Consider the following 72089-nt stretch of genomic DNA (forward strand, 5'->3'; position numbering starts at 1 on the left):
AACATCCTTATTCCAACTAAAACTAGATTTATTTCGTGGCTTGTGACTACAATGCTGCATTTAGGAATAGAAAGACATGTTACTGTTACTAATGCACAAAAAAATTTATATACTACCTTCACTATCAGTTTATTTATTGCTGAAAAAGATAACATTTTATTAAGTTATCATGACACTTTATACTGGGAGTCAGCTTTCAGGAACTTTTATTTTCTCTCTGCGAGAAAATGTAATTAGCCACAACTGGATCGTTTGCCAGGGGCAGCCACTTGTGAACGAACTTTATACTTGGAAAATACCATTATTTGTTTGCTGTGTTATGCGTCTTTGTTTGGTGCTGAAGCGCGCTGAAAGTGCCATTACTGCGTAAATTCGTTCCATTCTTTCCCGGTATGTAGTCTGGAATAAAGTTTTCTAAGTTAATAAATGTTTCACATTGGATTCATTCTGTATGGGCGTGTATACAGAAGTTCGAGTTCTGTGCTTACCTTTGTTGGAAAGATAATGAGTGCGAACTAACACTTTGTCAAATTGTTCAAATGGCTCTGAGCACTATGGGACTTAATATCTCAGGTCATCAGTCCCCTAGAACTTAGGACTACTTAAACCTAACTAACCTATGGACTTCACACACATCCATGCCCGAGGCAGGATTCGAACCTGCGACCGCAGCGGTCGCGCGGTTCCAGACTGAAGTGCCTAGAACCGAATACTTTGTCACCAATCTCATAATTTTTTTGGTTTACTTACCTGCCTCTGTTGTTTCTTTCGAAGCTCTGCAGCTCGTTTGATGTTGTGAAGCGCAGTATCTATTATTTCGTGGTGACGAAGTCTGCGCTTCTTCGGAAAATCAATTATCTCACTGATTTTATACGATGGTTCTTTGTTTTTCAGAATTACTGTCGGTGGAAACATTGTTGATTCATTTGGGAATGCATTTATTACCTCTTGAAATTGTGGAATGTATTTGTCCCAGGTGGTATGCTTCCTGTGTCAGTAGATTCTACATACACTCCAGGAAATGGAAAAAAGAACACATTGACACCGCTGTGTCAGACCCACCATACTTGCTCCGGACACTGCGAGAGGGCTGTACAACCAATGATCACACGCACGGCACAGCGGACACACCAGGAACCGCGGTGTTGGCCGTCGAATGGCGCTAGCTGCGCAGGATTTGTGCACCGCCGCCGTCAGTGTCAGCCAGTTTGCCGTGGCATACGGAGCTCCATCGCAGTCTTTAACACTGGTAGCATGCCGCGACAGCGTGGACGTGAACCGTATGTGCAGTTGACGGACTTGGAGCGAGGGCGTATAGTGGGCATGCGGGAGGCCGGGTGGACGTACCGCCGAATTGCTCAACACGTGGGGCGTGAGGTCTCCACAGTACATCGATGTTGTCGCCAGTGGTCGGCGGAAGGTGCACGTGCCCGTCGACCTGGGACCGGACCGCAGCGACGCACGGATGCACGCCAAGACCGTAGGATCCTACGCAGTGCCGTAGGGGACCGCACCGCCACTTCCCAGCAAATTAGGGACACTGTTGCTCCTGGGGTATTGGCGAGGACCATTCGCAACCGTCTCCATGAAGCTGGGCTACGGTCCCGCACACCGTTAGGCCGTCTTCCGCTCACGCCCCAACATCGTGCAGCCCACCTCCAGTGGTGTCGCGACAGGCGTGAATGGAGGGACGAATGGAGACGTGTCGTCTTCAGCGATGAGAGTCGCTTCTGCCTTGGTGCCAATGATGGTCGTATGCGTGTTTGGCGCCGTGCAGGTGAGCGCCACAATCAGGACTGCATACGACCGAGGCACACAGGGCCAACACCCGGCATCATGGTGTGGGGAGCGATCTCCTACACTGGCCGTACACCACTGGTGATCGTCGAGGGGACACTGAATAGTGCACGGTACATCCAAACCGTCATCGAACCCATCGTTCTACCATTCCTAGACCGGCAAGGGAACTTGCTGTTCCAACAGGACAATGCACGTCCGCATGTATCCCGTGCCACCCAACGTGCTCTAGAAGGTGTAAGTCAACTACCCTGGCCAGCAAGATCTCCGGATCTGTCCCCCATTGAGCATGTTTGGGACTGGATGAAGCGTCGTCTCACGCGGTCTGCACGTCCAGCACGAACGCTGGTCCAACTGAGGCGCCAGGTGGAAATGGCATGGCAAGCCGTTCCACAGGACTACATCCAGCATCTCTACGATCGTCTCCATGGGAGAATAGCAGCCTGCATTGCTGCGAAAGGTGGATATACACTGTACTAGTGTCGACATTGTGCATGCTCTGTTGCCTGTGTCTATGTGCCTGTGGTTCTGTCAGTGTGATCATGTGATGTATCTGACCCCAGGAATGTGTCAATAAAGTTTCCCCTTCCTGGGACAATGAATTCACGGTGTTCTTATTTCAATTTCCAGGAGTGTAGTTTCCCTATTTTCATTCTTCTTTCGGAGGGATTGAATGAAGTGTGGTATATATTGGTGATATGTTTTTACTTTGTAACATTCGTGTCCATGTTTCTAATCTGAATTGTGGTCCATTATCTGAAATGACTCTTTGTGCATAGCCTACTGCTAATAAAAATTCTTTTGCGAATGCTTTTGCTGCTGTTTTGGCAGAGGCTTTACGTAGTGGAGAAAATGTAACAAATTTTGATGTTAATTCTACGGCTACAGAATATAACTGAACCCTTTGTTTGTCAGGGCATTTGATCAAAAAGATCCACTGTTGCCATATGTCTTAGCCTAGCAGGTATTATGGGGTACAGTGGTGGAATAGGAGATACTGTCGAGGATTTCGCTTTTTGGCATATCTTACAGGACGCTATAACCATGCGAATGCGTTTGTCCATTTTGTTAAAGTGACAATTTTGTCTGAGAATCAGAAAACATTTCTTGGCTCCGTAGTGTGCATAACTTAATTGGGTATACCACATCAATTTATTTATTAGTTCTTCAAGAATGTACAGCATCCAGTTGTTGCTGTTTGGGTACGGGCGGCAAAATAGGATATTGTTATGAATGGTGTAGTTGTTCCCAATTTTTGTGTTGCCATTGTCCTGCCAAAGCGTTATGATTTCGTTCAGAGTTTCATCTTTCTACCGCAGTCTCTCTTTTTCCTGTAGTGATGACGAAATAAAATTTTCGAAGACGACTTGTGTATATGCATTAAACTGTGGTTTGTTTGGCAGAAAGTATTTTCTTCCTCCTGTCGTTTACTGTTTAGCGATCTCGACAGTGCTTCGGCAACAATGTTCTGTGTGCCGGGAATGTGGATTATTGGAAAGCCGAATTCCTGTAAATACAGTTTGCAACGGCTCAATCTATTATGGGTGAATTTGTTTGAAAGTAAAAATTGTATCGCTCTATGGTCAGTATAGACTGTTGTACGCCTTCAGTACAGATAATGGCGGAACCTTTTGAATACCCAAACTACACATAGTGTCTCTAATTCCGTTACGGAATAATTACGTTCGCCTGTTGAAAGTATTCTACTAGCAAACGCAATGTGTTTGATGACTATTTTACCATCTTTATTTCCTGGTAAATGTGGACTCCTAATGCGGTTGTTGAGATGTCAGTTGAAATGAAAAGTTTTTTGGTGGGTCTGGATGTGAAAGTAAAGGTGCGTTTAGTAGTGCGTTTTCCAAATTTTCAAATTCATATTCAACTTGTTCATTCCAGGACCAAATTGTATTTTTGCTTGTTAATTGGTATAACAATGGAGTGTCTAGAGCTTTGTAATGTATGAACTTACTAAAATAATTAGTTAGGCCTAGAAAGCTCCGAAGTTTCTTTTTGTTTGTTGGGACAGTGATGCCATGTAACGCTTGCAATTTATTGGAAACTGTTGCAATGCCTTCTTCTGAAATTATGTGCCCCAGGAATTTTATTGCGGCTTTTCCAAACTCTGATTTACTGAGGTTTACTGTTACACCTTCTTGCTGGAAAATTCTCAGCAACTGTTCAAGAGCATAGTTATGCTGTTCCCAGTTAGCTTCTGCAACGAGAATATCATCTACGTATGCTGTGATTTTGTTTTTGAGTTCTTGAGGGAGTATTGTGTTGATGCCTTTTATAAATGCGGCTGAAGAAATCGTTAATCCAAACGGAAGTTTACGGAACATTCCCCAAAGCAATGTACAGTTTGGGTGTAGCTGGATTTGCCAAAGTCCGGATTTTAAGTCTAGTGTCATGTAAATGCAAGTGCCATGGAATTTCTGTTATAACTCCTCAAGTGTCTGTGGGCGGTCGGTTTCTGTAAATATTATGTTGTTCACTTGACGTGAATCAAGAACTAAACGAAGTGACCTTTCCTTCTTTTTTAAAATATGCAAAGTATTTATATACTGGCTGGCTGCTGGTTCAATTATTCCTTGTATAAGCATTGCTTGTAATTCCTTCTTTATGTCATCTGTAAATACCGGGTGATCAAAAAGTCAGTATAAATTTGAAAACTTAATAAACCACGGAATAATGTAGATAGAGAGGTAAAAATTGACACACATGCTTGGAATGACATGGGATTTTATTAGAACAAAAAAAACTAAGTTCACAAAATGTCCGACAGATGGCGCTGTACAGCAAAACGTCAGTGACTGCGCATGACAATCGTGTTTAAAAGGAGCTGTAACGAGATAGAAAATCAGATGCGCCAGCAGTCGCAGCATATTGACGTTACCTGAAAAGGCGCTTTTAGTGAAGCTTTATTATCAGAATGGGGAATGTGCTAGTCCAGCGCTACGATCCTATCACCATAGTAAAGGGATCCGAACGGGTAAAGGTCCGTTGACAAATGCAGCTGTGGCGAGAATGATTTCGAAGTTCGAAGCCGCGGGTTGTTTACACAATAGACTCCGTAGTGGCCGACCGAGCACAAGGCGTAATGCTGCTGAGACAGTTCAGGAAGAAATGGAGACTGCAGCGGATTCGTCTATGCACAGGGAAGTCAGCGCTCGTGTAGTCGCACGTCGCACCGGCATTCCATACAGTACTGTTTGGTTGGCACTGAGACACCCTCCGATGCTATCCGTACAAAATCCATCGACATCATGAACTGTTACCTGGGGATTTAGTGAAGCGGAGGGCATTTGGGGTTTGGGCGTTTCAAAAGATGGCGGAAGATGACGATTGGTTGAGTAACGTGTTATGGACCGACGAAGCTCATTTCACGCTCCGAGGGTCTGTCAACGGCTACAACTGCAGAATTTGGGCTACCGAAAATCCTTGTACTGTCGGGAAAACTCCACTGCACGACGATCAAGTCACGGTATGGGTTGGATTTACCACATCTACCGTTATCGGGCCTTTTTTCTTCGAGGAAATGCGTGATTCCTGTTTTGTAACTGCTACCGTGATGGGTGAGAGGTACGCCGATATGTTACAGAATCGCATCATCCCCAGTCTGGTTGATAAACACCTGCTGGAACGTACGATGTTTATGCAGGATGGCGCTCCACCCCATATTGCTAGACGCGTGAACTATCTGTTGCGCGCGTCGTTTGGTGATGATAGTGTGCTTAGCCGTCACTTTCGTATTGTTTGGCCTCCCAGGTCCCCAGACCTCAGTCCGTGCGATTATTGGCTTTGGGGTTACCTGAAGTCGCAAGTGTATCGTGATCGACTGACATCTCTAGGGATGCTGAAAGACAACACCCTACGCCAACGCCTCACTATAACTCCGGACATCCTTTACAGTGCTGTTCACAACATTATTCCTCGACTACAGCTATTGTTGATGAATGATGGTGGACATATTGAGCATTTCCTGTAAAGAACATCATCTTTGCTTTGTCTTATTTTGTTATGCTAACTGTTGCTATTCTGATCAGATGAAGCGTCATCTGTCTGACATTTTTTGAACTTTTGTATTTTTTTGGTTCTAATAAAACCCCATGTCATTCGAAGCATGTGTGTCAATTTGTACCTCTCTATCTACATTATTGTGTGATTCATTCAGTTTTCAAATTTATACTGACTTTTTGATCACCCGGTATGTGTGTAATGGGATAATGTTTTGCTTTAAATGTTTCATGTGGTTTTACCTGGAATTCATACATGAATCCTGTCATAGTTCCTGGATTGTTATTGAAGACTGTTTTATGCTGCGCAAGAATATTCTCTAATTCTGTACCCTCTGTTTTTGTATTCGCCATACTTTCCCCTACTTTGCGTGCAGTTGTTTCCATTACATTATATTCATGGTCCTCTGGGATATCGCCCTTATTTACATCTGTGTATAATGTTAAATTACAATCATTGTCGGAAGAATCTGAAATAATTCCAGTCCTATTAATGCTTTGTTCTTCCGTTGATAATGTATTTTGGAATAACAGTACAATTTCTTCATCTCCATTATGTAGTGTTAGATACGACACTTTAAAGTCGACATTTGCGTCGTACTGCACGAGGAAATTTACCCCTAATATGACGTCTGTTGTCAATAGTGGAACTATCCAACAATTAATGTGAAATGTTCTAACCGCAAGAATATATGATAACTGTGTCTGTCTCTTTACTTCTATTCCTTTCCCTGGAAACGCATCTTTGACCTTGGTTTTAATTAATGGGAATACGGGATAGTTATTCTTCATATTGCATCCGTTACATGTTTCTTCATTAATTGCTGACATTGGTGATCCTGAATCAATTATTGCTGGGATAACGTGTGATTGTATTCTTCTGTGGACTATAGGGTGGCATATGGTTTTCGTACTACTGACTTCTCATGTAGTAATGTATCACGTACATCATCGAATGTAGTGGCATTTTCAGTTATGATACATTCTATTTCCTTATTAACTGCGTCGTTGTTCAGAAACGCGTCAGGGGCTGTTTCTAGTCATATGTGTTCTGGTGTGTCATTTCCTTTCGAGGAATGTTGCGAGTTTTCTATTATCCGTACAGTTCTAACACTTTGATTGTTGGCGTTTTGTGACAGATAAAATCTAGTATCATGTTCGTTCATATAATATTTATTCTGTTGTTCATTGTTGTGATACTGATTAAAATTACAGTTGCGGAATATGCGTTGTGATCCCTGTTCGTTTCTGCTACGCCTGTCATTGTAACTGCTGTAATATGGCGTGTGACGCGCATTATTCTGGAATTGTGGTTTTTGGATCTATTGGTTTTTTTTCTGTGGCGCCCTAGAATGAGTCACGGCTGGCGTTTTTGTTGAAGGCTGAGTCATGTGAAAATTAGACCTATTTGGAAGGTTGTGCTGTATCTCTGCCGTGCTACGAGGCTGGCTTTATTGCTGCTGTGTATTGAAACTCGCATTGTTGCTACACTGCGTTTCATTATAGCCCTGTGTGTAATCTGAAACAAAATTTTCCCCTTCACTACGGAAGCGTTTCTTACGATTGTTATTCGCAAATCGTAACTGTTTAAAATTATCTTTGTTTGGCTAATTTGCGTTTTGTCTTGAAAACTTTTTATTGACAAATGCATAATCAGACTGGTGTTCTTCTAGTAGCTGCGATAGTTCCCTAAATGCCGAAATGTTGTCTTTTTGTTGGCCTGTTAGTAATTAAACCTTCAGTGATCTTGGAAGTTTTGAAATGCACAATTGTATTAGTGCGGATTGACTGTATGGTTCATTTAAATACTGGTTTTGCTCTACCATGTATCGAAAGAATTGTCTTACGGTGTGAACGTTGGAATTCTCAAAGTTTGACAGACTAATTAACTGATCTTTAATACTGATTTGGGTAGTGTCTGACCAATATGCTGACAAAAATGCTTCTTGAAATGCTTCTAGTGAATAACATTGCCTTGCAATTGGTCTCATCCTCCAAGCCGGGAACCTTCAGGGAAACTACTAATGAATTCCAATTTGTGCTGTACTGGCCATGACGTTGGGAATCCAGCATTAAATTGTTGTATCCAGTCTAAGTGATGTATCTGTGTTCTGCCATTATTGAACGTTTTGAATTTCCTTACTGATAGCAAATGTTCGTGGTCGAAACCATCGTTTCTGTATGTGTAACTGTTATCACAATGGTGTGAGCATGTGTTTGTGTGTCTCTGTTCGGGATGAAGATCCCTTACTCCCTGTAGTTTACCTTCCTTGTATGGGTTATGCACCTGTGACATATCATGATGATGTGCGTTTTGTTGGTATGTATTGTTTGGAACCGTTTCATGTGTTTCAGCTATTACTTGCTGTAATGAATCAGTTTTTTGGTGTAACAAGTTGTTAAGTGATTCTAAATCGGAAATTGTCTGTTGCACATTCTGACTTTGCATACTCTGACTTTCAGAAATGTGTTGAAGAGGGACTGGTGTCGTATCATTTTGTGTAGTGTCATCTGATTTGGTTTCGTTGTTAGTGTCTAACATATCCATTCTCGTAGTGAGCTCATCGATTTTCTCTGTGATTTCTTTTTGTAACTTACAATTTCTTTTATGCACTTTCTTTAAGTCTGCCTTAAAAGTTTCTGGATGTTGTACAATTTCTATCTGCTCTGTTCTGTCAGTAAATGTTTGAATGCCATTTGAAAGTTTGTCTTTGACATTCTGTATTTCATTGTCTATGTTTGTTTTCGCCTCTTTTGTGTTCGTTTGTATCTCTGTGAGAGTTTCTTGTGTTTGAATAGTGCTCTCTTTAACAGTTTCAATTTCTTCTGAAATTGATGCAATGTTATTATCTACATACGTTTTTCCTTGGGCAAAGAGTTTTCTTTTGTCTTCCTGTCCTTGTTTAGTGATTGTGTGTAATAATTTTTTCTTTTCTTTGTCTTGTGATCGCACCAATTTGCGGTGACGTATCAAGCAATTTCCTATGTGATTAATAAAACGTTCGTCAATCTGAGCGCTCTGATTGGCAAAGTTTTCTACCATTGCCTCACGTAGACTAAGTGTGAGTTCATCCTGTTTTTTTTTTTTTTTTTTTTATAGTTCCTCAAACTTGTCATGTAATTCTTCTTTTTCAACGAATGATTTAATTTCTGCTTTAATTTCGTTTATTGTGTCTTTTGATTCTTGTGACTGCTTGTCTAGTTTTTGTGACTGTATGTCCATTTCTAGTTTGAGCTGTAGCAAAATTGATATCTCTGGATCCGTTTTGTATTGATCTGTGTTTGTTTCTACGTTGGCTGTCGAAAGTTGCGGATCTGTGTTCATTTGAACATTTTCAGATGAATGTAACTTTGTATTTGTTGCTGAGATACCGTCTGTTGCTACATTGGTATCCGATTCATTCATCACGTCTTCCGTGAATTCCGAAAATTTCGTCATAGTAACTATCGTGTCTGTTACGCGGATTCAGTAGCTGTGTACCATCTGTTGTATTTGTACATGTTGCGTCGTGCAATGTTGTCACACTGTTTGACTGCATTGTGGCGTCTTCATTATCGTGACTGTCATGTCTGCTACGCGCATTCTGTAGCTGTGTACTTTCTGTTGTATTTGAAAATATATCGTTTTGCATTGTTGTCCGATTGTCTGCATAGCTAAATTCATATGTTCGTCACTGGACTGCAAATTATTTACACTCCCGGATATCTGATTCTCTGACATTTCACTACTGGGGTCATTACGTGTAGGATTATTAACTACTGCTGAAAAAAATTTTTGGTCTGTGCTTTCTACGCTCCTATTGCGCAGGGTACGAGTAATGGTTCGGCGCTGCATGGTCGGTAATTAACACTGTGCACCACAATAAATCACTTTACAAAGCGGAGTCAACAAAAAGGCAAACAGAATTACCGATTCACTGTAAATAAATGTTTACACATCAGTGAATGCGTTGCGCCACTTAATATTAGCTTAACAAGAAAATATTTCAGTGTTAGTATTTCCACACTTTCATAATAGATTCTCTTAGTATTCGTACCGTTCGGACATCGCTAAGTGGAGCCTTCCCGTCGAATAAGTGAAAGAAATAATTTAACTTACTTTCTGTCTAATGAAAAAAAGAAAGAGAATTGAACATTTTGTACATTGCAGCTTTCCTGTTTGGACTTGCCTTTGATAACGTGTCTGATCTGATAGTCTTTAGCGTACACAGTTTTGTACGCCTTGTGCCTTTATTGGTAACAATATTAATGTGACTGATCAAAAGAAGATTATTTCGACGTGAATACATAAGCTTACGCCGTGGCCCTTAGTACTGGTTGTCTATGAAGTGAACCTGAAAACATGCATATACATTTTCCTTACATTTTATTTTACTGGGTCGCCTCTCGATAACTTCATCTGACTGCGTGTCTGAATATACTCACTCTGATCCATTATTGATAATTACTTGGGTTGGCCTTTATTTACTAGGATTGCAGAATGTGAGCTAAAACTGTATTTATTCGTTTGCTTTTTGATTAAAGTTACTGGTGCAAAATTCAATGTCATTATTAAATAAAACAACTGAGAAAACTCAACAAAAGCTAAATCTTGTGGTTACTGGGTTCAATGAAAAATAATACCATATTTACTGAAATAAACTAATCTATTCTGAAAATGACTGAATATAAATTTTTAACTCTTTATAATGATTGAATTTATAAAACTTTAGTTTGGGGATCGTTTACATAAAACGGATTAAAAATGTAACAACGAACTTACAATATGCAATTTGCGCTTAAATACCTTTGATGTCTTCTCGACATCGATTTTTAATAATTCATAAATAATTACAAATTATATAATTATAGTATTCTTCAAGTAATATATAGCTGACGGCGTCAGGCACACCGCTCTGCCTCTACGCACAACTTCACTGCACAAAGGTTGTTTCAAGAGTGTTCTGTCGACAATGCTGGGCGCTTCTCGCCATACTCCCTATGTGTCAATGCGCGGGCTCTCCCGCCAACAAGGACCTTGGTGCGGATACTTCATTGTCACCAATGACATGCAAAGAACTTAAATAAATTTTACAAAACATTTTTCTTAACAATTTTCTTACACACTATTATTGTTATTTACATATTCCTTAGCTTATAAATATTATTCATGGTCTGTGTGATTTTCTATTGACATATTTCAATATATTCTACATACCAAAGTGAATAGTTATTTTTTTGCCACTTCCCGCAATGATTCTAGAAATTCTGATCGAATGTTATCTATCCGTACTGCTTTATTTGGTCTTAAGTCCTCCAAAGCTCTGTATTCTTTATCAGTATTGATACAGCTGATTCTCCACTTTTCTGTCAGTCTTTTGAATAGGAACATATTCGCCTTTTTTGGCTCTGACAAGAGCGTTTTTCCGCTTGTACTTCAGTTCCTAAGAGCGACCAAGCAATTTCTAAGAGTGAGAGCCTGTTGTTGTAGTATCAAAATTAATAATGTAATTGCCTCATTGACCCGAGCTGGCATGAGGTAGAGGTGTTAATAGCAACAGAAATAGTAATTTACCAGACTCGTAATAAAACTTATGTTCTTGGCCTGTGGAGTATGAAACCGAAGACTGTTTTTCTGAATAGCATGTGCGAGCGATTAAATCTTCATCAATACCCCACCGAACTCTATGAATTGTATTTTCGACGGTACTTATCAGCATTTTTTCAAGCTCAAATCACGAATTCAGCACGAGAATAGTGACTACTTAAATGCCCCTTTTGGCTTTGTGACTGATCTAACCGTGTTCTAGGGGAGCCATACGGTGGGTACTGAAGTGTATTCATACAGTCGTTATTTAACACTGTTTCTTGAAACTTTGTACGTAGACTTTAGCGAAATAAATGAGGACTGACTTCAGTTTTCGGTTAATTCATGATTTTCAGTATTTCCATGAAGCTCTCCCGTGTGTCAAATAAACTTGTAATCATTTGTCCTGCCATTCTTTGTATATTGTCAACATTCCTTGTTATTCCAACTTGACGTGGGTCCCACACGTTGTAGCTGCGCTTCGTCATCAACGTTATGCAGACAACAAACACCAAGATGCCGCTGATGTCAGTGCAAACAGGGGCGTTACTCCCAAAATCACATCAGGCGTGCATACTTATCAACAATTCTACTGAAATGACTAGAATTCCATTTTCAAAAACAAGCATATACTTAGTATTACACAAATACTCAACGCCAGAGAACGTTGTACAATACCCCTAACCTGTGCTCGTACTCTCTGAGGATAAATCCAGTTGTTGCAGAGTATGAGCGTCTATCCAGCATAGGCGCGGTCGAAAACAGCGGATGCTCTTCGGTCCGGTAATCTGAGATGAGAGGAGTGTAGCGGTGACTGCGACTAAACTCTGGAGCACGCTCTCGAAAACAATCTGCAAGGACTCTCCCAAAGACACAGTCGAACACACACTGCCGGTTAAGCCATAGAGCACGACTTCTTTCCTATTCCGGAATGATGTTAAGCTCCGCACTATTCATTCCATTTGTGAGTGACTTGGGAGTGACTGAGCGGTTCTAGGCGCTACAGTCTGGAACCGCGCGACCGCTACGGTCGTAAGTTCGAATCCTGCTTCGGGCATGGATGTGTGCGATGTCAGGTTAGTTATGTTTAAGTAGTTCTAAGTTCTAGGGGACTGATGACAAAGAAGTTAAGTCCCATAGTGCTCAGAGCCATTTGAACCATTTTGTGAGTGACTTGAAATTTAGTTCCGCACCACTAACGACCTCTGCAGCCGGGTATGATAAATTCCTGGCGAACATGCTTCATATTAGAGTTCTATAACAGATCCTATATAATAATAACTATTTACCAAGCACCTGCAGGAAATTATAATCTATTCTTAGATCATCTAGAAGCTCTTTTGGGTTATTTAACAGGAAGAAACAAAGAAATTTTGATTGCTGGTGACTTTAATACAGATTTCCTAATGCAATCTTCCAGTAAACATTCACTGCAGTTAGTAATGTTGTCTTACAATCTAACTCACACTGTAAACTTTCCAACTAGGATCACTAAATCCTCAAGGACAGCCATTGATAACATTTTTATAGACAAATCAGAGGAACAAAATCATATCATAAAACCTGTTATAAATGGACTATCAGATCATGACATGCAGCTCCTTGTTTTAGATGTAAATTCTAAGCAGATTACCAAGTCTGCTAAATCTGAGTACAGGAGAGTAGTCAATCAACCAAAAATTGAGTGTTTCAGAAAACTGCTCAAAGATATGAACTGGAAAGATGTCTATAGTGCTCATGACATGAATGAAAAATATAACACATTCATGAACAATGTCAGTACCATGATTGAAAACTGTTTTCCTCTAAAAGTTACTCAAATTAAACAGAAGTCTATAATAAAACCATGAATTACACAAGGAAGAAAGATTTCCTGTAAGACAAAAAGGAAAATGTATCTGTCGACCAAGAATAGCTCCAATGCTGATGATTTAGCTAAATACAGGGAATACTATAAAACATTAAAAAAAGTAATTCAGACGTCTAAACAAATGCACTACGAGAAGAGGATAGCAATGTCAGGGAACAAAATAAAAACAATATGGGATAGAGTGAAAGAGCAGACTGGTAGAACCAGAAAGGAACAGGAGCAAATAGCACTAAGGGTAGATGACACATTAGTAACTGATGGGCATAGTGTGGCAAATCTATTTAACAAGTACTTTATATCCGTTACTGATAGAATGGGACTTTCAAGATCAGTAAATAATGCCCTTGAATATCTGAAACTAGCATTCACAAATAGCTTCAAGTACATGAATATATCACTCACTTCACCAAAAGAAATAACTTCCATAATAAAATCTTTAAAAACAAAGCATTCTAGTGGGTACAATGAAATATCAACAAAGTTAATTAAGGCATGTTCTTGTGAGTTTAGTACAATTCTAAGTTACTTGTGTAACCAGTCAATTATAACTGGGACATTTCCTGACTGGCTAAAATATGCAGATGTTAAGTCTCTATTCAAGAAAGGGGATAAAGAGATACCATCAAACTACAGACCGATTTCACTTTTGCCAGCATTCTCAAAAATTTTAGAAAAAGTAATGTACAGGCAGCTGCTCAACCATCTGACCACAAATAACATATTATCAAGAACACAGTTTGGATTTCTGAAGGGTTCTGATATCGAGAAGGCTATTTACACCTACAGTGAAAATGTAGTTAATTCATTAAATAACAAATTACAAGCAGCAGGTATTTTCTGTGATTTGTCAAAGGCATTTGATTGTGTGAACCACAACATCCTTTTAAGTAAATTAGAATTCTATGGTGTTACAGGCAGTGCTGCAAAATGGTTCAAGTCATACCTCACTAAGAGGAAACGAATGGTGTCAGTGCAAGGGACTAGTGAATTAAGTCATCAGTCATCATCAGAGTGGGAAGAAATTACATGTGGTGTCCCACAAGGATCCATCTTAGGACCATTGCTTTTTCTTGTGTACATTAATGATCTCTCATCAGTTACACTGCCAGAAGCAGAGTTCGTCTTGTTTGCAGATGACACAAGTATTGCAATAAATGGTATGTCAAGTGTAGTTCTAGAAAGATCTGCTAATGATATTTCTATGGATATTAATAAATAGTTTAAAGCCAACTCACTGACATTAAACTTCGAAAAGACTCAGTATATGCAATTCAGAACCTGTAAGAGTTTTCCACTCAGCATATGCATAAAATACGAAGAAGAGCAGATAGAAGAGGTTGACAGTCTTAAATTCCTGGGATTACAACTTGATAATAAATTCAGTTGGGAAGAGCACACCACAGAATTGCAGAAACGCCTTAACAAATCTGTATTTGCAATTCGAGTGTTAGCAGACATAGGCGACATAAAAATGAAAATGCTTGCATACTTTGCCTACTTTCATTCCATAATGTCATATGGTATAATATTTTGGGGTAACTCTTCAAGTCAAACAAAAGTTTCCAGAGTCCAAAAGCGTGTAATACGTATTATTTGTGGAGTAAATTCACGGACGTCCTGTAGAAACCTCTTCAAAGAACTGGGTATACTAACTACTGCCTCTCAGTATATTTACTCATTAATGAAATTTGTCCTAAATGATATATCTCTTTTTCCAACAAACAGCTCAGTTCATACATACAATACCAGGAACAAAAATGATCTGCACAAGTACTTAAAAGCACTTACTTTAGTTCAAAAAGGGGTCCACTACTCAGGAACACACATCTTCAATAATTTGCCAGTAAACATAAAAAATTTAGTTACAAATAAAGATCAGTTTAAAAGGAGCCTGAAAGACTTACTAGTGGCCAACTCCTTCTACTCCACTGACGAATTTTTTAATAGAAACAAATGATGTATTGTATATATTCATACTATTAGTATTGTTATTTCAGCTTAAAAAAAATTGACATGTTCCACATCCACGAGGATCTCCTCAGCACGGATCTATGGAACGAAAAACTAATCTAATCTTATCTAATCTAATCCAATCTATCCATCTTCCATAATAGGAGGGAAGTCTGTAATGTCAGAACTGTGATTTGGGGTCGTAACCGCGCGGTAGAGAAGAATTCCGGTGTGAAGGCCAGATCTCAGTGACGACTGGCAACTTATTACTACGCTGACATCGTTGCCTGAGTCTAACAGACAGATGGAGTTTGGTGTCGTCGTTTCTTTTGCTGCGTTATGCCTTCATTTACACCATCGTAGGCTGAGGCACTACGAACATAACAATTCTTTTGTATATATGTTTTATGAGAAATTGTATATAAGTATGATTTCACTTTGGATGCAAGTTTGTTTCGGGAATATTTTCTAGTTAATATCCAGACCATTTCTGCTTTTTGGGTTATGTAAGATAACAGCTTCAGAATATTGCTTATTTCTGTCGCTATCATAGCCACAAAAGATAACAGGCACTGTAGCTCTGCCACTAGAATTAATCTCTGATTCACACTGATAATTGTCATGTATATTTAAGTTACTCGTATTATTATAGAACTGTTTTCAGTGTGAACACTTTCAACTTTAATAGTTTTTGATCTGTCCGTGAATGAATTCAGTGTGCTTGCATAATTTTTTTGAAGTTTTACCCAGCGAGCTCAGAGTTGAGGAGGCCAGCTTGCGGCCAGTTTGCCAACCGGAATATCAACGCGACGTACCGCCGATGTAGCGGAAGATGGGACACCAGATGAGTATTGCCACATAACCTCCAAGCGATACTACACTACTGGCCATTAAAATTGCTACACCACAAAGATGACGTGCTACAGACAGGAAGAAGATGCTGTGATATGCAAATGATTAGCTTTTCAGAGCATTCACACAAGGATGGCGCCGGTGGCGACACCTACAAGGTGCTGACATGAGGAAAGTTTCCAACCGATTTCTCATACACAAACAGCAGTTAACCGGCGTTGCCTGGGGAAACGTTCTTGTGATGCCTCGTGTAAGGAGGAGAAATGCGTACCATCACGTTTCCGACTTAGATAAAGACCGGATTGTAGCCTATCGCGATTGCGGTTTACCGTATGGCGACATTGCTGCTCGCGTTGGTCGAGATCCAATGACTGTTAGCAGAATATGGAATCGGTGGGTTCAGGAGGGTAATACGGAACGCCTTGCTGAATCCCAACGGCCTCGTATCACTAGCAGTCGAGATGACAGGCGTCTTATCCGCATGGCTGTAACGGATCGTACAGACACGTCTCGATCCCTGACTCAACAGATGGTGAAGTTTGCAGACAACAACTATCTGCACGAACAGTTCGATGACGTTTGCAGCAGCATGGACTATCAGCTCGGAGACCATGACTGCGGTTACCCTTGACGCTGCATCACAGACAGGAGCACCTGTGATGCTGTACTCAACGACGAACCTGGGTGCACGAATGGCAAAACGTCATTTTTTAGGATGAATCCAGGTTCTGTTTACAGCATCATGATGGTCGCATCCGTGTTTGGCGACGTCGCGGTGAACGCACATTGGAAGCGTGTATTCGTCATCGACGTACTGGCGTATCACCAGGCGTGATGGTATGGGGTGCCATTGGTTTCACGTCTCGGTCACCTCTTGTTCGCATTGACGGCACTTTGAACAGTGGACGTTACATTTCAGATGTGTTACGACCCGTGGCTCTACCCTTCATTCGATCCCTGCGAAATCCTACATTTCAGCAGGACAATGGACGACAGCATGTTGCAGGTCCTGTACTGGCCTTTCTGGATACAGAAAATGTTTGACTGCTGCCCTGGCCAGCACATTCTCCAGATTACTCACCAATTGAAGACGTCTGGTCAATGATGGCCTAGCAACTGGCTCGTCACAATACACTAGTCTCTACTCTTGATGAACTGTGGTATGATGTTGAAGCTGCATGGGCAGCTGTAGCTGTACACACCATCCAAGCTCTGTTTGACTCAATGCCCAGGCGTATCAAGGCCGTTATTACAGCTAGAGGTGTTTTTCTGGGTACTGATTTCTCAGGATTTATGCACCCAAATTGCGTGAAAATGTAATTACATGTCAGTTCTAGTATAATATATTTGTCCAATGAATACCCGTTATCATCTGCACTTCTTGGTGTAGCAATTTTAATGTGCCAGTAGTGTACATAACATTGCAGTATGAAGGAACATTCTGTACGGTCAAGCACCAGAGCGCCCCTGAGACGGTCAAATTTTGCAGATCGACATGGGTTCTGCAACCCAGAATAATTATTGAGCCAGTAGAGTAAGCTAGGGAGCTCTGATGACGCCAATAAACGCGGGGAATTTCGCTCGTGCACCCAGATCCACCGTGCCATAGATGGGGGTCGGCGCTTTAAATAACAGGGGCTTCACAGGTCGAGGACACATTCAGCCGTGCTACCATTCTGTCCGTGCCATCAGAACCAGAAAGAATGATCATCTATTGAGTTTCAGAGAAACTACGAAAATCCGATCGATGATGATGTGCTTGCTGAGTTCAATGCTGTGCACAGCCACCTTAATGCTAACTGTAGCTGTTGTCTGCACTTGGTGCCTACTGGAACATTTCGGATGAGGAGAAGACTAGTGTGCTGTCAGCTCTCCTACCACAGAGTGTCATTTGAGAACGACCTGCGAGTTGTCAGCTCCATACCGCCCAGTCGTGGCGCATTCGAACAGCCCTCTGCTCGACTCACGAATATCTGCTGCAGACTTGGTGAGAGAGCAGGGTTTAACTTTCATGACAACTGATATCCCGGGCTGCACAGTCGGCTACTCTCACCTAAGAGCGCGACACGTTGTCTATTAGAGTGATGAGGCGCAGTGCCGCGCTGTGTTGCAGAAACGCTCAGAGCGGCCGCACCTGATAGCCTCTCACTGCCGCCCACACGGCAACATGGTGGGCGTGCCACACTGATCTGAGGCTCTGACGTCACAGCCCAATTGCAAGGCCTGTCAGTGCCTCTACACGGCACGCGCTGTGGCCTGGCTGCTGTACGACGCAGTGAGGCAGCTTTATTAGTCTGCATTCTCATCGGGATGGATAAATGCTGTGAGAGATACGGCTTTGTTTCGAACGCCTGTGTTACGTTTCCCAAGCTCTCTCCACCACAGTCCGTGCTCGGCCCTCCGCACACAAAGCAACTATAGTTGTCTGGATTGCAACAGTATTAGGCTCTTCAAGAGAAGCTCATTTTCGGTGCTGTTATTTCCATAAAATTTTAATTAATCTTCCGTAACTGTACTTCGTCGGAGCACAGAAAACCAGAGATCTCATTATCTTTGATTTTTATGTAGAAGTCAGTAATTCAACCACTTCTCTTTTCTAAATAATCACTTTTGTTTCAAGTAGAGCGTGAGGTAGCTCAGACAGATAATACTATCTGCATCCAGAATGAATAAATAAATCGAACTGCGGTTTCCATCAAGTTATAGCAGACAACATGGCGAATTTCCTGACATTCGCAAGTAATTTTTGTTGTTTATAGTCGCCTAATTACGAAACCGACTTTGTTTTTTTCTAATGGTGCTACATGATTTTTTCTGTGGCATTCGAAAAAAGCTGTTAAGGAAACTTAAATGATGTATCGCATGTGGGACTTGATTAAATAGTATCAAGATAAATGCGTTCTTAAGCACTGTCCCGCCGTCAGGAGAAGAGGTCCACAAACTTCTGCCCTGTTATAACAACAAGCATATCAGGCATGGTTCTTGCGTTTACCTGTGCGCCTGAAGCCCATGTCTGTGTTCTGCCGTTGTAGCAATCAGATAACTTACTCGTAACGTCATTGAGACAATCGTAAAGTATAAGACAGCCGAAAAAGTAAATATCGTTTACGGCGAATGTGGCCAAACTACTAGAGTAACAGCGCAGATATATGATGAGAAGTATCCAGATCGTACCAAGGACTCACGAACTGTCTTTGCAAAATTATAAAAATATGGTCTAGAAACTGGAGGAGTGCAGAATAAAACACAACAAGGAAAAAGAAGAAAACCCTATGAAAGAAATGACACTAACATTTTACCAATAGAAATACACCACACAAATGTCACTAAGAGGCACCTCGGAGGTGCGAGAAGGATTAGAGAAAGAGTGTTCTGAGAACACTACATTCCATCGCATTTTATCCTTATCATGCTTCGCTGTATCTACAGTATCATGGCAGTGAGTACCAAAATTGGTTATAGTTCTCCGAAAGTTATCGACGAAAACTGTAAAGTGATGCAGATTATCCATGCGAAATTTTGTTTAAGGAAGAAGCATCGTTTATAAACCATTGTCAACTCAATCTGCGTAATATGAACTAATAATCGGCTAAAAGTCCACGTTGACTCAAGGAAGAAAATAAAAACAGCGTTTGGTGCCTGTTTTTCAGACCCAACATCGTTGGTCCCTGTTTTATTGATGGGCATCTAAATACGCTCAAGTATCTCAATTTCCTCAATTTCCTAAGGTATGCTGCTGCCACAGTTATTGCAAGACGTCCCACTGGACATCAGGCAGTCAGTGTGGGTACCAAAATGACGGATGTCCCACTCATTCTCCACATGCATTTACAGACCCTCTTAAGAGAACATTTGGAGATTAGTGGAACGCTCATTCAAGAAATGCAAAATGGTCCACACATTCCCCCTAAACTTAACACTTCTATACTTTTGTCTGTGGCGAAAATGAAACAAGAGGTCTATCACGAAACACCGAAGACTTCTGAAGGCATGAAATGCCTTATAACACTGGTATGTGCTGTCATTAACTCCAGATTAAACTCAATGAGCTGTAATGGTTCCCCACAGTTACTTTACAGCGTGTAGCAATGCTCATGGTTAATATTTTGAGCACTTCGTATGATAGCCGTGACAGTAAATAAACGAACAGTACCTGAGTTACGTGTTTGCTTGCACTCAGTACAACAGAGCAGGCGTTTGTGGAACCTCTTCTCCTGAGGGCATGAAAGTGGTTTGCGGCGCCATTAGCTTGACACAGTTTCATCAAATACAATACATGTTATGTAGCTGAAGTTATATAAAAGCTTCATCGGAAAAAACAAAGTCAGTGTCGTAAATCGGCGACTATAAGCGAAAAAATTACTTGTGAACATCAGAAAATTCGCCGTATTGTCGGCTACAACTTGGCGAAACCCGTATCTCCATATATTTATTCATTCTGGATATATTTGAGGCAGCATGTCTTAGCTGTCTCACCTTGTATACGTTAGCATAACTGAAGATGGAAGGTTGAGAACGCTATTTGCTTACAGAAAATTCTGACACAGTAAATAAGTTTCATTGCATAACTGAAGATGAAAGATTAAGAACGCTATCTGCTTACAGAAAATTCTGACACAGTAAATAAGTTTCATTTCATAACAATTTCATTCCAGTTTATTTTGTAACAGAATACATCATAGCGTACAGCATTTGCCACTTGACATAAACGGAACAAAATTATATATGTCTTTCATAGTCTTCAATTTTTAGAATTAGCACAATAATCGGCACAGGTAATTTGAAGAGAACGGTGGTATTTTCTCGCGACATCTGTTCGTCAGCAAACTCTGTCGCTCAGACCGTCACAGAGTTAAGTAAGCTCGGCCGCTTTGTTCTGATCCGCGCTCGCTGAACATGAAACCCAAAGAAATACACACTTTGTAATTATCTGATATGACAAAGTAAAAAAAATACATTTTAAAAGAAAGAAATGCCCTTACGTCCCTCAAGCTGCAAAAGCAGCAGTGTGCACGAAATTTTCGTCACATTACATTGTGAAGTCTGGACTGGACTATGAATTCTACCCGTGGTGTACGTCCCTGCAAGGTGGGACATCGAGAGAGACACAGAGAGAGAGAGAGAGAGAGAGAGAGAGAGAGACAAAGAGAGATATAAACAGAGACAGAGAGAATGAAAAGAGGATGGGGGAGCAAGACATCTGGGCTGTGCTTGACGCAAACATCGGGTGTGCACTTCGGTTGTGGTTCTCCTTAGTGTTGTTCTGTTATGTGTATCATTCAGTGTCGTTTGTGTATGATTGGCTTAAAGGCAGTACCATCAAGTTCAAGTTATGCTACTTGAAATACACTTGTGTCCTGGAGTGTTCTATGTTCAACTAGCTCCGTTGAGAGTACTATTACGCGAATGCTGAGCTTAGACGATTTGATTTCTTAAATTTAGTCTTTCATCTGGTGCTTCTGCACTTACTAAACATATCTGTTGTCCCAATATTGCAGAAAAGTGTGTGCCCTGTCCGTACTAGTTGAATTTGTTATTGTTGCTTCGTTAAATTTAGACTGAACAATTAATTTACAATTTTGAGGGATTTATGTGTACTTGTGGCTGTAGTTTAGAAATTATCTTCCTGAATTGACCATAGCAGCCCTTTTTAATTATTGTTCGTTAGCTTGATATATTATTTAGTTATAGGTTCGCTGATTTGTCGGTGTTCTTATTTTATTCTGAGATAACACTCGTTACGTTTATCAAATTCTTGCCCTGAGCACTTTTGGTGTAAGGAATCCAGTCTCTTTTTGTAAAGCAATACTTGGTCGCCCATTTTGTCAAATGATGTATGCGGATTTTGAGCCGAAGCTATTTTCTGTGTTATTTCTACTGAGGCAATCTGAGTTTGTGGTTGTGTCATTAATACATTGTAATAAGGTTTATAAGCATTTACGCCCCCAAACGCCACTGCCACTTACTGCTACCAAACTTTTTTGGGCCAGAGCAGTATATTATGATTATGTAAGAGAAAGTAACACTACTAATTACAAGTTCTGAAATAAAATATACACAAGAAAAGAAAATTAAGACAGATTATCACTTCCAAAACAGTAAAACAATTTATCCCTGACTGAAACGTAAGTTTGACAAAGACGTGACGTGCTCGCTAGCCAGTAGTTCGGTCCCGTTACAGTGAAATAGCTGTGTGGTGGTCTGGAAGAGACCTTGGTGGGACTGACGGATTGTATTTTGTCTCTGCAGTACCGCATCGTTATCAGGAGAAAGAAAACTGGCGTTCTACGGATCGGAGCGTGGAATGTCAGATCCTTTAATAGGGCATGTAGGTTAGAAAATTTAAAAAGGGAAATGGATAGGTTAAAGTTAGATATAGTGGGAATTGGTGAAGTTCGGTGGCAGGAGGAACAAGACTTTTGGTCAGGCGAATACAGGATCATAAATACAAAATCAAATAGGGGTAATGCAGGAGTAGCTTTAATAATGAATCGGAAAATAGGAGTACTACGAACAGCATAGTGAACGCATTATTGTGGCCAAGATAGACACGAAGCCCACGCCTACTACAGTAGTACAAGTTTATATGCCAACTAGCTCTGCAGATGACGAAGAAATTGAAGAAATGTATGATGAAATAAAAGAAATTATTCAGATAGTGAAGGGAGGCGAAAATTTCATAGTCATGGGTGACTGGAATTCGAGAGTAGGAAAAGGGAGAGAGGGAAACGTAGTAGGTGAATATGGATTAAGGGTAAGAAATGAAAGAGGAAGCCGCTTGGTAGAATTTTGCACAGAGCACAACTTAATCATAGCTAACACTTGGTTCAAGAATCATGAAAGAAGGTTGTATACATGTAAGAACCCTGGAGATACTGACAGAGATTTAGGAACCAGGTTTTAAATTGTAAGACATTTCCAGGGACAGATGTGGACTCTGACCACAATCTATTGGTTATGAACTGCAGATTAAAACTGAAGAAACTGCAAAAAGGTGGGAATTTAAGGAGATGGGACCTGGATAAACTGAAAGAACCAGAGGTTGTACAGAGTTTCAGGGAGAGCATAACGGAACAGTTGACAGGAATGGGGGAAAGAAATACAGTAGAAGAAGAATGGGTAGCTTTGAGGGATGAAGTAGTGAGGGCAGTAGAGGCTCAAGTAGGTAAAAAGACAAGGGGTAGTAGAAATCCTTGGGTAACAGAAGAAATATTGAATTTAATTTATGAAAGGAGAAAATATAAAAATGCAGTAAATGAAGCAGGCAAAAAGGAATACAAACGTCTCAAAAACGAGATCGACAGGAAGTGCAAATTGGCTAAGCAGGGATGGCTAGAGGACAAATGTAAGGATGTAGAGGCTTATCTCATGAGGGGTAAGATAGATACTGCCTACAGGAAAATTAAAGAGACCTTTGGAGAAAAGAGAACCACTTGCATAAATATCAAGAGCTCAGATGGAAACCCATTTCTAAGCAAAGAAGGGAAAGCAGAAAGGTGGAAGGAATATATAGAGGGTCTATACAGGGGCGATGTTCTTGAGGACAATATTATGGAAATGGAAGAGGAGGTAGATGAAGATGAAATGGGAGATATGATACTGCGTGAAGAGTTTGACAGAGCACTGAAAGACCTAAGTCGAAACAAGGCCCCGGGAGTAGACAACATTCCATTAGAACTACTGACAGCCTTGGGAGAGCCAGTCCTGACAAAACTCTACTATCTGGTGAGCAAAATGTATGAGACAGGCGAAATTACCTCAGACTTCAATAAGAATATAATAATTCGAATCCCAAAGAAAGTAGGTGTTGACAGATGTGCAGATTACCGAACTATCAGTTTAATAAGTCACAGCTGCAAAATACTAATTCTTTACAGACGAATGGAATAACTGGTAGAAGCCGACCTCGGGGAAGATCAGTTTGGTTTCCGTAGAAATGTTGGAACACGTGAGGCAATACTGACCCTACGACTTATCTTAGAAGCTAGATTAAGGAAAGGCAAACCTATGTTTCTGGCATTTGTAGACTTAGAGAAATCGTTTGACAATGTTGACTGGAATACTCTCTTTCAAATTCTGAAGGTGGCAGGGGTAAAATACAGGGAACGAAAGGCTATTTACAATTTGTACAGAAACCAGATGGCAGTTATAAGAGTTAAGGGACATGAAAGGGAAGTAATGGTTGGGAAGGGAGTGAGACAGAGTTGTAGCCTATCCCCGATGTTATTCAATCTTTATATTGAGCAAGCAGTGAAAGAAACAAAAGAAAAATTCGGTGTAGGTATTAAAATCCACGGAGAAGTAATAAAAACTTTGAGGTTTGCCGACGACATTGTAATTCTGTCAGAGACAGCAAAGGACTTGGAAGAGCAGTTGAACGGAATGGATAGTGTCTTAAAAGGAGGATATAAGATGAACATCAACAGAAGCAAAACGAGGATAATGGATTGTAGTCGAATTAAGTCGGGTGATGCTGAGGGAATTAGAGTACGAAATGAGACACTTACAGTACTAGATGAGTTTTGCTATTTGGGGAGCAAAATAACTGATGATGGTCGAAGTAGAGAGGATACAAAATGTAGACTGGCAATGGCTAAGAAAGCGTTTCTGAAGAAGAGAAATTTGTTAACATGGAGTATAGAAAAATGATGAAGATTCGATGGGTAGATCACGTAACTAATGAGCAGGTACTGAACAGAATTTGGGAGAAGAGGAATTTTTGGCACAACTTAACTAGCAGAAGGGATCGGTTGGTCAGACATGCTCTGAGGCATCAAGTGATCACCAATTTGGTATTGGAGGGCAGTGTGGAGGGTAAAAATCGTAGAGGGAGACCAAGAGACGAATATACTAAGCAGATTCAGAAGGATGTAGGTTGCAGCAGATACTTGGAGATGAAGAAGCTTGCACAGGATAGAGTAGCCTGGAGAGCTGCATTAAACCAGTGTCTGGACCGAAGACAACAGCAACAACAAACTGATACTAAGGGCTCTTCTTTTAACTGTTGAAATAATACTTCAGGAACTTTCATTAAAAAACTGTACTGAGGATCTCGTTGTTCATGATAACTAATGTTCACTTACTATTTTAAAATAATTTGATAATGTTGAAAATTTGTAAAGATAAAAAAAGGCTTTCATTAGAGAAACGATGCCTGCCTGTACCCCCAACAACTTCCACGTATTCAAAGCATTGGCCTGCGGGTGTTATTTGATGTTTTCTTCGGTATCTATCCCAGCTGACGCCTGAGGGACCGTGTCACCTAAGACGTTCTAATCTCTTCTAATCCATGCCCCGACTCGTAGACCGTTATCCTTTCGTTGACTATTCAATCTCTCTTTCATGGTCACCTCCCCCGTGGCAGTCCCATCTCAGACATCCGAATAAGGAACTATTCTGGAATCTCTGCCAATGGAGAGATCATCATGACACTTTTTCAATTACAGGGGACATGTCCTGTGGATGAACATTGTGTGTTTAGTGCGGTGGTTTCTATTGACTTCTGCATCCTCATGCCGCTGATCATTGTTGTTTCTCCCGCCTTCAGCGATACTTTCCCACTCAACGGCAAGAGAGTGCCCTGAATCTCTGTCCGCTACTCCACCCTCCTTGACAAGGCCGCTGGCAGAACGACGGAGACTTCTTAATCTATAATCCTTCGTCCGCAGTTGTTGGTCATTTTTTATTCAAAATATAATCGTTGGCAGCATTCGAACTGGGGAGGGAGGACGTTTCCATTACTAACCAAAGACGCTACCCCAGACCACGGGTTGAATGTAGTAGTAAATATCACGCATATTCCCGTCTAATCTCGGCTATGTGAGCTTTCCCAAATGTGGATATTTGTTGGGACTCATGCCACACGACTCTCCACCCCAACTGCCATTCACCACAGCCACGTCGGAGTTCCTATCGTGCTGTTTGCGCTCAGACAGTTACTATGCCCATATTTCTCTGTAGCGCACGGAAATTACATAAATTTACATAACGTGACAGTTCATTATACCGATATTAAAAGTAATAGAATACGAAACTAAAATTAGTACTGCAATTGAGAAACATATTTTGCATATTGATACTACGTTAACAATATCACCGCCACGGTACAGCACAGACAAGACGCAGCTTGTTCTATAACAAATTTCGCTGCTAGAAGAGATCAATGGAGTCTGCTTCAAGCAACAAACTGAAGGAAACAACGACGAACAGGTGTATCTGCACAACTGGTATGTTGTGCCGTTAAATACTAAGAATCAGTACAGAGTTTAAGCAGTGTTGCATGGTTTGGAGTGGTCACCATTCCTTGTAGATGCGATTTGGACATTCTGCGATGGTATACCACCTTCATTCACGGTGAGGTCACGGGCACAATCAAACAAGGCAGCTCCTTTCTGCAATTCTGCCACGCCACTGCTTCTATCCATCTTACTGCACTGATTCCACACAAGCGACTGATATACACACCGCATCACTGCCATTAATTACATCATGGGTGGAGGAGTCAAAAGAACGTACGGTACCAGTCTCATACCGTCTTCAGTGCTACAAAGCGCCGGCCGGAGTAGCCGAACGGTTCTAGGCGCTTCAGTCTGGAACCGCACGACTGCTACGGTCGCAGGTTCGAATCCTGCCTCGGGCATGGGTGTGTGTGATGTCCTTAGGTTAGTTAGGATTAAGTAGTTCTAAGTTCTCGGGGACTGATGTCCTCAGATGTTAAGTCCCATAGTGCTCAGAGCCATTTGAACCATTTTGAACCGCTACAAAGCAACCGGAATGCTGCTCCAAGATGGTGACTGGAAACTGAACAAATCACTGTAAAAATATGTGGGAAAAATATTAACTACACTGTAAAATCGAATAACGTTCTTGCAATACGTTTTACAAGCATAATGTCTGTGGGTAATTATGCATAATGTTCCATTCCAATTTTTGAGAAAAAAAATGCTTGTACCTCATATTTTTATAAAGGTCTGTTCGTTCATGTATCCGTTTACCTAATGATGATTATTAACAATCGAAACTAGCGCAGAAATAAAGCTTTCGCTATAATTTTCGACAAATACCTGCAAGCTGTGCTGTACCAATTACAGAATCTATTTAAAAAATTTAATTGAAATTGTCACTAGTTACAAAGATCTTTCTGATACGCATGATCCTAAATAGTCACCAAGTTCTCCAACAATAAGCCTAAGATGCCTTTCTTTAGATTTTTAAAATTTTTACAAAATCGTTTCGGCAGAATGTTGCAGTTATAGCAATGACCAGCCTATCGACAGCGCGCTAACGTGGAACCTCCTTGTCTTCCTTTTAGATCACAGGTCACACGATATACTTGAAAGAATTTCCACTGCATACTTTTATCTATTCTTATTTGTCAGTTTTAGTAGTAGCCTAATGCCGTCATTCATCTCTTTATTCCTTGAAATATTTTAATCTCTATATAACCTACTTTGATCAGCGTACTCGTGATCTTTAAAGTTCTCGTCTTTGGTTCCTCTTCGAACTTTTTTCCCCCCTACTGACCGAGCGAGGTGGCGCAGTGGTTAGCACACTGGACTCGCATTCGGGAGGACGACGGTTCGATCCCGCGTCCGACCATCCTGATTTAGGTTTTCCGTGATTTCCCTAAATCGCTCCAGGCAAATGCTGGGATGGTTCCTTTGAAAGGGCACGGCCGACGTCGTTCCCTATGATGTGTTGGTAAATGTGCCAACACCTTGTAGATATAGGAGGCCGAAATGCACGCTATCTAACGCAGACGGGCGTGAATTCTGGAACAGGATAAGTAGTGAATTCTCATAAGAAAAGTATGCAGCTCCTCGAATACTTATCTTTTATTCTTTGATGTGAATACAGCATTCTTGATGAGACATTTCATACGATAACTTTCAAACTATGTAAGGCTAATGCCGCCTTGCTAGGTCGTAGCCATGGACTTAGCTGAAGGCTATTCTAACTGTCTCTCGGCAAATGAGAGAAGTCTTCGTCAGTGTAGTCGCTAGCAAAGTCGTCGTACAACTGGGGCGAGTGCTATCCCGTATGTCGATACCTGCCTTGTGGTGGCGCTCGGTCTGCGATCACACAGTGGCGACACGCGGGTCCCACATGTACTAAATGGACCGCGGCCGATTTAAGCTACCATCTAGCAAGTGTGGTGTCTGGCGGTGACACCACACCCTAATCCGATGAGACCGATGACCTTGCAATTTGGTCTCTTCCCGCAAACAACCCAACCTAACCCAACCCCCGCCCCTCCACCCCCCCTACTGTTCATCCCTGTTTGAAAGGCTATTAACCTCTTTCCCCGTTTGCTACCGTATAGAGTTTTGTTCTACCAAAATAACGGTTTGGTAGTTTTGGCTGGTACACTACATACTTGACGTACTAAATGGTAAGATTACCAGTAGTATTGGCAGCATACGTAGGGAAAGAAACATAAATGAATGTATGAGAGAGAAACTGGAAACCGGCGACTTCTCTATGTTTTTTCGTTTCTTCTGTTGTTTGTTTTGCACTAATTGGAAATGGTTCAAATGGCTCTGAGCACTATGGGACTTAACATCTATGGTCATCAGTCCCCTAGAACTTAGAACTACTTAAACCTAACTAACCTAAGGACATCACACACATCCATGCCCGAGGCAGGATTCGAACCTGCGACCGTAGTGGTCACGCGGTTCCAGACTGAAGTGCCTAGAACCGCACGGCCACACCGGCCGGCCACTAATTAGAACCGCACATCATTCAATGTTAGTCCACTGTGTATTTTCTATCATTGCACAATATAAACAATAAAAATTAGTTGATCACGTAATTTCTAATTTCTGCCCTTTCATGTGACCAAAGCAGTTAATTTTGATGAAGATACAGTATATATATATATATATATATATATATATATATATATATATATAAACAGTGACTATTTCAATTTTGCTGTAAATTGGCACTTTACATATCCTCACTCACTTTCTGCAAGGTTCATTGCTCCCCGTTTCTAGAGGAATCTAGCAGGACACTGCTAGCATGCGCAAAGAAAGCAATCGTTATGAGGTAACGCCCGATAGGTGTACAACATGCTTAATACACAAGCAACGCGGTTACGACCTTAATTGACCAAAGCTACCACAAAAACTACCGTGCGCTACGCTTACTTAAGATAATCTACGGTAGACTACGGTAATTTTACAAGTCTACTTCTGTATCATTAGTAGATTAAGCTCCCTTTCGTAGGTTCGAATAAGTGAGATTGTCTCGGGTTTCAGCTGTGGGATTATGGGTTACTGAAATTTACCTTGCAGTCGGAACTTAGAAAGAAAAAACTGGTGGCCTTTCACTCTGAGGACGATTTTAGTAATTGTATCTTCTTAAATGACAAAAAATAATGGTATTATAAGTGGGCGCCGAAAGGAGCTATGTTACTTAAAGTAATCAGAGGTAATTAATCTCCCACTTCATTCTTTAATAAAAGGTATGCCTACTAGTCATCCAAACACATATATTGTTAACAGTCCTCAGCGTTCTGAGAAATGGTGCATAGTTTATTAGAGCCGCTCTTAACACGGTAGATAATTCATTACTATTAAGTGGAAGTAATTTTGTTAAAATTATTTTTTCGTTAGAATAGTGTGATCTACTTCATGGACAGAATCAATTGGCATTATGCTGGATGGACAAGCCCTTCGATCGCCCGCGATAATTCGCCGTTCTCTAACTGCCATTACTGCGGGTACTGCAGCAGACTAGCAAACTTGTAAAATTAATACACGAGCGTGCTGTAATTACTCAGTCGTGTTCACAAACTCACATCGTCTTCTGTAATATGAAATAAGTACCGTTCATATATTAAAAAACAAATACAACACTGAAAAAATAACATAATGGATCTAATTCTCCCCACTATGGTTGCATTACACTGTGTCTCCTTAACTATGATTGATGCCTCAGCATACTCTGATAACCCAAGGCACTATGACCATCTACTTAGTAAAAAACTTTTTGTGTTGCAAAACAGCAACGATTCTGCTTCAGGCACGATTACATAGTTTCTTGTTCCACAGTTCATATTCACCTTAAACAATAGGGTGCGAAACGTGGCTAGAGAACGAACATAGAACGCTTATATACAAATAAATAAATAGAAACAAAAATGAAAAATAATTTTTTATGTCTGTATGCTGGCCGTTTACACGTTTCTTTCTTTTTTTTAATGACTAATTATCCCTACTCAAGAATTCCACTATGTTATAGAAGCAGTTTTTAAGGAGACCCCTCCTCAAACTACATTTGAAAACACTTTTGCTATTTGTCAGACATTTTATTTCCACGGGCCGATTGTCGCAGAGTGTTATAATTCCATTTTTCCCCCATTCTGTGCCAAAATTATATTCATTAAAAGGTAATGCAGATCCTTTGTACTTGTGAATATCTCCGTTACCCTCAAACTCAGATTGCTGACAACAACTTTCGTAATTGAATAAATGTATTGTGGAGCCGTGGTCAATATTCCCAGCCGCTTAAACAGATTCCTGCAAGATGTAGGTGTGTGAACCCGACACATTATTCTACTTACTATTGTGCAATGAATACTTCTGCATAAGGGAGGATTTCCCCCGAATATTAACCCATAAATCATCAATAAATGAAATTATGCAGAATAAGATAACTTACTGACTTTTATGTCCCCATTGTTGTCAATTATTCTTACGTGAAAAGTAGCCGAACCTTTACGTTTTGGCACATCTTCTGCATGGTTTTCTCAGTTCAAGTTCTCATCAATGTGCACACTGAAGAACTTACAGTTTTCTGCCTTGCTTTTTAGATCTTGTTGGTATACTAGGTTAATTGGAGATGGAATATTTTTGACAGTACAAAACTAGATGAACTGCATTTTTTTTTTTAAGTTTATAGCTAGTCCATGTGTGCAAATTCACTTAGTAACTCTCACAAAAGCGTCATCCACTATTTTCTGTGTTGATGCTTCTTTGCTGTGCTTCACAGCTATTTTTGTATTATCTGCAAAAAAGGATATTTTGCAAAGAGGAAATATAGCTCGGCAGCCATCAGCAAGGATTTTTTCAGGCGTCCACACAGCTCATTCTTAGGAATGGTGTCGGCTGCCAACAGAGCAACAGCCCCCTAGAGACCTAGTTACGTCAGTGTTGAGCATGTGTGGCAAGTTTTGGCAACAGAATCTATTGACTATGTTTTCGATGCAAAGAAATTTCATTTTTTCTACCGTTTCTTTTGACGTGCACCTTTGGCATCGAAAAATTTATAAAAACATATTTTAGGCACTGCTGTGATGGAACTCTGTTCTCCTCTGCAATCGTTCTGACTTTATATTCTATTCCTATCTTATGTAAGCAACCTTCCGATATGTGGCGGAGGGAACTAACTAACAGCCTTTCCTGTTTCAACCGTCAATCGTGAGCGAGTAGAAGGGTCATTGGTAAACCTGTGGGGACTCGATTCTCTCTCGTTTTACTTTCGTTGCTTTTTCGTGGGATACAGAAAGAATCATCTTGGAATTTTTACAGTGAACTTTACATTGCACCTAAACACATCTTTTGTAGCGTCTGTCGCTTGAGTTACATGAGCATCCCTGTGACGCCGTCACCCTTACTAATCGAACTCATAACGAAACGCGGACGGCCGTTTTGGTCGAGCGGTTCTAGCCACTTCAGTCCGGAACCGCGCGACTGCTACGGTCGCAGGTTCGAATCCTGCCTGGGGCATGGATGTGTGTGATGTCCTTAGGTTAGTTAGGTTTAAGTAGTTCTAAGTTCTAGGGGACTGATGACCTCAGATGTTAAGTGTTAAGTCCCATAGTGCTAAGTAAAAAAAATAAAAAACGCTTTGCTATCCTTTGGATCTCCTCTCTTTTTTCTGTATGTACTAACTGGGAAGAGTTGCAGGCTGGCGAGCAGTACTTAGATACGGCCCGAACGGGAGTTCTTTGAACTGCTTCACTGTGAGTAGACTACACCTAATAAATCTGACATCTGCCTTATCTACGACTAGCTTTTATGCTGGCGTCTTACTTTGATTCACTCTGTACGCATGCTCTTCAGTATTTAATGGATTCTTCATTTATTAGCGAGTGTTGGGTAATCATATAATGAAACAATAATAGGTCCTTCCCCCTATTTATACGCAATAAGTCACGTCATTCAGCCAATACCTGCACCAAAAGTCAATTCTCTGGAGCTCTCTTTTCGTTTCGCCACAATTTTCTAGTGTTGTAAAGTTCCAGGATACAACAGCATCATTAGTTAATAGCCTCAAGGGGCTTCCGAAATAATCCACTACCACGCCATTTACGCCGAGCGTGCCAAAAGTAACTGGAAGGGGTGTTCAGCGGGTAGTACCCGAATACTGCGGTTGCATGTGGCATTGTAGGCAGGTTATCTGAGCATTTCATTACAGAATGGTGCGTCTGGAATATTGCAGAAAGTCGAGAGTTAGCTGACTCTCAACGTGGAATGACGATCAGAGCAAGACGCTTATCGGAGATTTCACAAGCGTTTCATTGACGGACGTCGCATCACCTCCGTAGAATCACAGAGGAGATTGAAGTTCTCCTCTGAGTCAGGACTTTGCCGATTTTAATGTGGGGCATTAGGAACTCGCTTCTACTCGTACCCTTACAAATACACAGCAAAGACTACAGAGGACGGCGACAGACTCGTGTTCTTTGCATTCCAATGACATTTGGCCACTCAGTGTTGATTTATTGATCTAGCTGCATGCTCAGCTTAACCATTTCGTTATCAGCGGGACATATGTATCTCACATACAAACTTATTTCCCTGAGTTCACAGGGACACGAAAGCCCCACGTCTGAGCTGTACTGCGAACCAGCACTGAATGTATCAACTATTTGGACACAACAGACTCATTTTTTGGCAATTAATGCGCAAGATTCATTGTTTCAGATAAGTTCAGTAAAGGTAGCCGGCCGGTGTGGCCGTGCGGTCTAGGCGCTTCAGTCTGGAACCGCGTGACCGCTCCGGTCGCAGGTTCGAATCCTGCCTCGGGCATGGATGTGTGTGGTGTCCTTAGGTTAGTTAGGTTTAAGTAGTTGTAAGTTCTAGGGGACTGTTGACCACAGATGTTAAGTCCCATTGTGCCCAGAGCCATTTGAACCATTTGAACCAGTAAAGGTATTTACTACCTTTTTTACACTCTTTGCTTGAAACATATACAGTTATGCACATATTTATTGCTAAAACACTTTTAACATCGTTTAGTGATTTTGCGTAATGGCCAGTATGTGTAGAGAACTTCTATCTCTGCCTTTTGTACCTATAATTTTTTGCGTTTATTTGTTTTATTCGGTACTGTCATCTCTTTTTATTTTCCCTGATTTGATATGAAACGGAAAACTCCGTAGACTCGTGGTTAGTTTCTTTTCTGATGAATGCTTGCTTTCGACTTCTCTTCATATTTCTCCCAGTTGAAAGATGCCTCATAAAAGCTATGAGAAGAGGAAGTTGGTCACGTTTTCTTCTATTATTACAGAGCCACACGATGAAACTGTTTACCGTTGTAACGTACAAAAGAAAATAAGAAAGACGATCCCACTGCGAACAGCATATCTTTCTCTCTGATGGTGGAATCGGTTTACGTCTCCCATTCAGGTGTGTACTTTGCTATTGATGCAGAGCAGGATATAGCTGAGGTTGTGCGTTCTCTATTTTTCCTTGTCACGAATCTTACATCTTTCAGGTGGTGAGCAGTGGAAAGAATTGTAACTTGACTATTCTTTTGGAATTTGTTTGACGTAATAATCCTACTTACTTCCTCTCTTTATGGATCCCTATCTCTATCAAAAATGTTACTTTAAGTGGGACAAGTCCTACTGGACTAGAGAAGTAATAAATTTATGAAACCATTTATTCTTCCTCGAGGCCAGTGGGACATATACGCCCCACTTAAAAGTGTTATAGAATTATAAACAACAATCGAAATTTAGGAAAGTGATCTCAGTATCCATTCCATAATCAGAAAACCAATTTTTACAGTAATATAAGAAACTATAATTATTTCGGTCACGAAAGTGTTAACGCGTAGCTCGCTAGTTTGCGAGGCAAGGAGGTGAACCAGACCCAGATCAAATCTACTTGGAGGCTGAACGACCGTTGGTCTGGTACACCAGCCAGCCCGATTGTTTAGTCAAATTCTGTTATGGTCCCATAATTCCAACTCAGATAAATACGACGCACTAACAGTTAAAATACCATAACACATTAAATAAAATGTACACGATTCAAAATAGATGGCGCACACGATTTCCTTATCTTAGATTAACCAACGACGGCGGTGAGTGAGAAGGCATCAGGCCACAAAGTGTAAGGCGTTTCAGGAAGATTCAGCAGGTTGCACAAGACTATTCGTTCTAACGTGAAATGAGACAGAGGCCGGTAGTGAATTTTAACTTAGCACCGAAACTAAAGGCTCACCTTGGCACTGGCTGTGAGTTACCTGTTGTTGATAGTGACCTCCGTGGTGCAGGTAGCTCGCTCGCTCGTTCATAACCTAGTGTGTGTCGAGTTCAGATGGCTATGACGCAGTAACAAGAGTGTAACAGTATGGACGTAGACAGGCGCTGAGTTCCGAATTGAGGGGTGTGTTGCAGCCAGCTGAATCAGCATTTTGCAATAACGACAGCTTCCTCAATAACATCCCACTTCTCAGGCAATGGCAGTACTTGTCTTCAGTATTAACGAGGCCCCTTTGGCCACAAGTACTGGGTGAAGAAAAAGTGCCGCAGTTGACGGTCAGCATGCGATTCCTCATCCCTGTTCAAGACAGAAACGCATGTAGCGAGACCTAATCTCTTGCCTGCACTGTAGCTCAGTGTGTTCGGTCAGAGGGATAGCTACCCTCTGTAATAAAAAACTGAGTTGAAGGATCAACGAAGAACTTTAACGACCGTAATGGGACGTCCGCCTCGAACCAATACAACGAACGACAATGAACAAAATGAAATAAAAAAAAACTGAGGCGAGGTACAGCTGTGGGGAACGAATATCCAGACTCGCCATGCTCCGTTCATGCTCAAACGAAACAATTATTTGTAGTTAAAGCATCAAAATGTATCTCATTTACACCTCCACAATACCATTTCTGGTGTACTTCTTTCTGTTATTGTTATCTTTGTTTAAACATTAACACATAATATGAACCTTTTCAGATGTAAACGATCACTTTGTTTCGTCCATGACACAAAAAATTCCAACGGAAAATAATAGTGGATATGGTAACATTGTCTGTACCCAATCAGGTACAAAAAACACAATAAGACAAGAGGCAGGCTACACTAGATTGCACATTATGCTACACACAATAATTCCATTCTGTATGATTGATGCCTAAGCTTATCTTCACAGAGCTGTACGTTTATGAGCAACGTTCACTTTAGAGAAGATACGCAAAGCGACCATCTTGCAATTGCACTTCGCCACTCACTGGATCATACTATGCCGAGCCCTACACAAAACATCTGCATCCACCATTGTGAAAGGGGCATGCATGTGAGCCATTAAGTCGTGTACATCCATGGTTGGAGTACTGTACATTTGTTCCGTCACGTGTCACCACAAATAAAACTCTAATTGATCAAAGTCCGGGGAACGTGGAGGCCAGAACATTTTACCTTCATGAGTAACCCATTTGCTTGGAAACACTCCACTTAAATAGTTAAGCAAATTCATTCCAAAGCGTAGTTGTGCGCCATATGCTGAAACCATAGCTGTCGCCGAACACCAAATGGAACGTTTTCTAACGCATCAGACAAGGTATTGCAAAGAAACGTACAATACGTAGGCGTATTCAACGTCTCTGGCAATAGGTAACGATGCAAAATCACTCCTCTCACTAATTCAACTCACAGGTTTATGCCAAAGATTGCCTGAAAATCACGGTCACGGGTGACATGTGGTTTGACTTCCGACCATTAATGCCTGTTGTGGAATTTGAAAATACCTTCACCAGCAGAGCTACATTCGACAGTCCAAATCACGTTACTTATAAATTGTTCATTATCTTGCACTTGGTGTAGAAGCCATTCACAAAACTGTACTCGTCGACTGCGGTCTTCTTGCCGCTTGTGTTGAGTTAACATATAGTACGATACGGATGTAGTTCATCGTGCATCTCTTAAACAACTAATCTCTAAGGTATCACAACTGTCTTGCTATATGACAGGTACCTCGGCGAGGTGACTGGTGAACTTTTCAAGAATAGTGTCCCCTGTTTGTCTAGTCCTCGGCCGGGCACTGCTCATTACATGTGGACGAAGGTTACGGGCTTCCCGAAGGCGTTGCTTCAGGCGACGAAAAAGATACTTGAAGGGATGGCGCCTTAGAGGGTTTCGTGCAACATACGAACGAGCAGCTGTAACAGCTTGGTTGCAGGATGCGCCCAGAACCAAAATCATATCGACGTATTCATCGTTTGTGTACTCCATCGGGAAGCCGCTCTACATCAACTTGATACAAACAGTTTTGGTTGTGCACTGTGCGGTTAGTAGACACATGCATGCAGTTTAATGGATCCCACTATCAAGTGATAGGCTATTGTCATATGACATAATGATGTCCAGCTTACAAACGACGAAAATTAGGAAACTGACGTCCAAAACATTAAAAAGGACCCTGACGATTATTCGAATCATAGATCCATGGTCTGATGTCCGACAAGCCTACTCAGCGCGCTACGACGGGTGGTACAGGTTCCCCTGTACATTCTGATGTAACAGTGTTGCCAGCTTCTAATTTTCATCCATGTGTTTTCAAAATACACCTGACCTAATTTTCCTAGATAAACCTCAGTGTTAAATCTGGATGATAAATGGTTTGCCGACCTCAAACTGTGGCATTTTTTCTTCACCACGAATATCTCCGCACAGCCGAGCAGGTAATCGGTGCGGCTCGGCTACTCACCAATGGGCGCCGCGAGTCGCTCTCTACCGCGGGGTCGCCGATACTCCTCTGATGCATTTACCATCAGTGAATTCAGGCTACAAACCCACGTCCTCTGCCTGACGGCGTAGGCATCGAGTTGTCCTCACTCCGACGCCGCCTCCATGAGACCGCCTGTCCGGGTCCTACCGCTACCTCATGGTGTGAGGTACGAACTGAAGTTTTACCAGGTTCGACACCGCCACATGCAGCACCGCAGCGACTGGTCCAGGGTTCGTCATCCAGACGTCGCCGCCGTCCCCAGTTCGGCCAGTGTAACTGCAGCCACCCGAGCCGATACTAACACACCATCCTGACGCCGCCAACAGCCGGCAGCTTGGAGTGCGCTGGTAGGCAAAGCCGCAAGTTCCCGGGCTAACTATTCGAGAAGCTCTTACAACGACGCACGTGGATGCGACAAGTGGTGGCAACAGAACGAATTCGGCCGCGTAGCACTTTCAGTGGCCGAAGATGGTCAAAGCCATTACCCAACATTAAGACAGCGCAGCTCTTTTACGATTTGACAACGGTATGTCGTACTAGCAGAAAGAGGCGATGTGTGACTGAATGTCTTTCATCAAAACAAGTGACTTGCATAGAGCGTGAGGCAATTCTGCGATATATGAAAGGCGCTTGTTCTAAGTGAACAATTTTCAGTATATATGTTTGTGTTTGCTTTAGAGTGTGTGTGTGTGTGTGTGTGTGTGTGTGTGTGTGTGTGTGTCCGTGTGTGTTTTATGCAATACTCTTTCATTTCTCGATTATGCTTCACATCTGCATGACAATGTAAGTTAACTGCAGTGGCGAAATTTACACTAACAACTTACAATCGTCCTATCCCTAAATATTTTAAACTCCTAGAGCATCCGTAAACTAGACTTAAAGACAATGAAATCCGCCATAATATTTACTCATCCTTCCGTTTATAAATTTTCTTCGCCTATCCCAGTCCACATCATGGCTTCGCCACTCTCCCCCTTCCTTCTCCGTTTTAACCCACCTCATCCCTATTGATCCTGACCATACACTACACTCCTTCCCACTATCCACTCCTACAACTACTCTCATCTATGCAGCTACTACCACTGCACTTATACCCACTCCCTTCACCTCTACAGAAAACTTTTCCCTCTCCCCAAATCTCTTTCTTTTCTTTCCAGCGCAGATCCATCAGCCTTTTAGCGTAAGTGCAGAACTTCTTTTTAGAAGAATGTCGCAGTTTCTGCAATGTGTTTTAAATACATCTCTGACAAAAAATGTGACACCTCAGTAGAAATGGTTGGATGTCAATGTACCTTCATTGTTGTTGTTGTTGTTGTTGTTGTCTTCAGTCCAGGGACTGTTTTTATGCAGCTCTCTATGCTACTCTATCCTCTGCAAGATTCTTCATCTCCCAGTACCTACTGAAACCTATATCCTTCTGAATCTGTTTAGTGTATTCATCGATTGGTCTTCCTCTACGGTTTTTACCATCCACATTGCCCTCCAATACCAAAATGGTGATCCCTTGATGCCTCAGAGCATGTCCTACCAACCGATCCCTATTTCTAGTCAAGTTGTGCCACAGATTCCTCTTCTCCCCAATTCTATTCAAAACCACCACATTAGTTTTGTGATCTGTTGTATCGATATCTACGATGCCACGGCGTAGGTGCAAGTTAATTTGACACTACGACAGACACCGACGACATCGCCCTTTAGCAGGCGCTGCTGAGGTCTACTAGCGCCGCTGGAGATTCAGCCCATTTGATCAAGAGCAGACGGCCGGGACACTTCGCTTCAGCTTCGCACCTACGTACAAAGTTATGTATGCCTCTGTAAATATTCATGCAACAGTAAACCACTTTTACTTTCTTGCAGTACCGACCTGTATTACCTTTCCCTGCTCCTACTCACTTCCTTCATTCGGCCTACCCATTCAGTTTACAGGAGCAGAACCCTGCGCCACCTTGCAGGCGAGATACAAAATGATTTACCCATTTAATCTCCAGCATTCTTCTGTAGCGCCACGTTTCGAAAGCTTCTATTCTCCTTTGTCTAAACTATTTATTGTCCATGTTTCACTTCCATACATGCCTACACTCCATATAAACACTTTTAGAAAAGACTTCCTGACACTTAAATCTATACTCAAAGTTAACAAATATCTCGTCTTCAGAAACGCTTTCCTTGCCATTGCCAGTCTACATTTTATATCCTCTCTACTTCGATCATCATCAGTTATTTTGCTCCCCAAATAGCAAAACTCATTTACTACTGTAAGTGTCTCATTTCCTAATCTAATTCCCTCAGCATCAGCCGATTTAATTCGACTACATTCCAATATCCTCGTTTTGCTTTTATTGATGTTCATCTTATATCCTCCTTTCAAGACACTGTCCATTCCATTCAAATACTCTTCCAAGTCCTTTGCTGTCTCTGACAGAATTACAATGTCATCGGCAAACCTCAAAGTTTTTATTTCTTCTCCATGGATTTTCATTCCTACTCGGAATTCTTCCTTTGTTTCCTTTACTGCTTGCTCAGTATACAGATTGAATAACATCGGGGATAAGCTACAACCCTGTCTGACTGCCTTCCCAACCACTGCTTCCCTTTCATGCTCTTCAACTCTTATAACTGCCATCTGGTTTCTGTAAAAATTGTGAATAGCCTTTCGCTACCTGTATTTTACCCCTGCCACCTTCAGAATTTGAAAGAGAGTATTCCAGTCAAGATTGTCAAAAGATTTCTCTAAGTCTACAAATGCTAGAAACGTAGGTTCGCCTTTCCTTAATCTATCTTCTAAGATAAGTCGTAGGGTCACTATTGCCTCCCGTGTTCCAGTATTTCTACGGAATACAAACTAATCTTCCCCGAGGTCAGCTTCTACCTATTTTTCCATTCGTCCGTAAAGAATTCGTGTTGGTATTTTGCATCCGTTACTTATTAAACTGATAGTTCGGTAATTTTCACATCTGTTAACACCTGCTTTCTTTGGGATTGGAATTATTATATTTTTCTTGAGGTCTGAGGGTGTTTCGCCTGTCTCATACATCTTGCTCACCAGCTGGTAGAGTTTTGTCAGGGCTGGCTCTCCTAAGGCTGTCAGTAGTTCTAATGGAATGTTGTCTACTCCCGGGGCCTTGTTTCGACTTAGGTCTTTCAGTGCTCTGGCAAACTCTTCACGCAGCATCAAATCTCCCATTTCACCTTCATCTACGTCCTCTTCCATTTCCATTATATTGTCCTCAAGAACATCGCCCTTGTACAGACCGTTTATGCTTTCCTTTCTTTGCTTAGAACTGGGTACCTTCATATACGCAGTATAATGTGTAAATGATTACTGTTGTAATCCTTTGTTGCGTGTAGAATGGCCACCAGAGAGCATTAGCCTTGTTTATATTGTGCTGTTACCACAACTCGTAATGTATATAAGGGGCAGGAACAGCGTTAGATGTTACTGATCACTGTGCTGCAAACGTGTAGGGAATAGTGTTATCAACAAGACAGAGTTCTGAAGGTGCCTCGTTCTCGATCGCCATGTTTTTGGCTGGTCGGATCGTGCAGTAACCAGATTTGTGGGGCATTTGGATATGACGGTCACCTGATGCCTGAGTGTATGCCAACTTGAGGGCACATACACTCATCATCAAAGTTCCAGTTGGTCACACCTGGCCACCACATGGCAGGACCACTGTACTTTATAACAGGCACATCATACCGCCTTCATATACCACTGGTCAGAGACTAGCAGCAGCCAACTTAGGACATTACCGTCCCATGCATAGGCTACTGTTAACACTACAACACAGACAGGAATATTTTGAGTGCTCCCGTGACCAGGAAACATAGACTGCTGGTCAATGGCCTCATGAAGATTTCAGTGTTGGATCCCCAATGACTAGCGTCGGCGAGGCCTGCAGAAAGGTTCCAATCTTCCAGTGTTTCACAGACACAAAGTGGTAACGTTCCTGACATTATGATGTGGAGAGCCACAGGGTATGACTTCATATCATGGCTGGCAGTCGTTGAGAGAACACTGACAGTACGTCACGAATATCCTGTGATCTCATGTTTTACCTCTAACGTTACAGAATCGTGGTGCAATATTTTAGCAGCACAGTGCTAGTCCACACATGCTTCTATGAACTGTCTGCATGTTTCTGAGGTGTTCCCGTGACAAGCAAGATCCCCATATCTGTCAGCTGTGGAACATCTGTGCCCAACGTCAACTCCATATCAGTGCCACTATCCAGGACATCAGGACTCAGTTACAACAGTTGTGGGCCAGCTTGTCTCAGAAGATTATATAATGGATTTATGACAGTCTTCCCAACCACATGCTTCCAGGCCGGAACGAATCTAATATCACACTGGTACCTGGGCTCATTCTGCCAAGTTAGAGCTGAAATAAAATCACATATCCTCTGTGGTGTCACCGCCAGACACCACACTTGCTAGGTGGTAGCCTTTAAATCGGCCGCGGTCCGTTAGTATGCGTCGGACCCGCGTGTCGCCACTGTCAGTGATTGCAGACCGAGCGCCACCACACGGCAGGTCTAGAGAGACTTCCTAGCCCTCGCCCAGTTGTACAGCCGACTTTGCTAGCGATGGTTCACTGACAAATTACGCTCTCCTTTGCCGAGACGATAGTTAGCATAGCCTTCAGCTACGTCATTTGCAACGACCTAGCAAGGCGCCATTATCATTTGTTATTTATCTTGGAATGCATGTACAGTCAGACTGATATTCACCAATTATGGATTAAAGTTAAGTATTTCACCATCTGCGTCCGTTTTTCTAAGTTCTAATTTTCTTGTCATTTTCCAGACCTCACGCCAGCCTGCGCGAGCTTAAACGCGTGCCTTTCGGCTTCCTCCAAACCCCGTGAATTGGCTACTGCCAATTCACAATATCCTCTCTGACAGTAAAGTTTCATTATATATATATATATATATATATATATATATATATATATATATATATATGTGTGTGTGTGTGTGTGTGTGGTTTTATCTTTATCTTTTCTATATATACAAAAAGATGGTGTCTGATCTTTCGGACAGGCACATCATATCATATCCGAAAGAACAGATACCATCGGTGACCATGGAGCTCATCAGAACGAAATTACAATGAAATGACTACCCTTAGCTGCATACAGGCGTTGATATAAGCCAACGGGGACAGTTGCAAATGTGTACCCCGACTAGGACTCGAACCTGGGATCTCCTGCTTGCATTGCAGGCGCTCTATCCATGTGAGCCACCGAGGACAGAGACGATAGTGCGACTGCTGAAACTTATCTCTGGCACGCCTCCCGTGAGACCCACATTCGGAGCTTATTGTCCAGCACTATATCCATAGTGCCGCTGCCCATCTTACTCATTACTCGCGGCATTAACACCGATTCCCGTAAGAGTTCTGGCACTGAATGTGCATCCGCACAGAAGAAGATGGTCAAATGGCTGGTGAGGCTTATATATATATATATATATATATATATATATATATATATATATATATATATATGAGGATGGTATCTGTTCTTTCGGACATGTCCATGCCGGACAATAAGTTGCAAATGTGGGTCTCACAGGTGGCGTGACAGAGATAAGTCCCTACAGTCTCACTATCCTCTGTGTCCTCGGTGGCTTAGATGGATAGAGCGTCTGCCATGTGAGCAGGAGATCCCGGGCTCGAGTCGCACTCGGAGCACACATTTTCAACTGTCCACTCTTATATCAACGCCTGTATGCAGCTAAGGGTATTCATTTCATTGTAATTCATCTTCTCTCTCTCTCTCTCTTTCTCTCTCTCTCTCTCCGTTCGAACAGGCCTCGGAAGGTTCTGCAGTCATCCTCAGCATACAGGGGTCAGTGGATGCGGATATGAAAGGTCATGTGATCAGCAGACCTCTATCACAGCCGTTGTCTGTTTTCATGACCGGAGCCACTACTACTCAACCAAGTAGCTCTTCAATTGGTCTCACAAGGCCTCAGTGAACACTGCTTGCCAACAGCGTTTGGCAGATCCGGACGGTGATCCATCCAAGTGACAGCCAAGCCCAACAGCGCTTAACTTCGGTGATCTGACGGGAACCGGTGTTACCACTGGGGCAAGGCCATTGGCCTTCCGACATTAATTTAAAAACAAAGAAAATCAGTAGTTTAATGTTATGTAAACACCAAGAAAATTAACATTTTATATATTTGAAAAACATTTGTAAAATTTTCACCTTTCAATCGAATTGGTACCGTCTTTATCTACAATTTCAAGGCCGATGGGTGAGATGTGCAATTTTGTGCATCTAGTAGCACACACACCGCCTATATGAGACAAGGGGCATGTAATAACAATAGAGAAAAAAAGAAGTGAAATTAGAGCATCTAGATCACTTTTAGGTTTCCATATGGCAATCGGTAAAAACGGAACTCTTACAGGCTCACTTTGTTGTCTATGCGTCTGTTCAAAACACTACTCCTCAGGAACGGATAGACGTATGAAGTTTTAATTTATGTCACGCATTAAGGGGTACGGTCCCTTGGCGATGTAAAAGAAGTGGAGATTCTAAGTCAATGCCATAAAATGCCAGCCATTTATGTCACATATTTTGATACTCGCAAAACCTAGAGGGTACTTCCTGTTGATCTAGTTTCAGGAAATATGCCAAGAAGCAAGGTTTTACACAACAACCAGAGGAAAGAATCCGAAAATTGTTAATTTTTAATAATATCTCACGATAAAAAACTCTTACGTCATTTGTTATCAGACTTCGAACTTGAAATTAAAGCTTCCCCGAAAGTCTTGGCTTCCCTGGAACCGATATGTCTCAGTATCAATGTCGACATCACGCAAAAATCTTCAAGATCCACGATTCTCGGAACGGATGAACTGTCTACATACGTAATTACGAGGGTCATTCAGCAATTAAAGAGGCTAATTGGTTTGGAGAAAAAAGCGTATGTTTTTACAAAACAATGCTTTTTCCACTTTTCAACATAATCCCCTTGAACATTTATGCACTTGTTCCAACCGACTACAAGCTTTTTTATTCCGACTGCAAAGAACTCTTTGTTTTCATGTTTGAACCAATCTCCCACAAACTTTCTCACGTCCTCGTTGTCCTGGAACCTCTTCCCAAGTGGTAATCACTAGCTGCTAAATCAGGACTGTAAGGGGGATTGGGCAATACTTCCCAGCCCATTGTGTCGATTGTTTCACAGGTTAGTTGAGCAATATGAAGACGTGTGTTGTCTTGGTGGAGAATCACACCTCTCCTCTGACATCCAAGATGTCTCTCTCATGGCTCGCTTCACCTTGTTTAAAAGCAAATCCGAGCAGTACTGGCTGTTCATTGTGCGCTGCTCTTCGAGATAACCTCAAAGAAACTGGACCCTCGGCATCTGAAAACACCGTCAACATGACCTTTCCTGCTGATGCTTGGGTTTTGAATGTTTTCTTGACAGGTGAGTTGGTGGTGTTCCACTCCATTCTTTGTCTTTTTGATTATGGCTCATTATAGTGAGCCCAAGTTTCATCACAAGTTAGAAATTCGTTCAGTAAGTGCGCAGCTTCTCTTTCATAAGGTTCGTTTAGCTCTGCACACACTCTCAACCTTGTTTCCTTGTGTAGCCGCGTCAACTCCTTTGGGACCTATCTTGCACATGTTTTGCGGCACTTCATCTTGTTACAGATAATGTTATGAACTGTGCCGGTACTAACTTGAATCTTATCAACTATCATTTCCACAGTCACACGGCTGTCGGCACAAATAACGTCATCAATTCGACTTTAGAGTGAGCGAGTGGAAACTGGAACTCGTCTGCCAGAACGGTGTTCGTCAGTCACTGACTCACCACCACTTCTGAACTGCTGTATCCACTTGTAAAAATGTGCACGATTCATACAACCTTCACCATAAACTTTAGGCATTTTACACTGTGCAGTCACTTTTTTCCTGCCTTCAGCAAGTAAAAAACGAATAACAGAACGTTGTTCAACTAATGTGGACGTTTCAAGCGCACTCCCCATCTTGAAATATATTTTTGAGCTTATAGACTAAACCATGTTAATACATCAGCTGATCAGGGCTTGTCCCAGTGATGCCAACTTAAAGCCATAAAAGTAAAAAACTTCCACCGAGCGAGGTGGCGCAGTGGCTAGCACACTGGACTCACATTCGGGAGGACGACGGTTCAATCCCGCGTCCAGCCATCCTGATTTAGGTTTTCCGTGATTTCCCTCAATCGCTCCAGGCAAATGCCGGGATGGTTCCTTTCAAAGGGCACGGCCGACTTCCTTCCGTAATCCGATGAGACGATGACTTCGCTGTCTGGTCTCCTTCCCCAAACGACCCAACCCAACCAATCTTCCCTACTAACAGTTTTTTCCCCAGACCAATTTACCTCTTTAATTATTGAATGACCTTCGTAAGCTGCACGGAACATTCAGCGCACGAGTCCTATTCGCAACTGGCCATTTGCTGTATATATGCGAGTTTACTAGCTGCTTGCCTCTCGAGCCGACTCCGCTTCGCTTCGCAAGGCTGGGAACAGACGGTCCAGCGGAGTGACAGGGGCCGGCCGCAGCCCAGGGGAGCCCCTACCGATCGCCGGCTGTAACTGCGCGAATCGGCGTGTGAGGCGCGCACAGTGTTCCACCGCTGCGCCGCAACGCCGGCCAATCCCGGATTCGGCTCGCGTGCCGCGCGCTGCTCTGCTCCCCCGTGACCTGATTCGGTTTCGACGCGACGCCGGCCCGCGCTACGCGCCCACCCTCACAATCAGCCGCGAGCGCCGGTAAACTAGACACAACTCGCGCAAAATTTATTCCCACGGCGTACCGAATCTGCAAAGGTTTTTGCGCCAGCCTACCGTAAGCAGCGACGGCAATGGCAAAAACGGTGCTTGACGCCCGTGGACTAAAGGCGAAGTGTGAATTCCATTGCGCGTGTTTCGGATTAACGCACTGGGCCGAGACGCGAATACTGCCTGAATAGCTCAGATGGTAAGCAGGGATGTGTTAAACTTCAAGCCAAGAATGATATTAACACAAACGCAGGATACAATCGGCTGAAATGAGATTTTTAAGGTTGGTTGGTTTTTGGGGGAGGAGACCTGACAGCGAGGTCATCGGTCTCATCGGATTAGGGGCGGATGGGGAAGGAAGTCGGCCGTGCCCTTTGAAAGGAACCATCCCGGCATTTGCCTGGAGCGATTTAGGGAAATCACGGAAAACCTAAATCAGGATGGCCGGACGCGGGATTGAACCGTCGTCCTCCCGAATGCGAGTCCAGTGTGCTAACCACTGCGCCACCTCGCTTGGTGAGATTTTTAAGGTCTGTCAATAGTTAATCAAAGAGGAATGCTACGTAGTTGTGGTCTTCAGTCCGAAAATGAGTTTGATGCAGCTCTCCCATGCTATTCTATCCTGTGCAAGCCTCTGCATCTCCTGATACGTACTGCAATCTACATCCTTCTGATTCTGCTTCCTGTGTTCATATCTTTGTCTCCCTCTACGATTTTTACCCTCCACTTTTACCTCCAGTACTAAATTGGTGATCCCTTGACGTCTCAGCCGCGCGGGTTTAGCCGAGTGGTCTGAGGCGCTGCAGTCATGGCTTTGCGGCTGGTCCCGGCGGAGGTTTGTCCTTAGGAAAATTTAGGTTAAGTAATGTGTAAGCTTAGGGACTGATGACCTTAGCAGTTAAGTCCCATAAGATTTCACACACATTTAAACATTTTTTTTTTTTTATGTCTCAGAACGTGTTCTACCACCGATAACTTCTTCTCGTCAAGTTGCGACACGAATTTCTTTCCTTTCCAGTCCTATTCGGTACCTCCCCAATAGTTAGATAATAAACCCATCTGCAGCCTTCTTCTGCAGGACCATCTTTCAAAGGGTCTATTCTCCTCTTGTCTCAGCTACACAGAAGCGCCAAAGAAACTGGTATAAGCATGCGTATTCAAATACAGAGATACGTAAACAGGCAGAATACTGTGCTGCAGTCGGCAACGCCTACATAAAACAACACGTGTCTGGCGCAGTTGTTAGGTCGGTTACTGCTGCTACAATGGCAGGTTATCAAGATTTAAGTGAGTTTGAACGTGGTGTTACAGTCATCGCATGAGCGATGGGACACAGCACCTCCGAGGTAATGCTGAAGTGGTGTTTTTCCCTTATGACGATTTCACGAGTGTACCGTGAATATCAGGAATCCGGTAAAACATAAAATCTTCGAGATCGCTGCAGCCGGAAAAATATCCTGCAAGAATGGGACCAACGACGACTGAAAACAATCGTTCAACGTGACAGCCGTGCACCCCTTCCGCAAATTACTACAGATTTCAATACTTAGCACTGAATTCTTCACGAAGCATAAAATATATTTTACTATGGACGAAAGACTAATGTATCGGATATGAAGCCACTTCTGTCCTGGGAGTAACAATACGTAGGAGTGTGAAATGGCAGGCTTATGTAGAACTCGTTGTAAAAATAGCAAAACACAGGTTTAGGTTCTCTGATAGGTGTCTAGGAGATTATGCTCTCTTTACGGATGACATTGGTTACATAATACTTGCCCAGTTTACAGTGAAACTATGCAAGAATATGTTGGATCATTGTCAGGTCAGACTAACAGAGAACGTCAAGATATACAAAGGGCACTGCGGATAATCATAAGCTTGTTCACCGTACGAGAGATTATAACTGGAACTTCTTCAATAGTTCAGATACATAACTCTTCTTTGAATGTTGTGGTCTATTGAGAGCAATACCAGAATATCATTTCATTTCATTTATGGAACCCATCTTGGGCATACCTTTGAATACCAATGCTTAGCGACAGCTGCAGAGCCAAATGTCGAGTAGTAATCGCCGGTCTGCATCTGCGTTATTCACTATTTCGAGACCAGCGGCTTTGACAGGAACGAAGCGAGAATGAGCATAAGGAGAAAAATGAGAGAAGCGTTCAATGGTTTTGAAAGTAAGACGATGTCAACCGACCTGAGTAAAAAACCTAAGAGGTTTTTGTCGTACGTAAAATCAGTAAGTGGCTCAAAATCATCTATTAATTCTCTCAGGGACCACACCGGCACCGAAACGGGAGATAACAGAGAGAAGGCCGAAATACTGACTTCGGTCTTTCGAAGGTGTTTCACAGCGGAAGATCGTAACACTGTCCTTTCAATCGTCGTACGAACGTCGAGATGGCAGATATTGAGATAACCGAGCGCGGAATTGAAAAGTAGCTACAATAGCTTAGCAGTGGAAAGGCGGCAGGAGCAGATGGGATACCTATAAGATTCTATAATGATAATGAGAAAGAACTTGGTCCTCTTCTAGCAGTAATTTATCGTAGATTGCTTGAACGACATGTACCAAACCACTGGAAAAAATCACAACTCATTACCGTTTTTAAGAAAGGTCGTAAGACAGATCCACACAATTGTAGACCTACATCGTTGACGGCAACCTGTTGAATTATGGAACATGTTTTATGCTCAAGAATTATGACGTTTTTTGGGAAATGAACATATCGTCTAGAAAATCAACATGGATTTCTCAAACAGAGATTCTGCGAAACTCAGCTCGCTCTGTCCCGCCATAAGATCCACAGAGCATTGGGCAACGGCGCTCAGGTTGCTGCAGTGTTCCCTGATTTCAGTAAGGCATTTGAGACCCTCACGCATTGCCGTTTAATGAAAAAAATATGAGCATACGGCGCATCGGAGCAGACCTGCGATTAGATTCAAGACTTTCTAGCAGATAGACCTCAACACGTCGCTCTTAACGGAACAAAATCGACAGATGTAATATCCGGTGTACCAGGGGGAAGTGTGATAGGACCGTTGTTGTTTACTTTATATACACTCCTGGAAGTGGAAAAAAGAACACATTGACACCGGTGTGTCAGACCCACCATACTTGCTCCGGACACTGCGAGAGGGCTGTACAAGCAATGATCACACGCACGGCACAGCGGACACACCAGGAACCGCGGTGTTGGCCGTCGAATGGCGCTAGCTGCGCAGCATTTGTGCACCGCCGCCGTCAGTGTCAGCCAGTTTGCCGTGGCATACGGAGCTCCATCGCAGTCTTTTAACACTGGTAGCATGCCGCGACAGCGTGGACGAGAACCGTATGTGCAGTTGACGGACTTTCAGCGAGGGCGTATAGTGGGCATGCGGGAGGCCGGGTTGACGTACCGCCGAATTGCTCAACACGTGGGGCGTGAGGTCTCCACAGTACATCGATGTTGTCGCCAGTGGTCGGCGGCAGGTGCACGTGCCCGTCGACCTGGGACCGGACCGCAGCGACGCACGGATGCACGCCAAGACCGTAGGATCCTACGCAGTGCCGTAGGGGACCGCACCGCCACTTCCCAGCAAATTAGGGACACTGTTGCTCCTGGGGTATCGGCGAGGACCATTCGGAACCGTCTCCATGAAGCTGGGCTACGGTCCCGCACACCGTTAGGCCGTCTTCCGCTCACGCCCCAACATCGTGCAGCCCGCCTCCAGTGGTGTCGCGACAGGCGTGAATGGAGGGACGAATGGAGACGTGTCGTCTTCAGCGATGAGAGTCGCTTCTGCCTTGGTGCCAATGATGGTCGTATGCGTGTTTGGCGCCGTGCAGGTGAGCGCCACAATCAGGACTGCATACGACCGAGGCACACAGGGCCAACACCCGGCATCATGGTGTGGGGAGCGATCTCCTACACTGGCCGTACACCACTGGTGATCGTCGAGGGGACACTGAATAGTGCACGGTACATCCAAACCGTCATCGAACCCATCGTTCTACCATTCCTAGACCGGCAAGGGAACTTGCTGTTCCAACAGGACAATGCACGTCCGCATGTATCCCGTGCCACCCAACGTGCTCTAGAAGGTGTAAGTCAACTACCCTGGCCAGCAAGATCTCCGGATCTGTCCCCCATTGAGCATGTTTGGGACTGGATGAAGCGTCGTCTCACGCGGTCTGCACGTCCAGCACGAACGCTGGTCCAACTGAGGCGCCAGGTGGAAATGGCATGGCAAGCCGTTCCACAGGACTACATCCAGCATATCTACGATCGTGTCCATGGGAGAATAGCAGCCTGCATTGCTGCGAAAGGTGGATATACACTGTACTAGTGCCGACATTGTGCATGCTCTGTTGCCTGTGTCTATTAGAGATGGGGGATCCGCTCCTGAACTAATTCATAGAGTTGAATCTTTCAAAGGAGTGAACAATCAGTGATTCAGAAAAAAAGAACGGTAGCTCCAAACGTTTCCCACAGCAGAGAGAGAGAGAGAGAGAGAGAGAGAGAGAGAGAGAAAGAGAGAGTCGGAGCAGACCAGTGGGGCCTCTGCTGGTCAGAGCACACTGCACGCCATACAACACAGCCAGCGCCGGCCTCTGCCCTGCTTCTGCCTTGGCTGCCTGCATTGTGCAGTGCCCCATTGGATTTTGTGTTTCACACATGCCGTGCCGTCTCTGTGCTTCCTCTGCGGCGTGCAGTGTCTGGCGCACCTGAACTCCGTCAGCGATCGTTTCAGTCGCACGTCCTGCCCTCTGGGCAGTTGATGCGAGCAACAGGACAGAGAGCCTCCTAGCGGAGAACATAAGAACTACTTGCAACAACCTGCTTGCAAGAGAACGGACGATTTGTCTCCGAGCGGGTGAGTGGTGGCCGTTCACCGCTCCCCCCACCCTCGGAACTCGCCCGCTCAACGCTCACCCCACCGTTCTCGACTCTGCCAGAGCGTTGAGCAAAGCAACTCAGGTGTCACTCTGGTCTCTGGGGTCTTAGCTCGCGCAGTAATACAGCTCGCGGCTCGACCTGCTTGACTCAGCGCCTCTGCATCGGAGTTCGTCTCTACTGGATAGCGTTCTTCGTAGTAATACCGTTATGTATATTACATAATTATGTTATGTATACATCATTTGTTTTTATTTTATTTTTATTTGTTTAAACTTATCAGATTAGGTTCCTGATGGCGCCTCTTACTATAGGATTTTTTATTATGGTCACTCGAATTTACACTTTAATTACGAGCGAACCGATAAACGTATAGCAAAAGTGATACACCAATTTTTCCTTGTTTTATTCTGCAGAAGGCTATATGCAGCACTTTGGTCTTACAGTCAAATTTATATATTTTTTTCTTATTGTAGTACGGATTTTGCGATTTTAGGCGTCTTTGGAAGGAAATGTTCACTTTAAAAATATATGGCTTGCGATGTATTTGTACGAGGTTAATGAAATTTTAATACATTATAGCCAAATATATTGTTAATGTAAATCTCAAGTTACACCATTTTCCGATCACCCAAAAAACCACGATAGTGCAAAATAAATCAATAATCAAAAACTTTGTCCTATCGTGGAAATTTCAATAAACAATACAAAATTCTTACTCATTATCTGTGTTACTTCAAAATAGGATCAAATAAGATCAAAATACAGGTATAGTCCTGGAATAAACCAAGTTTAAAGGGCAATGTGCCTTCCATTTATTTTCTGTTGTGAATTAGTGGTGAGTCATGAAAAAGAGCTAATTCATTTCAGGGAGTGAACAGTTCTGATCCGATCTCTGAAAAGAACAGTTTTGCCCATCTCTAGTGTCTATGTGCCTGTGGTTCTGTCAGTGTGATCATGTGATGTATCTGACCCCAGGAATGTGTCAATAAAGTTTCCCCTTCCTGGGACAATGAATTCACGGTGTTCTTATTTCAATTTACAGGAGTGTATAAATAACCTAGTATGAAGCTTCGGATGCTCTTTAAGGCCATTCGCAGATGACGCAGTTGTCTATACGAAGGTAGCAAAGCCAGAAGATAGTCAGAATTAGCAGAACGACCTGCAGAGAACTGACGGATGGTGCACGCTATAGCGGTTGACCCCGAAAGTTAATCAATGTAACATATTGCGCATACATAGGAAAACAAATCCACTGCTGTACAGCTACACTATTGGTGACAAATAGCTGGAGACAGCGTCTGCCGTAAAATATCTAGGCATAACTATCCAGAGTGACCTTAAGTGGAATGACCACATAAAACAGATAGTGGGAAAAATAGGTACCAGACTCAGATTCATAACAAGAATCTTAAAGAAATGTAACTCATCCACGAAAGAATTGCCTTATAAGGCGTTTGTTCGCCCAATTCTTGAGTATTGTTCATCTGTCTGGGATCCGTATGAGGTAGGACTAATAGAGGAGGTATAGAAGATCCAACGATGATAGGTGCGTTTCGGCACGGGATCGTTTAGCTGGCGAGAGAGCTTTACGAAGATACTAAACAAACTCCACTGGCAGACGTTACAAGAGAGGCGTTGTGCATCACGGAGAGATGGCAGACGTTACAAGAGAGGCGTTGTGCATCACGGAGAGATTTACCATTGAAATTTCGGGACAGCACTTTTCAGGATGAGTCGGACAACACATTACTTCCTCCCACATACATCTCGCGTATTGACTACGAGGAGAAAATCCGAGAAATTAGAGCCAATACAGAGGCTTACCGACAATCATTCTTCCCACTCACTTTTCGCTAGTCGATAGCGTTGGAGGGATCAGACAGTGGTACCGAAAGTACGCTCCGCCACACACCATTACCTGACTTTCGGAGTGTTATGTAGACGTAGACATCCCTAATGTGGCATCTCATGGAGCTGTTACCTTACTTAACAAAGCTTTAACACTCACTCACTACGGTTCACCCAACAGTACTCCTATGAACTGCATCAATACTATACACGGCGCACGAACGTTTGTGGATGTTCAACACGGTTCCTTTTTCCGCAACCAAGAATTCATCCACAGCACGTTGCTTGAAACGAGTGCCTAGAGTGGATGCCATTTTGAAGTTTCGCTACGTCCCCTAAAAACTGTCGAAATTGCTCGAAACTTCCGTGCAGGGTGCTCTGAAATTCCCCTTCCAGACTTATAGGACTTGTAGAGCGGACTGGGGAGACCATATTTTGAAAGAGAACCAATGTCCAGAAACGTACCGTTCACGTGCTAAAACCTTTTGAAAACACGTTTGCTTGGTAGGTATGCAACAGGGTAGTCATTGTCGGGGGTGGTTACGTCGGATCGGCTGAGTCATTTGCCGTCTGTCCTACCTCTCCGACCTGGTTCCAACCTCATTCACGTGTCTGTAAGTGTTCGAGCAAAGTGGTTCAGTACACGTTTGCAGAATACAACCAAATTATCTGTCTGCATGACGAAGCTCATGGCTACGGAAGAGCTGGCCGTCGCCTTTATCAAGATAGCTCCCCACAACGTCCAACTCCATCGCATACGCTTTTCGCCACAATTACTCAACGGCTTCGAGAAAGGGGTACCTCCATCTTCAGCCGTCGTGATTGAGGTCCTTTAAACAGACACAACAAACCAAAACTGGAAGTGGCCGTACAGCGTCACGTTGAAGAGAGCCCATCAGGGAGTATACCAGCAATGTGCGTACCGAACTTGGTGGTCGCCACATGGAACCTTGCTTGCAACTGATGAGAATGCTAACCCTTCCTTGAAAAGGACAAAAACGGTTAAAGTATAACTGTGAACAAGAGTGTTCGTGAGAACTCATTAAGTTTCCTTTTTGTATCTTTTGTTATTAATGAATGGGGTTGTAAAATAAGCGATGTACTGGGGACGCCTAATAAAGTATTTGTAAAAGTGATCGCGTTACCAACATGTTATCAAACGGTTGTAACTCCAGTTCTAAATAATATCTACTCAGTGCCCCCTACATGTCCCAGATGTTTGTGAGGAGAGTTTTAGAGCACCCTGTATATGTTAACGGCTGTAAACGAAATCTGCGGTATTATTTGTTGAACGGCCTTCGTACGTAAAGCTGAAAAGATTAACACATGAGATGGACTGCACTGTCAAACCAGTCGAAAGACATGGTTGGCTCTGAGCACTATGGGACTTAACATCTATGGTCATCAGTCCCCTAGAACTTAGAACTACTTAAACCTAACTAGCCTAAGGACATCACACAACACCAGTCATCACGAGGCAGAAAGACATGGTCTGTGGTGGACTGTTGTAACAGACAATGAGCATCAACCTCACAAACTATATAACATGCGCCAATATCAAATACTTATTGTTTCTTGAACACTATATTATTTAAGTTATACAAGAAATTAATACCAAAACAGATCAGTACAAGGAAAGTGGAGAAACGTATAGAAAAACATTTACAAATGCTATTCTCACCAATATCATTAAGTAAGACAAACCTTGCTATTTCCATTTTACTTGCCATTCGCACTTAATACCATAGATGGCACTGTGTCAATGTAAATCACTTGCAGATTTCTTGAACGGACTCGGAACGCCTGTCATGCCCTACTAACTGATTTTCCAACGCGTAAACAAATTACTGAATCCTGCAAGCGAGAAAGCGGAGTATACATCGTTCTCCGGATCTGGCGACTCACACCAGGGAATAGAAGGCTCTTCACGCAGCGCAAGTGTGCACTCCCTGGTGTCCTCACACAAAAACCTTCTTTGTTCGCCGTTCGCTGCGCTTCAGCACATTGAGATGGGCTATCTAGTCACCTGTAGGTTACATCTCCGACTGAACGTATAGCAGATTTTACTCCATTAGTTACCATTCTATTTTTACGTTCTTAAAGAAGCACTATTTTTTTGCACAGTACGACCACACACTTAGTTACCTTTACATTAATTTATGATCATATGGTGGCTAGCTCTGTAGCCTCGTGCGACTTCGTCGTCTGGTATGAAGACGAAAATGCTGAGAGAGAGAGAGAGAAATTCAGAAAGGGAAACTAAAGCTGATGGTTGTATAACAAATAGAAAGCTGAACTCTCTAATACAGTTTGGTTCAAAATTTGTTCGTTGTCTTTGACGTGTTCTGGATATTTTTGGATGAAAATATTTATATTATTTTGTTTATATGAACATGTTTGGATCGGCCTTTCTGGATTCCGTGAGTGTTTTATTTAACCCAGTCTTATGCTAGAGTAATTTTCGTATTTAATGAGTACGTAAAGTATTATGCCGTTTGTAATAAAAATACTAAGCCACGCGATTTCCTTAATCTTTGCAAAGAGAAGTCCATAACATTGTCTTTTCTCAAGCATCCTACATTGATTCTCATTTTGTACTCGATAAAAACTACTGTATTTTTTTGTAAATATATGTTTGCTGTTTAGAGTTATCGGGAACCAGTCATGAAACATGTGTGTTAGTTTATACGTTGACGATGAGTACACAATCTAAATAATGAAAAGAAAGCGGCAAAATTTGATTCATAAATAATAGTCTCTCATTTTTCCGGAAGTTAATCATGGAACTGTAGAATTTAAAACCATAAAAATTAGTTCAGTTTTTAAAGTTTAATTTCTTAAAGCAAGTCAATGATTGAAAATAGAATAGCGGTGCCTCGAAACTGTATGACCAAATGTTGCCTATCACATCCGCAAAACAGATTCTCCAATGAACTCATTCTAACGGTCACTGCAAAGTCATAGGGTCTACAGAAGGAGATTAACTAATGCTGAGAAAAACAACTTATTTCGAAACATATTCATCATAACAACATTTTCATAATCGAAAGTGTTGTCATTGGAACCATAGTTAATGGCCACTAGTGGCCGCCTCCAGGGGTGTTCAGTACAACACGTTTGCCACATTTCGCAGCTTTTATATTATTGTCAGCTCGCGCTTCTGATGTAGTCCGCTGTCTGTATGTTTTTTCATGTTTGTGACCATACACTTCATACAAGTTCAGTTTTTGAGACTGTAAGTGTTAATTCGTCTTTAACATTACGCTTTGTGTGCCGTAAGTCACTACTGTGACTAAACACACGTACTAAATAAAATAATCGTGAGTGGTTTCGGTTTCTAATTATTGGCATGTAACACCCCAGTTATCTACTCTAGACAGCAATGGAACAGTGGAACAGCGTGCAATTGACCTGACCAGTAACATGTTATGTCAGGTACTGGATGAATTGCCAAGTAACGGCAATAAGTAAACTCTGACAATGTCACCGCATAAATGTGACATTTTCGTGATGCGGCTGCAGTCACTGCCTGCAGAATACCAGCGAAATTAACGCAGAAGATAGAAAGAGTTCCTGGGAGTTTAGAGTTCCTGCCATCACAAGGCTCGATGGCGCGTCAGCTTGTTCGCCAAGAGCACCACACATCAGCTGCTACAAACCGTACTTTCCAAATTTTAAACCATTAAATCAAGCTACCCATACCCTGAAAAGGGAACACCAAGAAGCTCTGCATCACAGTGACAATACTCATCGTGGGTGTGTCACATATGTGGTATTGGACTCTGCACGAGTAGAAATAAGAAAAGTGAATAATCTATGGTTTACCAGTCGTTTTACGGTGAAACCATATGCAGAAAGGCTGCTGTAAAATACTTTTTTTCTGAAACTACTTGTATTTGTGGTAACTTCACAATTACCTGATCATACGATTGTTTGCAAAATAGTAAACCTATTAAAGATTTTATTTGGGTCATATCTTACCTATATGTTAAAACATAATTGAAATAGCAACTATGGTAAAATGGCTGCAAATATTGACAATAAAAGGATATTTTTGCTGGTAAACAAACGACTAAATGGTTCTGGTATCCTTCCAACAACTTTTACCACCAATATCAACAAAATCGGTTGTTATTAAACAATAATTTGTTAGTAACAAACATTAACGGCATGTACAGTCAAATTTTACAGATTTCATAGTTTACACTTTCGTTCATTCATAATAACTAAATTTAAATGCTGGCAGAATATTATTATTTGCGCTCAGCAATACAAACAAGACTCGGAACGGAGGTAACACGAATAACTTTTGAATATATCAGAAATCCTCGTAACACTAAATTCACGGTATCTTGTGGTTGCAAATACTGCTTTCAGATCCTCAACGATCACATAGCTCCTACAACCCAGTCGAAAGATCAGGGACGATTTTAGGGTATCATAAGGGCGAAATACAGTCAACGATATCCCTGAGCCGTAATGACGTGCCCTCTCACGTACTAGAAGCACACGACAGTCTCAGTCCTGCCTATGATGTACGCGGAGAATCTGTAATGCAAGACATCACCCACACCTTTCTGTTCCTAAGCGTAACTTGTACAAAGCGCCAGGATTGTCGAAAACTCGTGGTTGTGCGTTTTAGTTATCAGATACAGACCACCCTATAAGCGATAGATGGTGGTAATTACTTTATCTGTCACGGATCCGTGTTGTACTACTCAATTATGAGGCTTTTGATACTGGGATGGAAAGACTTGATTGAAACTGTTTATCAGAATAAACGATACAAAAATTTAATTCATGAGTTTGGTTGTTTTCGTAACAAAAAATCGTTGTCAGATGGTTCAAATGGCTCTGAGCACTATGGGACTTAACATCTGAGGTCATGAGTCCCCTAGAACTTAGAGCTACTTAAACCTAACTAACCTAAGGCCATCACACACATCCATGCCCGAGGTAGGATTCGAACCTGCAACCGTAGCGGTCGCGCGGTTCCAGACTGTGGCACCTAGAACCGCTCGGCCACTCCGGCCGGCAATCGTTGTCACACGCAGCTTATTTATTGTGACACAGACATAAACAGTAAAATTAACTGTACTTAATGAACTAAATATTTAAAAATTATTTGTAACAATAGATAAGTTATTGAAGTCACAATCTGTTACCGTCTTGAAACCGCTCAACCTGGATCCAGTCTTCCCAGTTCTACAGTTGTAGTGCAAATTATACAGCTGGAATTGGTTTTGTTCCCTCCACAGTACACATGGTACAGAAGCTAAAACAGACCACCCCAAATACAGGGTGTTTACAAATCAGTTACACAAAAGTAACCTTTAATAATGAAAAAACTAACTTACAGAAATGTCTAATACAAGACTGAATGCAATATATCATCAAATCTTATTTGCAAGTATTCAATGTGGCTACGTTTTCTAACAGAACAATTGTTCCTTCTGTAATCAATATCCTGCCAAGTCCTATGAAGTACGTCATGACGTATTGTGGCGACTGCTTCTGTAATCCATTAATGCAGCTCATCGGCGTATCCCGGAAGAGGAGGAACAAGCACTCTGTCGTTAATGTAACCCCATACACAGAATTCCATTGGGCTGAATCAGATGATTGTGGTGCCCAGGACATTGTTCTACAACGTCCAGTCCAAGTCGGCGCATTCCTACGGAGATACCCAACTGCTACACGATGATAACGAAGTGGCGTTCCATCTTACTGGGAAAAAAATTCTGTGCCCATATCCAGTTGTAACTCAGGTACTAAATAATGTTCAAGTAAGTCCAGGTACGATAGTCCAGTTACATTTGACTCAACAAAAAAGGAAGAGCCGTAAATGTTGCTACAGCGTAGATCACAAGAACCAATTACCACAGGCGAGACCCGAACATGTTCGATTACATGAAATGTTTTCTGCTCACTCCATATCCGAACATTATGACGATTTATTTCGCCGCAGGTATGGAAACTGACACCGTCATTGAACACAAATTTGTTAGGAAATTCATGTTCAATCTGCATTTTGTTAAACATTTCTACACAAAGCTCGTTTTCCTTTGTCACTTTCTTTTAAAACTTGCAACAGTCCCAGTTTGTAGGGTTTGCACGACAGGAGTTTTCGTAGCTCCTTCCACTGTGTAGCACTAAGCATAGTCTCGTTGATTTACCCGGACCACGAATGTAAGACTTCCGAACTTGTCCAACTGCTGCGTCAGAAACGGCTAACCGCTCTGACCCGGCATCCTATGTGATACACAGCTATAGTTCGCGTCACGTGGGACAGCGCCTCTGCGCATCGAGGTGGATCAGTAATGAAGTGTTGAGGGATAAGGACCGCGCATGTGCGGCAGCAGAGAGTGGGTAAACGAAGTCCACGTTGTCGAACTGTGTTGCTGTGGACAACCGTCAGGCTAATTTGCCTGTGGTAGATCCTATTACACGTTCAGATCCATGAGGAGAATAGTAAATATAAAACCAGTTTCGATCAATCGTCATGAGAGACAAATTAATTCACGTCTTGACGATGTTGCTTCCACTGCTCCACAGATTCTCTCCTTGTGATATCGGGAGGCGAGAACAGCTCACACAGCTTTGTAAAGATGTGAAGCACAATTTTACTCAAAATGACAATTTTATAACGACAAGGTGAAAAAAATGGTTCAAATGGCTCTGAGCACTATGGGACTTAACATCTATGGTCATCAGTCACCTAGAACTTAGAACTACTTAAACCTAACTAACCTAAGGACATCACACATCACCCAGTCATCACGAGGCAGAGAAAATCCCTGACCCCGCCGGGAATCGAACCCAGGAACCATGGCGCGGGAAGCGAGAACGCTACCGCACGATAACGACAAGCTCATTGAAACTCCTGCAATAATTATCATTTATTGCGGTTTGAACTGTATTATAAATAAAGATTTAATACACAACAAAATTAACTTCAGGCCAAACGAAAATCGTTACATTTGCTTCACAACTGCTTCTACTCAATAGAATTTCTGAAATTGTATACAAGGTGTGTGTAGATTTGTCTTACTGTAGTTAAGTGTTCATAAAAAAGAATTAGTGGTAGAAAAGATTACTATAAGACACTATCGTAAAATGGTTGATATGTTACATTTTTCTCTGTTAACGGGTATTATGAGTGTAAAATAACTTGGTCGACTTCACAGTGAGAGATCGCATTTATAATCCATTGAACAAGCATCTGCCAATAACTCCAAGGAATGCTGACCAATAACATCGAAAACCGCCGACATCTCGACAAGTAATAGTTACTGTCACTTTAGGGCCTTATCCAATTCATGCCTTGTAAGGTGTCAGGCAAATCCAACACCTTCCATGAAAACCCTGACATGATAAGCAAATCCAGTAGTATGTCACATAGCTCCGAATATATCGTGACATTAAATTAACCAAAGTAATACGAGTAACGAGTGAGCAAATGGAATACCACAGACTAACACAAGAGTGCCTAAATGCATGTCATACCTTCCCACCGTGAGACAGACGCAGTTCCGAGGGGAGAAACGAGAACAGAAGCCGAGAGCAGAACTGTGTTAAGCTAGAAGGCCCTACGATAAGGGACGGACACCCACGTCGCCAGCTAACCACCAGGACTACCCCCCAGCCCATGTTAAGAGCTAGAGCCCTCCAGAAGAACAGTATAGATCTTATGATAACACAAAAAGGGCCACACCAGCCGCAAGTTTTAGCTTGAGACTTTTTCGCGTCTCTGTTACGTTGCAAACCTAAAAATCATTGCCCCACCACGAAAAGTAACCGCCAGGACTACCCCCCACCCCATGTTAAAAGATAGAGACCTTCAGAAGAACAGTATAGATCTTGCGATAACACTAAAAGGGCACACCAGCCGCAGGTTATAGCGTGAGACTTTTTCGCGTCTCTGTTACGTTGCAAACTTTAAAAACATTGCCCCACCACGAAAAGTATAACGTTTCTCATTGGATAGACAAAATTTTTGTTGGCGGAGCTTAAGGTTAACATTGAGACCCTGATTGGTCAGATGAAAACACAGCCAGATAGTTTTTTTTTTAAACCAACTTCGGTAAATTGTAGTAAGGAGAAGTTAGGAGAGAGTTGCTTCCGAGACGGCGAGGTGCGGGGAGCTGTGGCGTCTGCCGCCCCCTGTCGAACACCGACAAGGTAATGAACGCACACGATGCCGCATTTTTGAGCGCATAAGGCTTCATTCAGAACTGCAGAAGTCCCATCTGTTACATCCCCTTTTTACGTAATACTAGTGTCGATCGTCAATTAAATCTCATGGTATTCACATTTGCTACGTGAGTTAAAATCTGAAACGTAATGATTTCTCTGTTATATATTGAGAAGCCACATCAGCCACTGTAATTTACGACAAGTTAGATAAGTAATTAAAGATAATTGAGGGTCACTGTAGACCATTTTGATAGTTTTCTCTTTTGTGAAACTTAATTTAAACCTAGATTATAGATGTGATATGGCATAGGTCATCCTTCGATCCATTATAGAACTTGGAAACCCACTCAGGGAATATTCGTTCACATTTTTGTTGAACGCAGTTGGTTTTTATCATCCTGTATTAAAATATTTCCTTTTATCAATAGTGCAATTTATAAACAATGTTTTGTGATGGTTGGTTGGTTGTTTGGGGAAGGAGACCAGACAGCGTGGTCATCGGTCTCATCGGATTAGGGAAGGATGGGGAAGGACGTCGGCCGTGCCCTTTCAGAGGAACCATCCCGGCATTTTCCTGGAGTGATTTAGGGAAATCACGGAAAACTCAAATCAGGATGGCCGGACGCGGGATTGAACAGTCGTCCTCCCGAATGCGAGTCCAGTGTCTAACCAATGTTTTGTGAGTAGAATAAAATTTCCAGTGGTAAACTTAACTGCTTTTTCGACGTTATTTTACTATCTAACTAAGAATAGGAAAGCCTTGAACTCCTTCCACTTAATTTAGTTAGTATGAAGATTCTTTTACAGGGAGTGCAGTGGAGCTGATGCTGAAATCATTTAGGATTTGGTTATATCATCGCTAGTCTCACTGAACTCTACATGTCATGTGTGTTCTGGCGTCTCCTTACCAGCAACAGGTCCCAGGCTCAAACTAGTCAATTCCCTAAAAAATACGCTCAGAGCGTCGTTGCGCGAAAGTGGTAGGGATACGCGGCATAGAACAACAGACACCACGCAGAATGTTAGAGCCTTGAAAATGACAAGGGTTTACATGCGGAAATATCGGACTTGTGACGAATTTATCCAGCTTAATTCTCGGGTGTTATCAGAGCATCCAATATGGTGAGAGAAGCTTAACTTCTCCCATGGGCAATATGTTTAACATTATAGTCCGCGTAATTCAGAGGATACAAAGTCCTAATCAAAATGGCTAAGAAGTTCTCATTGTTGTGTATGCAACTGATACGTTGACAAACACATTTTTAAAACCACGGTTCTTTAAAACTAAGAAATATCATTAATTTGTTCCAAAGTCTACATCGTAATACCATTGCCAGTACTGTTCAGTCTTATCGTAAATTTACAATGATATGTTCAGTGCTTATATCCATCATCACTTCCCTGTCAAATTAATCTACCTCAAGTTCTTCAGCATGCCGCGCGGACTGTTAACACTCTACAAGTTGGATGTTGTCTGTTGCCTCATGCACAAGTGATTCAGTGTATGTGATCTTGAATGTTTGGTTTTTTTCTCACACATAGCTTTAACCCTTTGCCCAAACTAATTCCATGGAGCTACACTATCAGTGACAAGTGGGTAAAAGCAAAACTGTGTCACCCCATTCACGTACAAGGATGTCAAGTTTGTACAGTCTGTCATGTGACTTGTGTAAATTAACGAGCTGCAGGCGATCGACATGAGTCTGCTTAAAACTGTGCTTAATATTTTTATTTTAAAACCAGGGGAAAATGTCCACTTTTATGTTGTTTGTGTTTTCTCTGTAACAGGTGGATTATAACCGGCAACGACCGACTTCGAAGCAAGGTATGACCAGAAATGTCACGAAACTGACAGCATTCACTTCCGAATGGTAGACACTGCTGTTGTTCTTACAGTAAATACATGTTTATTCTCAGAAACAAAACCAGAAGAAGAGTCAGCATGCAGAACATATTTCGGTGAGAACTTTAAAACTGGCAGTACCATCACTAATTTTCCAGCAGATCTTTCCGGAATGACTCTAATTCACCCATGTTCCATCAAGGTAATACACTGTTGAACTACCTCCTTCTCCTGTATCGGGAATATTTATACGGGATGAAGTTCGTGCTGCACTTATGTCACTTCTTTGAACAAAAAACTTAACGTATCTGGAACCAATGTATTTTAGAGTTATTTACCTTGATGAAGCGCTTACCATTGGAGCCAATTTTCTCTTGCATAACTGTAACACGTATTTTTTTCCAACTTCGTCTATGGTGCCTACAGCTCTAACGCTTTCGTTTACAATTCTCTTCACAATTCTCTTGCCGACACCACATGGTTCTGGAGTCAATTCTTGCGTCTTCAAATGTCAAGTGTAGAAGACGTGCTTTCAAATTCACGTATGAAAAAGTTAAAAATGCGGTAAATAATCCCCCTCTCCTGCTTGTGGAGCACTTCACATTTATTGCCATCAACCGACTTTTTTTTAAAAATCGCACTTAAACAATTACAGATATACATGCACAGATCTGCTGCTACAAGAAGAAAAAAGAAAACAAGAACCACCGACAAATTGAATGAATAATTCGGTTGCCGGGAAGTATGGCAACAGTGCAACATGTAGGTGGGAGATCCTCGCTCTCTTGCTGTAACTCGGTGCTAGCCTCTCGGTAAGATAATGATTATTATTGGCTGGCAGTGGCTAGTGGAGGGGAATGCGCATAAGGGCTGAAAATTGGGCCGCCGTCCTACGTGATGGGGACTTTAGTTTCGGTGAAACGATTGTACCAATTAATAACAGCATGTCTTTGAGGTGCTGGCTTGCGATATTTAGTCCTGAATTGTCTCTGAACTATAGTAGCAGATTTGAAGTCATGAAACCATAAATTACAGTGTGCACGCTCTGCACTGTTGTACGAATTCATGATAAATGTTGGAATAGCTCATTCGCGCATGCCACGTAGCGGGAAGGTCGGGAACTAAGAATCTTAAGGTGGGAATACAATTTGAAGATATACTGCAGTCAATGCGGTATCAAACATTTATATAAGTTATCTACCCTTTTTACAACTAAATGTTACTTTTGTATAACTTATAGACACCTGTACATACAGATAAAAAAACACGTCCCACTGACAACACCCTTAACAAAAGCAATGGCCTACAGCTCACAGCGGCGTGGGATCCAGAGATCGCGAGGATATTGCGGCTGCATCGAACGCCATGTCATTGTTTTCTTACATACAGTAGTTGAAATAGTTATAAAGGTCATTGTTTTCTTACATACAGTACTTGAAATAGTTATAAAGGTGTGGGAATTTATAGGAAAATTAACATTCTCGTCTGGAATAGTTATGCACAATGTATATACAACAGTATGAGATCCAGTGTACTGACAAATGCAGTCAAATGCTACCGCATTTTAAAGTCAGTAGTACAGTACATCACAAGACATCGACGATTCAATTGGTAGAGGGTGGAGATCGTAAAGGCAGTTGGCTCTGTGCGGTGTTTGTGTGTACGTACGTGCATTTACTGCAGATAGGAAGCAGATACCATTAGTGATAATGCATGTTGTGTACATAAACCCCGAGTGTGACAATGCAACTCCGAAAACAGTTATCATGAGACGAAAATGCAAAAATTGGTGTGCACAAGAAAATGAGACTCTCTAATTTCCAAATCGCCAAGAAGCTGAGCCGTTCAAGTATAGTGAGCGATAATTTAGTTAGATTGGGCGCACGGTATAGGCCGAGCGTAAAATATGAACAAAGTAGAAAATTATTTGAGGCACTTGAAACGGTTCCTTTAACGCAAAGCAAGGGCCAAAAACCGTTATTCTTCTCAATGTGATGCTTAGTTACAGTTCTCAGTAACTCCCAGATGTGTACGACAAATTTTGTCAAATAACAAACATTTTGCATTCAAGAAACGAGTGCAGGAACCTGCCCTAGTACCCTAAATAACTAAATAAGCTAAATTGGAGTTTGCTGAAAAACATATAATAGACTTCAGAATGGGGTAAAGTGATCTTCGGTGATGAGAAGAGGTTTAATTCAGATGAGCCGGATCGATTTCAGTATTGTTGGCATGATCTGAGAACACGGCGGCTGGTAAGAATGGGCAGAAATTTGGGCAGCCTTCTAAGCTAAACATAACTCACGGATTTCTTGGTTGAACATTACAATGAACTCTGACATGTACACTGAGATCCTAGAGAAAGAATTGATTAGAATGTTTGAGGACCGAGAGAATGGAAGTCTAATGTTTGAACAAGAGAAAGCATAGGTGCATTTTTTTGCTACAACCAAAAGTGGTTTGAAGATACAGCTGTCAATGTCTTACACTGGTCTGCACGTAGCTCTGATATGAAACCCATGTGAAACCGTTCGGGAAAACTTGAAAGGCGAGTTTGGCGCAATAGAAGGCAATTTGAGGCCGTATGTGAGCTGAAAAGTGCGGTACAATAGGAGTGGACGATAGTTTCACTGCAAGAACTACAAATCATAATAAAATCATTTCCGAAGAGAATTTTTTAGGTCATTAGGAAGAACGGAGGTTCGATGAGGTACGGTTTGATGAGGTACTGACAGTACAACAGCACGAGAGAACAGTGAGTGGTTTTGTACCAGTTTCCGCCCAGCAAATGCGAACGCCTTATTTTGGTACTCATGTTGTGAATGAAACTATGTACTTTCGTTATGGTTATTTATGTTATATATGTATCTACTACTTTCATAATAAATTCGATACAGTAATCTACAGACACTGTAGTATTACTTTCGTCGGAACCCTGCCTTTATACTGATTTCCACTACTATATGACGATAATGTGAGCACCAGTTACATCACAGCCGGCAGCTGGAGTATACAAGAGCATACCAGCAGCCCATTAGCAGTCATTCCACTTGAAGATGGCCAGGCAGTACTTGGTCGAAAGCTCGTTGCATTTGAATTAACCTGACATGGCTGGAAGCCCGAGAACATTTTATTCGTCTTGAGACATGACAGACAGGCGTGGGGTGCGCGCTCTGGCGTAATAGGTGGCGGAAGAGTCTCGACGCAGACGGCTGTAACTTAATGTCCGATGCACGAACAATAGCAGTTCGTGCTGGTCGGGAAAGAACGAGATTGCATTGTAGCCGATCCCAAGCGACAGCTGCGGTTCGCACATATACTTGCTTTGCTCTTGATGTGAGGGAGTATCATGCAAAATATGCCACTCACTTGCTTGGTTAGAATTATTCTCAAAAACAAAACCAGAAGAAGAGTCAGCATACAGAATAATTATCCGAGAACCTATTCCTACGAGAACTTTAAAACTGCCAGTACCATCACTAATTTTCCAGCAGATCTTCCCATAAATCATGACAACTCGCAATAAAATTCACAACATAACTGACTGCCATCACTTTTAATGCTGCATTGGTTTGACGTTCAGAGAAAAGCACATACAACACGACAGAACGCTCTCTGGCTGTCGGAGATTGTGTGACGTAAGCGTGCAAGAGTCTAAAATCGACAGCCACCGTTTCTGACTCCGGCTATTGCGAAGAGATAGTTAGTGGAACGCCGCGAGGGATTAGCCGTGTGGTCTAAGGCGCTGCAGTCATGGACTGTGCGGCTGGTCCCGGCGGAGGTTCGAGTCCTCCTCCTGGCATGGGTGTGTGTGTTTGTCCTTAGAATAATTTAGGTTAGGTAGTGTGTAAGCTTAGGGACTGATGACCTTAGCAGTTAATTCCCATAAGATTTCACACACATTTGAACATTTAGTTAGTGAAACGGTTCGCTTACCCAGCAGACGACATTTCAACCTCTGCAATTGGCGGAGTAAGAGTGCCATGAAGGAAGACGGCTGTCAGTAGGGCACAAGGTAGTCTGAATGGTTGCTGGGAGTGGGCTTTCTACGAGGGTGTTGTGGTTGCTGGCCCGCTTGTGGTGTGAGGTGCAGCCATAACGCGAATGCAGGGGATGCAAATTATTTAATGGCCACCGAATAAGTAAAATGGACATTGGTAGCACGTGAAGGAGGAAAACGAGGCTAGAAAGTACGTCCAAACATCCATGCTGTACACATAACGGTATTTGAGATACCGCCGAAAGATTTGACTATAACTCTTAACTTCAAAAATAAATACCTTCTCAATTCCTTGAGGGATGTCAAAGAACGTGGTACCCAAAGAAAGCATTTGATTAATGCTGTCGCAAAACAGCAATTATATTCACGCAGTGTTGTGACCCAGCCACTCCCGGGCACCAATGTCGCGGCGTCACTGTGCTGACAAGGGAACCTCCCCATCGCACACCCCTCAGATTTAGTTATAAGTTGGCACAGTGGATAGACCCTGAAAAACTGAACACAGATCAATCGAGAAAGCAGGAGGAAGTTGTGTGGAACTATGAAAAAATAAGTAAAATATACAAACTGAGTAGTCCATGACCAAGATAGGCAATATCAAGGATAATGTGAGCTCAGGAGCGCCATGGTCCCGTGGTTAGCGTGAGCAGTTGCGGAACGAGAGGTTCTCGAGTCAAAAGTTTAATTTTTTATTTTCAGACAATTATTATCTGTCCGTCCGTCCGTCTGATGCGAGGTAACAGCGCCGTAGTATGGGGACACTACACTTAAAAAAACATCGAAACACACGACGTCAATCGACTACAGCGCACGGAAGAGAGAGTATTCCTGTCATGTGACGCACATGCCGTCACCAGTGTCGTATGGAATATATCAGACGTGTATGTTTTCGGTTCCCATTGGAGAGGCACGTACTTTCGTCTACTAATCGCACGGTTTTGCGGTGCGGTCGCAAAACACAGACACTAAACTTATTACAGTGAACAGAGACGTCAATGAACGAACGGACAGATTATAACTTTGCGAAAGTAAAGAAAGTAAACTTTTCACTCGAGGGAAGACTTGAACCAATAACCTCTCGTTCCGCAGCTGCTCACGCTACCCACGGGACCACGGCGCTCCTCAGTTCGCACTATCCTTGATGTTGCCTACCTTGCGCATGGACTACTCAGTTTTTATACTTTGCTTATTTTATTCATAGCTCCACACAACTTCTTCCTGTTTTCTCGATTCATCTGTGTTCAGTTTTTTAAGGCCTATCCACTGTGCTAACTTATAACTAAATCTGAGGGGTGTGGGATGGGGAGGTTCCCTTGTGAGACTGCATTGTGATCACGGTGTCGAAACGAGCGTAGAACGAGGGTGAGTGGTCCAGCGAACGCCTGGAGGCGTCAGTGATACAGCGATACGTGTAATGACATTTACTAGTCGAATGGTGTTTACGAAGATATGACTGTCTTCAGAGCTGTAGTCGGCGGTCGGAAACGAGCAAATGTGCCGTGAAGGAGTGGTGACATTTCATCAGCGACCTGTGACGACGTCGCTGCAGGCTTGTGCCATGACCACGCGCTGTGCTGGAGTCGGTAGCGTGGCAAGGTAGGCCCTGCCCCCTCAGGCGTTTTGCGATGACCCAGTACGACTACAACCTCAGCGCTCTCGACGGCAGCACATGTTCAGGTGGAGAGCTCCGACTACGGTCCAAGGTGCCGGTTGTCGTGAAAACAACCCATCACGGATCGACTAAGACTGCAGTAGTTGGATAGGAGGCTACATGGACGCACATCGCCTGGCCGGTGCGAAGATGGCAGCTTGCAGATCATCCATAATGACCCTGTAGAGGAGGTGGCCTGGCCACTCGTCAGTCTTCTCATCCGGTCTAACCCAGTTGGCCGTGGTAAGCATCATATTGGCTGCGTTCGGTGTTGCAGCCAGCAAGCAAGCATCATGCTGGTCATCATCAATCAGCTTGTCGTGGTTTCACTGGACCTCAATAGACTGTCATTCTCTCTGGTCCTATCGGCGCGGACAGGTTGTCAGAACGACGGAAAGCGTTGTTGAGCTCCGAAATCCTCTGTATTTAACGGGTCGATCCCACGCCTATAGCGTAGTGGCTCTGTATGTATGAGTGCATTTGTCCTCATTCATCGGATGCGTTAGCACTCCTTGTCTCGCTGAGCTCTGGCCTATCTGTCTGCGTTTGATTTTATGGCGGCAAGCGGGAGGTGAAGTTAAATGGCGTTATCTTACAGTGACTTGTTAAGAAGCAGAGCAGCGGTGCTTACGTTTCTATCTGCCCTGTCCTAAGGTCCGTTTCATTGGGGATCCGCCTTGCTGGCATAACGATTGGCACACCAGCCCAGCGCTAACATACTCTGTTCCGAGCTCTAACTTTAACAAAAATTTAACCCTGCACAGTAAAATTATTCTGCTGCAAAACAACAACATAAATTGGGTTATGAGACGCAATGTTGAATCCGGGAATTGAAATGCATTTTAGTGCAAAATGAACAGCAAAACAATAAAGGTAGCGGCAGTTTTACACAGAAAACCGTAATAACTAGCTGCAGATGTGTAATTTTCATCATATTTAATAAGAGATAATATAAATAATGGTAATGTAACTATCTCACTCATAAAGATGAAAATAACGCAAAAACAAAGGTCACCATCAACAACGCTGTCATCACAGAAAATCTGGTGAAAATTCTAGTACTAATTAATATGTAATGTTTGTGGTAGCAATACGATTAACGTAAATTTCATTCGGTGTAATAATCAGGTGTAGATATCCAAGACAATACACCGGAAAGTTTGATGAACAGACTGCGAATCTGCTATCAATTACCAGCTTAAGGCAATCAGCGTGCAAGCGAGATTCATGGAGAATATTTATAGATGTAGATTTTAAAATAATATGTATAAGAAGCGTAATTTTGTAATTTTTGCGGCGAAACATCGCTTCTAGTTAAGGGCGGCGGCCATATTGCCCTAGCACAGTTTTCTTGGAGGGATAACAGAGTACGGACGGATGTGCTGATGAATGGCGTATCACCCGACACGAAAAATTTTTCGGCGGCAATTTTAGGGACTTGCGAAATATCGGCAGGAACTCTGGAATTTTCAAGAGTTAGAGTTCTAGATTTTAAACTGCACAATCATATTAGGAATTATAAAGATTTTTGCGTATACCTTCCTGGACTTCAACGTATAACATCGTAACTGGACTTCTAAAAGTTTTTCGTCGTGCTTTCGTGATCTTTAACTCAGAGCATCAGAGTAGCTAATAAAGAGGTCAGAATTTTACAAGGTACAGGGACTTAAACTTCGTAAAGTAACAAGGTGTAACGGGACCCAGCAAATTCGTAATCTAGTTAGTGATTCTATTTGCTCCCACGCGATGGACATTTTGGAGTTGTGAACCTTGCAAAATGCTGTTGTTCACTTCGCTAAGTTACCCTATCTTACTACCGTAGAAAGTGTCTGGGACTATTTGCAGTAGCGTGTGACGCGCAGCAATCAATTGGTAGTCCTACGGGGTGTAATAATTGATAAGTGACATAAGCTCAGTATAACATACCTGAAAGATCTTATGGATTCTCCCCATAGCCGAATTTAGACCATTATCAAAGCTAGACACGATGTAATAGGGTATCAGTGAGATATCTTGTGGTGCTGGCCCGCTTTTGTCCAGTGTCCTTGAGCTTGTTTAGGTGGTATGTCTTACTTGTGATACGCCGCACTGTGTGTGTGCAGAAAAGAAATCTCCGCATTTGTGCCCAGTTCTGCTGATTTCAGTAATTCTGTGCGGAACTCAGAGTGGAACAAAGGTACACCGCTCTGCGCAGATTAAGGGCGAGATAGATACCGTAATGTGAAATGCTAACATCTCTGTGGAAATGGATAAAAGAGTGGGAGCACGTTTCCACGTGTCTCGCAAGAAACCTGGACATCAGATGATGTGAGATCGGCATGACTATAGCGCACAACAAGCCGCCTCCCAACATGAGACAGCTGAAGGAACAGGAATAGACTGTGTCTCAGTCACCGAACAGTTACAGTGCACTGTGATAGTGTTCACCAGAGCTTGACCCGGAGACAAAATTTGGGTCGCTTCACAAGGATAGTAATCATCGGGAAAATGGAAAAAGGTCGGCGTATAAAGAGTGTACCAGGAAATCGGTACTGCTGAAAGCCACGTGGTCCAAGGCGCTTTGCTACGTCTCACGCGGCTCCTTCCTCTGGCTTGGGTGTGTGTGTGCTCTCCTTGTTGTTGTTGTTGTGGTCTTCAGTCCTGAGACTGCTTTGATGCAGCTCTCCATGCTACTCTATCCTGTGCAAGCTTCTTCATCTCCCAGTCCTTACTGCAACCTACATCCGTCTGAATCTGCTCAGTGTATTCATCTCTTGGTTTCTCTCTTCGATTTTTACCCTCCACGCTGCCCTCCAATACTAAATTGGTGATCCCTTGATGCCTCAGAACATGTCCTACCAACCGATCCCTTCTTCTAGTCCAGTTGTGACACAAATTCCTCTTCTCCCCAATTCTATTCAATACTTCCTCATTAGTTATGTGATATAATCTTCAGCATTCTATTGTAGCACCACATTTCGAAAGCTTCAATTCTCTTCTTGTCCAAACTATTTATCGTCCATGTTTCACTTCCATATATGGTTACACTCCAAACAAATACTTTCAGAAACGATTTCCTGACACTTAAATCTATACTAGATGTTAACAAATTTCTCTTCTTCAGAAACGCTTTCCTTTCCATTGCCAGTCTACATTTTATATCCTCTCTACTTCGACCATCATCAGTTATTTTGCTCCCCAAATAGCAAAACTCCTTTACTACTTGAAGTGTCTCATTTCCTAATCTAATTCCCTCAGCATCACCCGACTTAATTCGACTACATTCCATTATCCTCGTTTTGCTTTTGTTAATGTTCATCTTATATCCTCCTTTCAAGACACTGTCCATTCCGTTCAACTGCTCTTCCAAGTCCTTTGCTGTCTCTGACAGAATTACAATGTCATCAACGAACCTTAAAGATTTTATTTCTTCTCCATGGATTTTAATACCTACTCCGAATTTTTCTTTTGTTTCCTTTACTGCTTGCTCAATATACAGATTGAATAACATCGGGGAGAGGCTACAATCCTGTCTCACTCCCTTCCCAACCACTGCTTCCCTTTCATGCCCCTTGACTCTTATAACTGCCATCTGGTTTCTGCAAGCTTAGAGACCTCAGCAGTTTGGTCCCATAGGAACTTATCATATACTATATTGTACTACCTATTTCCTTCAGTTACTTTGTATACTATACTGTAGCAGTTCTTTCTACATATGTTTCTTGTGATGTTGTCATGCAAAAATTACTTCCGTCACTCAGTTTTGCATACGAGTGTAATGAGCGTGCACATTGTGTGGTAGACTCCTTGTACGTGCCCAGTGTTTGCTGAAAACAATGAATCTCAGAAGACATACACTACTGGCCATTAAAATTGCTATTCC

The sequence above is a fragment of the Schistocerca piceifrons genome, chromosome 2 (assembly GCF_021461385.2).
Source record: "Schistocerca piceifrons isolate TAMUIC-IGC-003096 chromosome 2, iqSchPice1.1, whole genome shotgun sequence".
NCBI lineage: Eukaryota > Metazoa > Arthropoda > Insecta > Orthoptera > Acrididae > Schistocerca > Schistocerca piceifrons.